Source organism: Triticum aestivum, chromosome 5A, assembly GCF_018294505.1.
Source record: "Triticum aestivum cultivar Chinese Spring chromosome 5A, IWGSC CS RefSeq v2.1, whole genome shotgun sequence".
In the NCBI taxonomy this organism is placed as follows: domain Eukaryota; kingdom Viridiplantae; phylum Streptophyta; class Magnoliopsida; order Poales; family Poaceae; genus Triticum; species Triticum aestivum.
In genome coordinates, this window is record NC_057806.1 from 404,436,884 (window position 1) to 404,508,972 (window position 72,089).

The window sequence follows — 72,089 nt, forward strand, 5'->3', positions numbered from 1 at the left end:
AAGGCATGGGGAAATTTTGCAAGTATGTTTTAGGTGATTCCATAAGAATGGATTATTTATCATAGCTCCCTAATATCGGGAGGATATGTTATAAAGAGAATCACCATGTGAATTCCCTCGGTTTAAATGGATCAAAGATCCATACGGTTTATTTAGTTGAGTTTTAAAACGGGTTGCATGATGACATGATGCAATGCACATGATGACATGACAAGATGCAACACGCAAGAAAATGACATGGCAACGACGGCGAATAACTGGAAGACACCTGGCGCATCGGTCTCGGGGCGTCACAGTGGAGCAGAGAGGATCACCCGCCCCGTGTTGATAATCCGGGTCACTTGGCTTTGGTAGTGGCACCTCAGGTTGGTGGGTACAAGTTTACTAAGGTACTCATGGATGGAGGCAGCAGCATCAACATCCTTTATTATGAGACGTTCTGCCGGATGGGATTGACGGATAAAAATCTTAAACAATCCAACACTGTTTTTCATGGTGTGGTACCCGGTAAGTCGGCATACCCAGTTGGTAAGATTGAGCTGGAGGTAGCCTTTGGGGATGAGTATGACTCCAGGGCAGAAAAATTAACCTTTGAAGTGGTTAAAATCAAAAGCCCATATCATGCTCCGTTTGGGCGGCCGGCTTATGCCAAGTTCATGGCTCGGCCATGTTACGTGTATTTGCAGCTCAAGATGCCGGGTTACAAGGGCACCATTACAGTCCATGGGAGCCGGAAGATAGCTTTAGAATGTGAAGAGGGGGATGTTGCCTATGCTGAATCTGTTTGTGCAACAGAGGAGTTGAAATTCTACAAGGATCATGTTGACCCGGCGGACATGACGTCATTAAAGAAACCAACAACAGAGCATGAGCCGGAGTTAAAGTTCAAATCAGCTGATGACACTAAGATGGTTGACTTTGTGCCTGGTGATTCATCCAAATAGTTCATCATCAGCGTAAACTTGGATCCGAAATAGGAAAGCAGTTCATCCGTGAGAACTGGGACATCTTTGCATGGAAACCTTTAGACATGCCGGGTGTCCCGAGGGAACTCGCTGAGCACACTCTTAATATCGATCCAAAGTTCAAACATGTCAGATAGTTTCTTCGACGGTTCAATGAAGAAAGGTGCAAGGCCATCGGAGAAGAGGTGGCCCGGCTCTTGGCGGCTGGGTTCATTGTGGAGGTCTTTCACCCAGAATGGTTAGCTAACCCGGTGCTTGTACTCAACAAGAATGGCACCTGGCGCATATGTGTGGATTACACGGATTTGAACAAGGCTTGCCCGGCTGATCCTTTTGCTCTTCCCCGTATTGATCATATCATTGATGCTACGGCGGGTTGCACACGATTGAGTTTCTTAGATGCTTACTCCGGTTATCATCAGATTAAGATGGCAGTCAAGGATCAAGAGAAGACAACATTTATAACTCCTTTTGGGGCTTTCTGCTATGTGTCTATGCCTTTTGGGCTTAAGAGTGCCCAGGCGACTTACCAGCGGTGTGTGCAGAATTTTCTTCACAATCAAATTGGGCGCAATGTTCATGCCTATATGGATGATATAGTGGTGAAATCCAGGGAAGAGGAAACCTTGGTCACAGACCTGAAAGAGACTTTTGATAATCTTCGGGTTTACAAGATGATGCTTAACCCGGCCAAGTGTGTTTTTGGAGTACCAGCCGGCAAGCTCTTGGGTTTTCTGGTGTCTAACCGAGGTATTGAAGCTAACCCGGAGAAATCAAGGCAATCACATCTCTAGCCAAACCAACCTGCGTCAATGATGTTCAACGACTGGAGGGTCGTGTGGATGCTTTGAGCCGGTTCATAAGCCGGTTAGGGGAAAAGGCTATGCCTCTGTATCAATTGATGAAGAAAACGGATGTTTTTTGTTTGGAGTGATGCTGCGAACGCCGCTTTTGAGGATCTGAAGGCACAACTGGCTGAGCCGCCGGTCCTAGCTGCTCCAATTGAGAAAGAGCCGCTATTGTTATATGTGGCTGTCAACTCACGGGCTGTTAGTGTGGCTATGGTGGTAGAACGCAAGGAGGCTGGCAGAGAGAATCCGGTTCAGCGGGCAGTTTATTATGTCAGTGAAGTGCTAATTGAGTCTAAGCAACGATATCCACATTGGCAGAAGCTTGTCTATGGGGGTGTTCATGGCAAGCCGAAAGCTTAAGGATTACTTTCAGGGACATCTAATCACTGTGGTTAGCTCTGCTCCTTTGGGAGACATTATTCAAAACAGAGAAGTTACAGGGCGAGTTGCCAAGTGGGCAATTGAGCTTGGGTCTCATGGGCTGAAATATGTTCCACACACTGCGATTAAGTCTCAAGCCCTGGTTGACTTCATCAATGACTGGACAGAGATGCAGATGCCAGAAGAAAAGCCGGACAACACATATTGGACTATTCATTTTGATGGGTCCAGGCAATTGGAAGGCTCGGGGGCTGGAGTTGTATTAACTTCCCCATGAGGTAATAAATTTTGTTATGTGTTACGATTGATGTTTCCATGCACTAACAACGCAGCAGAATATGAAGCATTGCTCCATGGTCTTCGAGTGGCAAAGGAGATGAGCTTGAGCCGGGTCAGATGTCTTGGTGATTCAGATCTAGTGGCTCAGCAGGTGTCTGGCAAGTGGGATTCCAAAGACCCTCTCATGGCGGCTTATCACCGAGAGGTCGATGCTGTTGCGGGATACTTTAAAGGTTATCAGGTGGAACACATTGACCGTCGAAAAGACGAAGCAGCCGATGCTTTGAGCCGGCTGGGGTCTCAACGTAAGCCGGTACCACCCAACACCTTTTTAGATGTTTTGCATAACCACTCTGTCAAGTTGCCCACAGAAGAAGATTTAGCTGTTCCTGACCCGGAGGCCCAGTTGGTGGCGGCTCTTCACGTCATCCCAGATTGGACGGTGCCGTTCTTGGCTTACATGACCCGGGGAGAATTGCCAGCGGATGAGACCCTGGCTCGACAGATAACCCGGCGGTCTAAGTCCATGACGATTTCGGATGGAGAGTTATTTCATCGCAGTGTTTCCAGAGCGTTTCAATGGTGTGTTTCCCCCAAAGAAGGTCAAGAAATCCTTCATAAAATCCATGAAGGCAATTGTGGTCATCACGCCGGGTTAAAATCTTTAGTGGCCAAGGTGTTTCATCACAGTTTTTACTGGTTGACGGCTCACGCTGATGCAGAAGATCTGGTCAGTAGATGTGATGGATGTCAGAAATTTGCAAGACGAACGCGTGTGCCAGCTCAAGAGCTCCGGATGATTCCAATCACTTGGCCTTTTGCAGTCTGGGGGCTTGACATGGTGGGACCTTTTAAAAGGTCTAAGGATAAAAAGACGCATCTCTTGGTGGCTGTTGATAAGTTCACCAAATGGGTTGAGGCGGAGCCTGTGAGTAAGTGTGACGCAGCCACGGTGATTCAGTTCATGAAAAAAGTAATCTTCCATTTCGGTTTTCCACACAGTATTATCATAGACAATGGAACAAATCTATCCCAAGGGGCTATGGAAGAATTTTGTCAGCGAGAGCACATCCGGCTTGATGTTTCTTCCGTAGCTCAACCTCAGTCCAATGGTCAAGCGGAGAGAGCCAATCAGGATATTCTGAAAGGGCTAAAACCCCGGCTTATGGTTCCTTTACAGCGAACGCCGGGTTGTTGGGTAGAGGAATTGCCTTCAGTGTTATGGAGTATCAATACTACACCCAACAGGTCTACGGGTTACACACCCTTCTTCATGGTTTACGGAGCAGAAGCAGTATTACCCAGTGACATCCGTCATGACTCGCCCCGGGTGGCGGCTTATCTTGAGGCTAACAATGAAAAAGCCAGACAGGATGCGCTTGACTTGTTGGATGAAGAAAGAGATTTAGCAGCAGCGCGGTCAGCAATTTATCAACAGGACCTGCATCGTTATCACAGCCACCGGGGTAAGTCCAGGACTTTTAAGGAAGGCGACTTGGTGCTCCGGCTTGTCCAAGATCTTTCAGATGCACACAAGTTATCCCCACCTTGGGAAGGACCCTTTGTGGTTAGTAAAAATTTAAACAATGGGTCCTACTACCTCATTGACATTCGAGAGCATGCAGACTCACGTAAGTCAGAAGAGGAGACCCACCGGCCATGGAACATTGCTCAACTTCGGTCATATTACACCTGAGCCACCGGATCTCAACATGTACATACGTTCATATTGTATATACGATGATAAGCAATAAAGTAATACCATCGGTCTCTTTTGTTTTCAAAGACTATGCATCTTTATTATTATTTTTATTCACAAATGACTATTAAGGAGCTGATCATATTTGAATCAAGTTTAACCTTTTTAGTCCAGCTCATGATCATATCCGGATCTAGCTGTAAATCTTATGGTCACTTGGGGGCTTCCTGTTCAAATATAGGTCGTATTCGAACCAAAGAGAACATAGCTGTCGTAACCCTCTTGATCGGCTCAAGGCCAAACTCACTTGGGGGCTTCTTGATCGTATCTGAATCATAGCTTAACCCCTTTTGAGTCCGACTTGGATCGTATTCGAATCAGGGTCGTTAAAAACCGTTCAAGGTCATTTGGGGGCTTCCTGTTCAAACATAGGTCGTATTCGAACCAAAGAGAACATAGCTGTCGGTACCCTCTTGATCGGCGCAACGCCAAAGCCACTGAGGACTATATGGTCATATTCGAACCTTAGCTTAACCCCTTTGGACCGGTTTACTAATCATATTTGAATCAGGAACCCCCAACCTTTTGAATACAGAGTTCAAATTATGTTTATTATCTGTTACTTGCCTTTGAGTTTTTGTTGTTTTCAATATTACAAATGAGATAGTCTGGTTTTCTTCGCCGGTTCAATTATTGGACAACACAGCCGCCCGGGTTATTCAAGTCGGTGGTGCAAGGATCCAAAGGTACGAGCTACTAAGGTATGATGATCATTGAGTGTTCAAGGAATAGTAACTTTTCATACACATTGAATTATCAATTCATCACCCGGGTTATTTAAACCGGCGATCTAAAGATCAACAAGGATAAGGTATGTTTTTTACTTATACGCGCTTACCTGTTGCGTCAACTCAAGAGTTAGTATTAAACCTTACCCTTTGTTCACATTTGTCTCTGTTTTTCTTATTGAGGTAAATTTATGGGTTGTACGTTAGGTGTTTAAGCCTAGTTGGTTCTCAACCGCCTTGCCAGTCTTTTCCTTATTTCACATGAACGGAGTTCAACCATTGCAGAGACAAACACTAAATAATGCATACATTGACATCTAAAACACAGATTCACATAAGAAGTATTTTATGCACGACGGCATAAGCAAACATGCAGTGTTTTAACTAAAGTTATTACAAGGCTTTATAAGCCTAGGAAGATGATCATTGTCCCTCCCTCGGCGGTTCACCACCTTCTGTTTGCTGGAAATTGGATTTTGACCAATCAAAGCCGTTCATGGCGACAAATTCGGCTTCGTCGTCAATCAGGCCGACCGGGTCAATTTCCGGAGCGAAGGTATCTTCTCTCACAGGTGGGATCAGGTCTGCTACTTTGTATGAAGGAGTGGCCATCTTCTTATTTTCATTGTCAAAACCCGACTGGTACTTGTCAACATTGGTGTCTTCTCCAAGGCTAGTCGCCTGAGGCCGGACTTCGTGTACACATGCTATGAAATCATCCTGATCAAATGGAGACCCATCCTCCTTCACAGTAGGATAACCTCTTGCCACGTCCACCGGGTCTAGGTCTGGCACCCAAGCCTTGGAACGGCTTAGGGCAGTCAAAGCTCTGGCTCGCACGCAGGAGCGTTTTACTTCTTGGAATCTCGACGGAAGGATGGACAGCTTCTTCAGGACATCGCTAAGCTGGTTGGGTCCTTGATTTGCAGGAGAGATAGCGGCCAGAGCCTGTTGTGCACAAATGTACAATTATTCAACTAAGGTGTATACAGCCTTCAGTTTAATCAACGGGTCTTGGCTCAGATTTTTACTTCGTGGACCTGCATATATTTAACAGAGTAAGTCGGCGGATCACATTCCGGTTTGGCATAAAATACATGAAAGGTCAAAACAAGGCAGCTTACCAAAGATAGCAGCGACCATCTGAGACACCCGGCCCTTCAAACCGTTCAGCTCGGTTGATATTTCCTTCAGAGTTGTTTCGGCTGTCTCAACTCGCCGGGTCAGAAGTGTTTTCTCATCCTCCCAAGTTTTCTCTTTGGCAGCAAAGCTGGCTTCCAAATTCTCCATTTCTGAAAGGCTTATTTGCAGTTTGGAGGTGGAAGACTTGATTTCTGACTCCTGGCTCGCTAGCCGGGTCTTTGCGTCAGTTAGTTGAGAGTTTAGTTCAGACAAGGCATTCTGTGAAACATTCAGATAAGTCAAGACTTGGTTTTAAATTCCAGTATGCAAATTCAAGATTCAAGTCCCAAGTACTTTACGAATAAACCACTTGGTACTTGGGGGCTAATGTATGTCAAATCAAATTTTTATGGCTCTACCAACATATTTGAAGTCCCAAGTCCTTTACAAAGTAATAGCACTTGGTACTTGGGGGCTAATGTACGCAGTTCAGCAAGTTTATCAAGGATAAACCGGAATGTTGAGTACTTTGCAGATGGTTTTAAATTCTGAAGTACCGATTCATTAATGATCAAAATAAACCGGTACTTGGGGACTATGGATGAAGTCTTGTTTCTATCAATATCAGGCAAAGATTCCGAGGTAAAGGTCTTGGCCTATATTTTAAGTCTACAAGTTATTTCGTGCCTCTCATAATCTACAGACTTGGGGGCTGAAGGAATATTGGTAAACCGGAAACAACGTACCTCATATTTCAACTGAAGCTGCTTGACCATCTCGATCTCAGACTCACGACTGGAGTGTACATGACTGAGATAACCGGATAAGATGTCACTGGCATTAAGACGGTCGTAGTTGGCAACATCAAAGCGAACCTTTTGCCTCTCCAAGGCTTCTTGCTTAGCTGTGCACCGAGCCAACACCGTTGGATTCCCCGGCTCAACAAAACGGCTCCCAGTAATTTGAACAACTTGAACACGTGGAGACGGCGGGTCAGTTGAGCTTGACGGTCCAACTGTGGAAGGATTCAAGTGGCTTGGTCAAGGGACGGCTCCGAAGGATTTGCTTCATGGATAATAGGCGGGTCTTCTGGGGCGGCAGTTAATGGAGAAGGCGGCCTAGCCGGCTCAAACGTTGGTACTGGCGGGTCTTCCGCCGGCTTTGTTACCTTCGCCTTCTTGGATCTAGCCTGGCCGCTAAAGAAAAAATATATATTACAGGACAGTCAGCATCAAGATACAATTGATCAACCCGGAAGAAAAGATGATTTCTGATTACCTAGGGGCAGTCTTGAAAGCCGGGAATTGTGTTTGTGATGAGTCGCCTGAAGAACGAGACACCTCCTGAAAAGGTAAGAGAGGAGTTAAAAGAAATACAAGGAGCAGGATTCACTAAAACAAGTTAAAGATAGTAATAAGTAAACCTCGTTCGGACGTTTCTGAGGGGTCTATTGAAGGACGACAACCGGCTCATCTTCAATCTCAACTTCACGACGGCTTTCATGCTGCTGCTTTTTCAAATGAAAGTTGGGATCCAAGTGAGCTAAGGGGTTAGAAAACCTTACTTTATGGATCACTCGTCGAACTTTGTGTCTTGGTAAGGGCTCTGAGTCGGAGGAAATGATAGTTACCTCTGCTTCCCCAGTTTGACTAGCCCCAGTGTCATCCTGGTAAGGATCAGTATCAATAAGATTGTTAAAAAGTTGGCCAAGGGAATCAAGGGCTACCTCCGAGTCAGACGAGTCATCAAGTTTCATCAAATCTTCAATGGTGGTTTTCTTTTTCTTCTTCGTTCTCCGGGTCGATTTCTTGGCGTTCATGGCGGCAAGTTTCACCTTCTTGGCAGCTTCATGGTCGTACTTCACTTTCCAAAAGTCAGAGTTGGCCTACAAAGACAAGAGGAAGGATCAGTGATAAACAATACGGCTGGACAAAATACAAAAGGAAAAAGATCAGAATGCCCTTACTTCTGGTACCGGGTTAAATTTACAGAAGGGATTTAACCCAACAACACTGCAATCTTTGTACTTCGCATTCACCAGAAGATTTGACATTGCGACAACATCTTCTTCGGTTAGTTGAGCCGGAGCATGACGGAGAGAGTCATCCAGGTCTCCACCATATTCATACATCAACTTTGAACGACGGCTTAATGGAATAATCCGCCATGAGATCCAGCAGCGGGTTAGATCGACTCCAGTTAAACCGTTCCCCAACAAACCATTGATTCTTTTGATAGTTGGAATCAGTTTCTTGCGTTCAGCAACGGTAAGTTTATCTGGTAGGGCGAACTTGGTGTCACGATGATTGGGGCGGTAACCCGGCAGTGGCTTCTCATTGGAAGGTGAGATGTCCTGACAGTAAAACCAAGTTTGGTTCCAGTCCTTTGGGTGACTTGGTAAAACTATGAGAGGGAAAACTGCACCCTGCCGGCGCTGAATCGAGATGCCTCCAAGTTCTAAGCTAAGGCCATTGGTGCACTCGTTTTGCCGGTTCAGATAGAAGTACTCTCTAAATAGTTCCACAGTCGGCTCTTGCTGAAGATATACCTCACAGAGCACCTGGAAGTTACAGATATTGGATATGGAATTGGGCCCAATATCCTGAGGATGGAGTTTGAAGAAGTGAAGAACTTCTCTGAAAATTTTTGAGCCGGACGGTGAGAAGCCCCGGTTCATGTGATCAGTAAAGACGATCACTTCACTGTCTTTCGGATTGGGTCGTTCTTCTTCCGGGTCAGGAGCACGATAAGACATGACGTTTCTTGAAGGCAGAAATCCAATGAGGAAGAACTCTTTCAGATGCTCCTCGGTTATGGTTGAGGGAACCCAATTGCAGATGGTTGGTGTCTTTGACGGCATGATGAACAAGGGACTGGAAAAGGAAAAATAAAGTGTCGGGTCAATTAACAGTTAAAGGTTGAAATTATAAAACAAGTAACGACGGCTTAACTAAGGGCTAATGACATATAGGGAAAAGAAAGCTGGAATGTAAGCCGCCATGACTACAGATTTTTTCGGAAAGCAGATTCAGCTAAGTGTTGGCATAAACAAGTTTCACCAAGCTATCATTATCATTTTGGATCAAAAGGCTGATTCAAAAAGGAAAATATTCTAGACCTAAAAACCTAGTACAGATGAGTTCTTCCACTATAAAGAAGCATCTATACAGGTAAAAGGGATCTACTGATATCAAAAATGAATGCCAAACAGCTACCACGCAAGTTATATCTCTTCTTTGGATCAAAAGAAGTTGCGGAGAAGATCTACAGGATGATCCATGGCGAACAGGTGAAGAACACTGAAGAACTCGCAAACCTAGAACAGATCTAGGTGCGTGAGAGAGAAGAAAACTTACAAGATGCAGACCTGCCGCGAAGAGTCGCCGCGTTCTCTGGACAGACTCAGGGTGATGCAGCGACCAAGCTTGACAACGACGATGAGAGTTGCGGCGGCGGCGAAGCTCGAGCAGCGACGAAGGTTGCGAGAGGAAGAAGATGAGGAAGAAAGGAGAATGAGAAGGACCGGCCGCGTGCCTATTTATAAGGGCAGATGCGAACAGACGGGCGCGAAAATCAAGGGAGAACCAAATAATGGTTATCCAGCTATATAGATGCCCCAATTCTCGGGAAGCATTAAAAATCAAAGATCCGTTGGAAGATGACGTCATGAAAATTTTTGTGTTTTCAAAAGATGACGTCACGGTGGGTTACAAAGTTTTTTCAGGCAGAAGAGGAATTTCGTCTAAGTATTGAAGATTGACAAAGAACAAGGTTCAAAGTCAACCTGGTGCCTAATGTTGGGATATTACTACCAGTATGACCCGCCCAGGAGAGGCCGGGTCAGCCCTAATGGCGGGTTACCTAAGAAGCCCAATATGCAGTCAAGATGATAGTTTATTAAACATATAGAAAGCCCAAGGGCCTCGGGCCGGCTTAAGGCCCATTATTGTAAACCGCTATATGGACGGCAAATACTTGTACAGAAAGGCATGTAAAGAAAGTCACCGAGCCGGACACAATTATGAGCCGGCCGGGACTCCGTAGGCCACCTGATGTCAACCCGTGTATATAAGGGGACGACCCGGTGGCAGTTTAGGGCAAGAAACAACATAGTCGATAACCAAGCCGGCGAGTTGAGCCTCTTGGAGATCGAAACCTCAACAATACCAATCACAACTAGACGTAGGCTTTTACCTTCATCGTAAGGGGCCGAACTAGTATAAAACTCTCTCGTGTCCTTCATCGTAAGGGGCTTTGTATGGTGCGGAGTGTTGGCCGACTAAAAGGCAACATGTTCAACAGTTAGTGTGACGGAGATGCGTATGTTGAGATGGATGTGTGGTCACACGAGGAAGGATCAAGTCCGAAATGATGATATACGAGATAGAATTGGGATAGCACCCAATTGAGAAGCTTGTCCAACATCGTCTGAGATGGTTTGGGCATATTCATCGCAGGTCTCCAGAAGCTTCAATGCATAACGGACGGCTAAAGCGTGCGAAGAATGTCAAGAGAGGGCGAGGTAGACCAAATTTGACATGAGAGGAGTTCGTTAAGAGAGACCTAAAGGATTGGAGTATCACCGAAGAGCTGGCTATGGACAGGGGTGAGTGGAAACTTGCTATCCATATGCCAAAGCCATGAGTTGGTTGAAAGATCTTATGGGTTTCATCTTTAGCCTACCCCAACTTGTTTGGGACTAAAGGCTTTGTTGTTGTTGTTGTATAGTTGCAATCCAGCTTAAAACTTGCAATGGCGCCCCACATTCAAAAACTACCTTTTTTTTTAAGGGCACATTCAAAAACTACTTGGAATTGCAGCCCAACTTGAAAAGTTGCAGTTGTGAACCCGCTTAAAAACTTGCAATTACGACTCCAGACTTGAAAAAAACTTTGGCCACATAATTTTTTTGACTGTGTAAGCTTAATATTCTGACTATGTAAGCTTAATTGCTGATAGGAACTTCACGTGCCAACCAAATAAAATAGAAAAATAAATAAATGTAATGAAATGAATGGATAGAAAAATAACTAAGAAATGATGCATGGAAAAAGGAAGAACAAAATCATTTGAAAATAAAATAAATAATAATAATAATAGAAATAACGAAGCAATAATGAAAAGAAAAATAGAAACGGTGTGGGAAAAGCCAAAATGAAAACGCAAGTTATTTTTTGTAAATGGCCCTCACGTAGAAACAACCAGGTCAAAAGAAGAAAAATCAGCTGACATAGCACATAACCCAACAAGCATCAAGGGAAACAGATAACGTCGTGGCGGTGAATGAGATATAAGAAAAACTCAGCTCGACACAAAAGAAAACTAGCAAGTCCGGAAAAAAAATGAACGGTAGCAAGTCCGAATAAATATGCTTTATCAATTTAATACTCCTATCTACGAAGAGACTCCCTGCATGGGGGACACGCTGAAAAGAGTCCCATTTCACTTCTTCTCCACTTACAACACAAACTGATCTCGCCAACAGCACGCTGTTAATGCCAACATGCGAAGTCTATCTACATTCATCAGCGAAAGATTCAGGATAGCCAGGAGAACACAGTGCCCAGAATGACTGCTTCATTCCAAGATATCAACAACTGCAGCTCATAGGTAGCCAGGAAGGGTTGTCATCCGCCAATCTCTTTTGAGATTACTCACCGACCTTGAGCAACGAGAAGGAACCAAGCCAATTTCTTTGTGATTACCCGTCGACCTTGAGCAACGAGAAGGCACTGAGAAAGGCAGCAGCACATTCAGAATGTCAATGATTCAACTACAAATCTAAACAATAGCTCAAATTCAAATTGCATCGACTTGGGAGTGCTTCAGTAATGTCACAAAGTGCCCTTAAAAGTGGGAAACGAGAGAAGGCAATCAAAATTGATAACAAAACGAAGTTCAAAAGAGAACAACAAACCTGACATAGTGACATTCCCCCTGTCTTCATGCTAATCCGGTTTCAGCTTTCTTAATTTCAAATATAAGTTCCGTCCACAACGAGAGAATAAACTTTTCTGCAGAATCATCCATAAGAGATACAAGGGCCTCCAACATTCTAGGTGCGTCTACATGCTCTTTGGTTGATGCAACAACATATTCCACAAACTCTGCTATTTCCTCGCCAAAAACTTCAATCGACTTCTCTGAAACCCAATGCCTCATTCTCTCATGCAATCCATGCTGCAAGAAAGAAAAGGTGTATTTGATGGTATAAGAATGAGATGGGGGTTCATATTTAAAACAGTCTGCAAGGCAACAAATTGACTGGTTCTCATTTCGAGTTTGCCTAATTCAAACATCTTTTTCAAGTATGGAAATTTAAAATGGAAAAAGGTAGATAATTCTGTTTCACCTTATCATAAATTGCCCAATTAACATCATAAGCAAATAGTTCTTCCTTCGTCTTAGGGATAGCAGCAAGCAACTGTTCTGCATCCAAAGTTTCCTTGTTCCCTGACTTGGATGTAGCTTGCAATTCAGAATTCACCTTTTCTCCTGGGGAACTGCTGTTCAGCTTATCTGAGACTAGCACTGGTACAGATACAATGCCCTTACCTTCACCATTGCTCTTATGAAACCCATCTACTGTCCAACAAAGCAAGACCAAAGTCAGCTTCAAGGTAGCTACACTATGGAGAAGGTATTGTAAATTAAGAAACGAAAAAATACACTCACTTTCCCTGCGCTGACGTTTCCTCTCGTGTTCAATTGTAGATTCAGGCTCCATGGGAACATACGTTGATGATATCGCATCAATTTGCAGAGAAGGCTTTCCAGCTGAAATCACTTCTTTATCTTTCCAACCTTGCAAACAAACAACTTTATTTTCCCCTAAATGTTCCTCTTTTTCACGTTGTCTCTTGCTTGTCCTTTCCTCCAGTGCACCACTCCTTGTATGACCATCGCCTTTCTCATCACTGATGCTTGTAGATGCCTGAACAGACTGAATTGGTGAACCCAGAAATTTACACCTCATTCTCTCTTCAACCATACTGTGTATCGTTTGCATAGCAGCCATATCAGTTTCATTGGCCTTCTCTTCTGTAGTATTCTCACAGTATTTCTGAAGGTGCTGGCTCATGGCTTCATTGACATTAACCTGTTTAAACCCAAAAATAAGCATGGATCAGAACAGAATAAGCATTTCACAAGATTGAACCCCGGGGTGTGCAGACAGAAGCTTTACTTTTCTAATGTTCAGGCAAAATTTGCAAACGAAACTGAAAAGGTTTCTTTTTTTCAAATGCAGGTTCTCCTACGCCATGAGCTTTATACAAAAATATTCCAAAGGTGGCCAATTCCTCATTAAGAAAGAAGAGCATAGAAATATTAATGCTTGTAATGAAAGCTGCAAAGTCACAGTTGATTTGTAAGCACAATAACATCAACGGAAGCAACTTTACAAGGATAACTTCCTTTTATAGACAACCCACTGTAATCAATAAAATACTAAGATGATTTCTCAAATATTATCAGAACTTTGAATATTATATGATCTACACTACAAATGTTTTAAACAACACTGCAGAAGAATAGAGATCATTATTAGTTCTGTCAAGCCAATAAACCATCATTCACTATTAATTAATTAATTTAGTCTAACAAAACTTTACACCGATGCCACTAGTTTCAAAGCAAATTCAGTTTTTAAGACCTTCTAAGAGCAATATCATTCCCGTTAGGTCCAATTACGCACATGCCACCCCGCCATCCATTTAACAACTAGTGCGACATGAAATAATCAAATTACCCTTAGGTCCCCACATGGCAAAGCCATCTCCCCACTCACTGGTGCATGGGCCCACCTGTCAGCCCATCTTCTCACTCTGGAGAGGTGCACCAAGCCGCTCCCCACTACTCCACCCGAATTCACAATGGCAGAGCCACCTCTAGGTGACCCAAGGCGGCTACCCAGGCTTGACCTGCAAGCCTCTATTGAAAAGACATGCGTATTAGAGCTTGGTGATGATGATTTTATAGGCAGATTTTCATTGACCTAGAAGCAGTTAGGCTTTGCCCAGGCTCCCACAACTGGCTGGCTCCGCCACTGATCACATGGATGTGGGACTATTCTCCCAGTTCAATTGTTGAATTTATACTGATGTTAGCACAATATTTTTCAAAATGATGCAAATCCACAAGAGATATGTGATGTACTACAAAAGTCATAAAATAAATTGCCAATCCGATAATGACATATCTAACTAGGGCCAACTCCTTTCCAAGAAATCATATATCTTAGTCTGTACATTTATCTATGGATGTTGCAAGCAAAAATGACATGCAGACCAGTACATACCAACAGCTCTTGACCATCAATTCTTAGTTTGTTGAGCAACCGCCACGCACGAAGACTGCCTTCGGCAGATTCAAAATCACAAAAGCCAAACCCAGTAGGAGTTCCACCAATTGGATTTGTGACTGGATCCCAACTTTTTACAATTCCACAGACCTGTAGCAAAAATAAGGCACATATACACATCACTATCTACTCCATTATTCCAAAGCATATGTCATCTAATGCTTCATAGCTTTTCCTTTTATAAACTCCAACTAACTAGCTTTTATCTATAATAAATATTATGTAACATGCTTTGCCAGAATCTAATAGGTCAATACAATCTTAAGAGATGATCTTATGAGCTAGGTTGTAAGTACTATAAGTTCACAAGAGGCAAATTTAACAATATACCTGAAGAAGAGAAAGAACAAAGTCATTGTCCACTGTTGATGCAATCTTGCCAACATATACTTTAAATTGTGGCTCATTAACTGGAGGAACAGGTGCGATATGAGGTCTAGTCACAGCTCCAGGACCAAAATCAGTAGCTGGAGGAACAGGTGTCATAGGTGGTCTAGTCACGGCTCCATGACCTAAGACGTTAGCTGGAGGAACAGGCGCAATAGGTGGTGTAGTCACAGCTCCATGACCAAAAACATTAGCTGGAGGAAGAGGCGCGATAGGTGGTCTAGTCACAGCTCCAGGACCAAAAACGTTAGCTGAAGGAAGAGGTGCGATAGGTGGTCTAGTCACAGCTCCAGGACCAAAAACGTTAGCTGAAGGAACAGGCGCAATAGGTGGTCTAACCACAGCTCCAGGACCAAAAACGTTAGCTGGAGGAACAGGTGCGATAGGTGGTCTAGCCACGGCTCCAGGACCAAAAACATTAGCTGGGGGAACAAGTGCGATAGGTGGTCTAGCCATGGCTCCAGGACCAAAAACATTAGCGGGAGGAACAAATGCGATAGGTGGTCTAGTCACGGCTCCAGGACCAAAAACATTAGCTGCAGGAACAGGTGTCATAAGTGGTCGTGGTCTTGTCATGGCTCCAGGACCAAAAACATTAGCTGGAGGAACAGGTGTGATAGGTGGTCTAGTCACGGCTCCAGGACCAAAAGCTCCATCAATTACCGCTGGCCGCTGATGTGATAACACACTAACAGGATGATATGTGTGGCTTGGATGGAAGCCTGGAAGACCTGCACAGATAGGATACTGTTATATATACCTAAGGATCTACAGCAGAAAAAAACATTAACAAAATCCGCCTGCCATATTACTAAGAATTCAGCAATCCAAACACATAATGCATGATTTATCCTTGCAGACAAATCAACTTGGCGACCAAACAGAAACAAAATAACTTACAACTAGTTAACTACAGGAAATGAACCTATGAATAGGTTAACATCATTCAGCATAGACATGCAAGTAAGTTCAGTGCAGAATAACCCAAGATAAAACATTATACTGCTCTGATAGGTTTTCTTCACAAAATTCAGAGAGATCGTACATGACTGCGAATTTGTAATACATTACCCAGTATAAAGAAACTGATGATAAATACTCCCTCTGTCCGGAATTACTTGTCACGGAAATGGATGTATCTAGACATATTTTAGTTTTAAATACATCCATTTTTATTTTATTTCTGCGACAAGTAATTTGGGACGGAGGGAGTACCTTGCTATCAGTACAAATAATCAGCATTGTGTTTATGAAGTTTTCATATTTCTGCAACCTGGAGGCAGATTTATGTAGATATCCAAATTTGAACCTAAACAAACACAATTGTTTGTAGCAACTATTTGCAGAACTCGGAAAGATCATGGTAACATAACCAATGTACTACAATGTACGAAATATTTACAAAATGCTTTGCTGTCAATGGACTCTCATTAAAATGGTTGGGATGACTTGAACATAAAAAATGAAAATAATAAAGCGCACATTTTGGAAATGTCACAATTGAAGTTTGCAAAAATCCACAGTACGATGAAGTACGTAAACAACATGCACACTAACTCAAGCAAAAAGGTAAGTTACAGCATGTAATCAGTTAGACAACCGAAATACTATGCACTGCATTTGATTTAATGTAACAAGACAGACAATAAGCATTACCAAACACATCAAGGTCGTGGAAGCAAACCAAAACACACCAAAGGTCGTGTAAGATCATTAGATCATCTGAAACAAACAAGGCTCGCCTTTCTCGTAAGGCAGTGCATCAGGGCACAGCCAATACTGTTACAGAGAAGCAGTCAGTCAACGATAAAATTGTTAATCATAATACAAATGCAGCCATTTCTATATTCTAAAACCAAATCTCCACCTGTAAAAAGAACAAATCACTAGAATCTGAATCAGTCATCCGTCCCTTCTAAATTGCCAGGTCAGTTGCAAAAATTGAGTTCGGCAAAAGCGATCAACAATGTTCGTCGCAATAATTAAACCTACCGAACGGGTTAAGGGGGGTGCCTGGGTGCGGACCGAATCCACCCGGCGGTGGTGGTGGAGGCTGGTATACGCGAGGCCCATGGAAAGTGCCGGGTGGCAAGACGGGCGGAAATACCAGCGGCCGCCGCGTTTGGTAGAAGGGCGCCGGGTACGGCGCCGGCCGCGGAACGCCGGGGGGCTGGAAGGGGCCAGCAAACGCGATCGGGGCGGGGTTTGGCCTGGGGGTGGGGGTCGCAGCGTTCATCGGTTGGTTGGGTTGGGCGGCGGCGGGTGGGCGCGACATGGCGGCCGCCAGTACCACGGCGGGGGCGGAAGCGGGGAGACAGCGGGCAACAAGAAAGCTAGGGCAGATCTGGAGGAGAACACTCGGCGTGCGTACGAGAACTAAGAGGGAACTCTGGAGGGAGGTTTAGGGTTAAATCCCCCACGCTTCCATGGTGGCACGGTATTCTCTTCTAGGTCTAGGCCTTTAGGGTTCTTCGCCCTCTCCCCGCCGCCGTGTCGCACCCCACGCCGCCGCCGCCCCCCTCCAAACCAATGCACCGATGAATGCTGCCACCCACACGGCCAGGTTCAACCCCACCGCGATTTCGTTCACTGGCCCCTTCCAAGCCATCGGCGTTCCGCCGCCGGTGTCGTACCCGGCGCCCTTCTACCTCATGTGTCCCGCCTCAGTATTTTCACGTCGTCACGCCGTCCGGCGCTTTCCCCCGAACCTCGCTTGTGTGGGGCTTCGTCGGGTGGATTCCATCTATGCCTAGGCACCCTCTTCCTTGTATGGCTTTTCTTGTGGGATTTTGATGCGGTGGAAGAAATCTCATCTACGTGAGTCGCTAAGCTTTTTTATAGACAGTGACTGTTTATTATCAATTAACGCACGACAAACGATGAGCATATCTCGCACGTCATCGTGACGTGTTGCAAGGATGTCATTGGTTAAAATTTTGATAGCGCACCACACATTTGGTGACTAATGGGGGGGGAAGAAAATCAAAAGAAAGATTTGGAATTATTGATGTTTTATTTCCTTCTCCCTGAACCCCACGTGAAGCCCGGAAAGGGCAATTACTTGTTTTAGGAAAACTTATAATTCTCACTAAAGATAGAAGCTACAAGGAGGCTAGTGCTAGGTGAGTACACGTGTGCGCTTTTGCTATGATCTAAGCATTCCATAAGAAGTCCAAACTCGGTATAAGCCTAGCATGCAAATAGTTTGATATGTTACATCTCTAGCCCCAACCTGCTCCATGGTCAAGTTGATTACAATATAAATGAGATATTTATAATGTTGTGTGCATGTTTGTACCATTGCAAGGATGTTGTCAGCGAGTGTAGTATTGTAGGAATGTATGTATGGGGGGCAAGGGTTTCATCAAAATTCAAGCCTTCAACTTGAGAGAAATATTGAGCCCCTAATCTTGCATTGTTTCTAATGATCACTTCATACTCGTCTTTGCTTGTTCTTGAAGACTCATTTGGTTCCGATCATGTTATAACCCTCTTTCCGATTGGCCTCTTCACAATGACCACATCTTTTATCATGGGTGAAGTTGTTTAACTCTTCTTGCATGGCAACAATCAATCTGGTTCCATCAAGGCTTGTTGTACCTTAAGTGACTCAAAACTAGGGGAAAAAGAGAAGCGAGCACAAGAATTAGTCAACCATTTACAAGTGACTACCCTTGTGACAATCCACTTAAGACATTGCCAACTTGAACCCGGTCGGACACTAAAGGCATGGAGGAAGGTGGATCTTGAGGATCTTCGTCATCCCTTGAACTTTCGTCTTCATCCTGTTCATCCACGGTTAGAGCTTGGGATTAATCACTTGCTGTACTTGCTCCATCTTAAGCTTGATCATTTGTTTGATCTTGTGCTTGATGATCATGGACTTTTTCTTGCTCTTGATCTTGCACAGCAACTTGGTCTTCTTGATGATCTTGCTCGTTCTATTGTGAGGGGTCTTATTCTTGTTATTGGAAGCTAGGTACATCTTGATCAATGTGATCTACATGTGGTGTAAGCCTTGATGGTAAAATGATGGTGCTTGAGGTTTCTTCGTCATTGATGTGAGCTTGCTCCTTGGGGAAAATGTCATCAATGCATATAGTCATGATGTCTTGTAAAAGATCCTCATCACCTACGTCACCATTTAGATAAACTTTATATCCATGGGATCCATTGAATTCATCAAACATCGCGTCACAAGTTTCCTCAACACATCTATTGGATTTGTTTAAGACCCTATAGGCGTGAGAGTTTGATCTTTATCCAACAAATATATCCTCGAAATTTAGCCAACTGGGGTTCCTTGCTGAGAAGCAAACACTTATAGTCGAATACCCAGAAATATTTGGCGTTTGGCTTGTTCCCGGTTAAGAGCTCACATGATGTCTTGTTCAAGTACTTGCAAAGGAAGATTCGGTTCAACAAGCGATGTTGATGGTCTCATCCCAAAATCTATATGGTGACTTGTACTCATCCGACCGGTTCTTCCTCTTGGCTACACCATTTATGTTGAGGGGTGTAAGGTGTGGAATATTCATTCTCAGTCCCCTCATCACCAAGAAATCCTTCAAGGGTGTAATTCTTGAACTCTGAGCCATCGTCGCTTCTAATTACCAACAATACTTTGTCAAACTTGCGTTGTGCTTGCTTGGCAAAATCCACGAATGTCACCTTCACCTCGTCCCTGGACTTGAGAAATAACATCGTACCCATGTATATATTGAGTAATCATCAACAATGAATATACCATACTTCTTCCCCCCAAGGCTATCCCATGATGGAGGCCCAAAGAGATCCACATAGAGGAGCTCAAAAGGCCTTGAGATTGAAATGACACCCTTGGAAATATGCTTTGCTTTATGTTGCTTTCTGATTATGCTTTCACTATACACATAGTTTTTCAGAAAAGAAACATCCTATTCTAAGGATGTGCTCATCCTTTAGGAGATTTTTGGGATTTCTCGTGCTGACATGGGCTAGCCGAGGATGCCATAGCCACCTCTTATCGGCCTTGGCCATTAGACACATTTCTTGGAAAGTGCTCTATTTTGAGAAACCAACCATGTTAAGGTTGTCATCCATGTGTCCAACAAAAACCACTTTGGAGGGTATCGCTTCTAGACACGTTGGTGAAGGAAATATGCCCTGTAGGCAATAATAAAGTTGTTATTTATATTTCCTTATATCATGATAAATGTTTATTATTCATGCTAGAATTGTATTAACTGGAAACTTAGTACATGTGTGAATACATAAACAAACAGAGTGTCCCTAGTATTCCTCTACTTGACTAGCTCGTTAATCAAAGATGGTTAAGTTTCCTGACCATAGACATGTGTCATCATTTAATGAATGGGATCACATCATTAGAGAATGATGTTATGGACAAGACCCATCCGTTAGCTTAGCATAATGATCGTTTAGTTTTATTGCTATTGCTTTCTTCATGACTTATACACATTCCTCTAACTATGAGATTATGCAACTCCCGAATACCGGAGGAACACCTTGTGTGCTATCAAACATCACAGCGTAACTGGGTGATTATAAAGATGCTCTACAGGTGTCTCCGAAGGTGTCTATTGAGTTGGCATAGATCAAGATTAGGATTTGTCACTCCGTGTATCGAAGAGGTATCTCTGGGCCCTCTCGGTAATGCACATCACTATAAGCCTTGCAAGCAATGTGACTAATAAGTTAGTTGTGGGATGATGCATTACGGAACGAGTAAAGAGACTTGACGATAACGAGATTGAACTAGGTATGATGATACCGACGATCGAATCTCAGGCAAGTAACATACCGATGACATAGGGAATGACGTATGTTGTTATGTTGTTTGACCGATAAAGATCTTCGTATAATATGTAGGAGCCAATATGAGCACCCAGGTTCCGCTATTGGTTATTGACCGTAGATGTGTCTTGGTCATGTCTACATAGTTCTCGAACCCGTAAGGTCCGCATGCTTAACGTTCGATGACGATCTGTATTATGAGTTATGTGTTTTGGTGACCGAAGTTTGTTCGGAGTCCCGGATGAGATCACGGACATGACGAGGAGTCTTGAAATGGTCGAGAGGTAAAGATTCATATATTGGAAGGTTATATTCGGACATTGGAATGGTTCCGAGTGATTCATGTATTTTTTTTCGGAGTATCGAGGGGTTACCGGAACCCCCCGGGGAAGTGTTGGGCCAACATTGACCTAAGGGAGAGAGAGGGAAGCCCACGGGGGGTGGCCACGTGCCCTCCTCCTAGGGAGTCCGAATAGGAAAAGGAGGAGGGGGCGGCGCCCCCTTCCCTTTCTCTCTCCCTCTCCTTCCTATTCCCTCCGGTGGAGAAAGGAAAAGAGGGGGGCCGAATCCTACTTGGACTAGGAGTCCAAGTAGGACTCCTCCCATGGCGCGCCCCTCCTGGTTGCCAGCCTCTCTCCCCCTCCTTTATATACGTGGGTGATACGTCTCCAATGTATCTACTTTTCCAAACACTTTTGCCCTTGTTTTAGACTCTAACTTGTATGATTTGAATGGAACTAACGTGGACTGACACTGTTTTCAGCAGAATTTCCATGGTGTTATTTTTGTGCAGAAATAAAAGTTCTCGAAATGACCTGAAAATCAACAGAGATTATTTTTGGAATATATAAAAAATACTGGTGAAAGAATCAAGGCCAGGGGGCCACACCCTGTCCACGAGGTGGGGGCGCGCCTACCCCCTGGGCGCGCCCCTTGCCTCGTGGGCCCCCTGGTGCTCCACCGACCTCAACTCCAACTCCATATATTCGTGTTCGGGGAGAAAAAAATTAGAGAGAAGGATTCATCACGTTTTACGATACGGAGCCGCCACCAAGCCCTAAAATCTCTCCGAAGGGCTGATCTGGAGTCCGTTCGGGGCTCCGAAGAGGGGAATCCATGGCCATCATCATCATTAACCTTCCTCCATCACCAATTTCATGATGCTCACCGCCGTGTGATACGTTTGCAATGTATCTATTATTTTTTATTGTTCCATGCTATATTATATTCTGTTTTGGATATTATTGGGCTTTATTATACACTTTTATATTATTTTTGGGACTAACCTATTAACCGGAGGCCCAGCCTAGAATTGCTGTTTTTTTTGCCTATTTTAGGGTTTTGCAGAAAAAGAATATCAAACGGAGTCCAAACGGAATGAAACCTTTGGGAACGTGATTTTCGGAACGAACATGATCTAGAGGACTTGGACCCTACGTCAAGACATCAACCAGGAGGCCACGAGGTAGGGGGCGCGCCCTCCACCCTCGTGGGCCCCCCTGTTGCTCCACCGACGTACTCCTTCCTCCTATATATACCTATGTACCCCAAACTACCAGATACGGAGCCAAAACCCTAATTCCACCGCCATAACTTTCTGTATCCACGAGATCCCATCTTGGGGCCTGTTCCGGAGCTCAGCCGGAGGGGGCATCGATCATGGAGGGCTTCTACATCAACACCATAGCCCTTCCGATGAAGTGTGAGTAGTTTACCTCAGACCTACGGGTCCATAGTTATTAGCTAGATGGCTTCTTCTCTCTTTTTGGATCTCAATACAAAGTTCTCCCCCTCTCTCGTGGAGATCTATTCGATGTAATCTTCTTTTGCGGTGTGTTTGTTGAGACCGATGAATTGTGGGTTTATGATCAAGTTTATCTATGAACAATATTCGAATCTTCTCCGAATTCTTTTATGTATGATTGGTTATCTTTGCAAGTCTCTTTGAATTATCAGTTTGATTTGGCCTACTAGATTGATCTTTCTTGCAATGGGAGAAGTGTTTAGCTTTGGGTTCAATCTTGCGGTGTCCTTTCCCAGTGACAGTAGGGGCAGCAAGGCACGTATTGTATTGTTGCCATCGAGGATAACAAGATGGGGTTTATTTCATATTGCATGAGTTTATCCCTCTACATCATGTCATCTTGCTTAAAGTGTTACTCTATTCTCTTGAACTTAATACTCTAGATGCATGCTAGATAGCGGTCGATGTGTGGAGTAACAGTAGTAGATGCAGGCAGGAGTCGGTCTACTTGTCTCGGACGTGATGCCTATATACATGATCATACCTAGATATTCTCATAACTATGCTCAATTCTGTCAATTTCTCAACAGTAATTTGTTTACCCGCCGTGAATACTATGCTCTCGAGAGAAGCCACTAGTGAAACCTATGGCCCCCGGGTCTATCTTCCATCATATTAATCTTCCAATACTTAGTTATTTCCTTTGCCATTTATTTTACTTTGCATCTTTATCATAAAAATACCAAAAATATTATCTTATCATATCTATCAGATCTCACTCTCGTAAGTGACCATGTAGGGATTGACAACCCCTTATCGCGTTGGTTGCGAGGATTTATTTGTTTGTGTAGGTACGAGGGACTCGTGCGTGGCCTCCTACTGGATTGATACCTTGGTTCTAAAAAACCGAGGGAAATACTTACGCTACTCTACTGCATCACCCTTTCCTCTTCAAGGGAAAACCAACGCAAGTGCTCAAGAGGTAGCACCATGCGTGAGTAATTTCATCGTAGGCTTGCTGGACGGTGATGGGTTGGATGAGATTTATCATGTAATCGAGTTAGTTTTGGTAGGGTTTGGTCCCTAGTATCCATTATGTTCAGAGATTGATGTTGCTATGACTTTGCTATGCTTAATGCTTGTCACTAGGGCCTGAGTGCCATGATTTCAGATCTGAACCTATTATGTTTTCCTGAATATATGTGAGTTCTTGATCCTATCTTGCAAGTCTATAGTCACCTACTATCTGTTATGATCCGGCAACCCCGAAGTGACAATAATCGGGACCACTTCCGGTGATGACCGTAGTTTGAGGAGTTCATGTATTCACTATGTGTTAATGCTTTGGTCCGGTACTCTATTAAAAGGTCGGAGGCCTTAATATCCCTTAGTTTCCGCTAGGACCTCGCTGCCACGGGAGGGTAGGACAAAAGATGTCATGCAAGTTCTTTTCCATAAGCATGTATGACTATATTCGGAATACATGCCTACATTACATTGATGAATTGGAGCTAGTTCTGTGTCACCCTAGGTTATGACTGTTACATGTTGAACCACATCCGGCATAATTCTCTATCACCGATCCATTGCCTACGAGCTTTCCATATATTGTTCTTCGCTTATTTACTTATCCGTTGCTATTGTTATCATCACTATAAAACCAAAACTGCTACCGTTACTTTTACCACTGTTACCACTATTATCATATTACTTTGCTACTAAATACCTTGCTGCAGATATTAAGTTATACAGGTGTGGTTGAATTGACAACTCAACTGCTAATACTTGAGAATATTCTTTGGCTCCCCTTGTGTCGAATCAATAAACTTGGGTTGAATACTCTACCCTCGAAAACTGTTGCGATCCCCTATACTTGTGGGTTATCAAGACTATTTTCTGGCGCCGTTGCCGAGGAGCATAGCTCTATTCTTTGAGTCACTTGGGATTTATATCTGTTGATCACTATGAAGAACTTGAAAGATCAAAGAACCAAGATTTTTCCCTCAACTACGAGGGGAGGTAAGGAACTGCCATCTAGCTCTGCACTTGATTCACCTTCTGTTTTGAGTAAACTTGCGACACCTACTACTGTTATTGATTCCGATAGGTCGCAAGTTATTGATGATGCCACTTCTGCTATGCATGATATTTATGATGAAACTACTTCTATGCTTGATACTACTATGCCACTAGGTGAATTTCTTGATGAACAACTTGCCAGGGTTAGAGAGAATGAAATTATTGAAACTGATAATATTGATGAAAGTGATGATGAAGATTCTCCTCCTAGATATGAATTGCCTGTTGTGCCTGAGGGTTATGTTATGGATGAAGAAACTGCTAGAGACTTCTTAGCTTGCAATGATAGATTTGATCTTAAGAAATTATTAGCTAAGCTTAAAGAAAAGTCTTTGAATGCTAGAATGAAATATGACCCTGCTTTTGCTACTTCACCTATCTTTATTACTGATAAGGATTATGATTTCTCTGTTGATCCTGAGTTAATTACTTTGGTTGAATCTGATCCTTTTTATGGCTATGAATCTGAAACTGTTGTGGCACATCTTACTAAATTAAATGATATAGCCACCCTGTTTACTCATAATGAGAAAACCCGCTATTATTATATCCTTAAGTTATTTCCATTCACATTAAAGGGTGACGCTAAAACATGGTTTAATTCTCTTGATCCTGGTTGTGTGCGTAGTCCCCAGGATATGATTTATTACTTCTCTGCTAAATATTGCCCCGCTTATAAGAAACAAGCTGCTTTAAGGGAAATATATAATTTTGTGCAAATTGAAGAAGAGAGTCTCCCACAAGCTTGGGAGAGGCTTCTTGTGACGCCCAGGTAATTAAGCTATAGTAACCCTCTGCTAAGGATGCCACGTCACCTCGGTTACTGTTGACAAACTAGAGTTAGTTCAAAATCGATTCAAATTCAAATTTAAAATATAGGCAAACAGTAAAAGTTTTCAAACATTAAAACTAAATTGTTCATCATGTGGCAAATAATGCCTAACTAATTGAGGTGAAGAAACCACATTCTTATAGAAAGTTTAGATGCATTTGAATAATTAAAATAGTAGGTAAAACAATTAAATAAATGCATTTTGGATTTTATAAAATACTAAACTATTCTGTTCAGGGATAAAACCTTTTGTGGCAGTAGATATAATTGTAACTATATTTTAGGTGTGGGTTTTATTTTTGTAAAACTATAAAGTATTAAAGAAATAAAAGCAAACAGAAAAGACAAAAGGGATGATAAAACAGAAATAAAAAGAAAACCCCCAGGCCAACTGGGCCTCGGCCCAACCAGTGGCCTGCCAGGCCGGCCCACTCCCTCCCCTGGCCTATAACCCCCTGGGGGCACCAAACCCTAACCGACACCCCCACGTAGCCACTTCACATCCCCACTCCCCTCGCTCACCCACTCCTCGATCCCCTCTGGATCGGGGCAACGACCGCGGCGTCCGGCGCCCGACCCCGCGCCCCGCCACTGGGCTCCGTCACCGGTCGCCGGCGCGCCTCTGTCCTCCCCCGCGATGCCACCATGCCGAAGCCCCCCTCGCCGCAATGCCCTCCCACCTCATGCCGTCAGGACAGGAGAGAGCGCTCCCGCTCGATCCCATGCTCGCTCGGTCCCCTGTCGCCGAGTTGTGCCGCCCCGAAGCCCTTCCTGCCGTCCTCGCGCCGGAGCCCTCCTCCTCGCGGCCATGGCGTCCACTGGACTGTGCGGCGCCTCCTCAACTGGATCTCCCTCGCCCAAGCCGACGACATCGTTCACTGTCGCGCCATCGTGCCGCTGCTATGACGCCGCCCCGGCCTTCCCGAGCTTCTCCTCGACACCCCCGCAGTGAGCTCCGGTCCTCCGTGACCTATCCCATGTCTCCTCTGCACCCCTTAACTTGGTTATAGACAAGGTCGTGCTCTTCGCGCCGCGTCTCGCTGCCGTCGTTGCCTCGCCTGTGTAGCGCCACGTCCGTCCGCGCCCTGCCGTGCCGCCCCGACCGCGCCTCCCCGGCAGCCCTTGCTCGCTCCGCTCGCCGGCCTTGTTGCTACTGGACTAGCAGCGGGCGCGGCCACAGCCGCCGGCGCCGGACCCCCAGCGCCCGCGCGCGCCCCCTCTGCCGCACTTAGCAATCGTCCATCTTGCCCCGTTTCGCTCACGCGCGCCGCCCACTGCTGTGTGTGCCACCGCCCTGCCTCCGCCCCGCGGCGGCCGTGCCGCTGCTCCACCCCGGCGCGCCGCCCTGGCCCTTGCTCCCTGTGGCCTCCCTGCCGTGGCCGCCGGCGCACCGCGACGCCCAAGTCGGGTGCACCCCGCGGCCCAGCGCCCGTTCAAGCTGTGCCCGATAGCCCAGCGCCCGATTGCCCCCCCAGGCCCAATGACAAGTGGGGCCTAGCCCCCTCAACGTTTTAAGAAAAAAGGGATAAAAAGTAGTAATAATAAAAATTTAATTAATTAATTAATTAATTAATTAAATCAATTAACTTAATTAATCCTGATTAGTTTAACCTAATGACTAATCTCTACTCCTAATGGAGCAGTTGGTAGTCTCGCTTCCAGGTTTTTTTTCGTCCCACCTCCCATGGTTTTTTTTGGTACCACGTCCCACCTCACACCGAGCCGTCACGAACCGAAAAAACGTGTACCGAAGCCCCCACCCGCCCCACACACTTCAGGGCCTAACCTCCGATCGCACCCAAGACAATCCAGCAAAGAAAAACCTACGAAAATTAACCAGCGAAAAAAACCTAATGGAGGAGTTGGTAGTCCGGTACGGTTTATTTTCAACACTTTCCTAATGTCAAAGGATCACAGATCTAACTTTCCTACCTTGGCCAAATCAACGAATCTCTCTCATTAATGCAATTTGCTTTAGGAAACAAGTAATAGATTCTTTCCTACCTTAGCCAAATCAACGGATCTCTCCCATTAATGCAATTTGCTTTAGGAAACAAATAATAGGTTCTTTCCTACCTTAGCCAAATCAACGGATCTCTCTCATTAATGCAATTTTCTTTAGGAAACAAATAATAGATTCTTTCCTACCTTAGCCAAATCAACGGATCTCTCCATTAATGCAATTTGCTTTAGCAAACAAATAATAGATTCTTTCCTACCTTAGCCAAATCAACGGATCTCTCTCATTAATGCAATTTGCTTTAGGAAACAAATAATAGATTTTCAGGAAACAAATAATCTCTAATCTCTATCTCTAATCTCTAATTCTCTAATAATCTCTACTTCTAATGGAGCAGTTGGTAGTCTCGCTTCCAGTTTTTTTTTCGTCCCACCACTTTCGTCCGGTTTTTTTCGTAGGTTAACCGTCGTAGATTTTTTTCGTTGCCTCCCCCACTTCATCGGTTTATTTTCACTTCACCCTCTCACACAACGAAAAAAACTGAACGGATCAGAACTTTTCATACTGACGCAAATTATTTAGTAATGTCTTTATGTAAAAGAATCAATCACAATCAATCTCTAAAGATCAAATCTAAATTAATTAATCTTCATAACGTTTGTTTCCTTCCGAATCACGTCCATAACTTTCCTTCCTTGTTTGGGCAGAAACTGTTTGATAGCAGAGATTAGGAAGCTTCCTATGAGTGTAGTAATAGAAAGTATTCTTTTTCTTGATGATTCGTTTCCATACTGACGCAAATTATTTAGTAATGTCTTTATGTAAAAGAATCAATCACAATCAATCTCTAAAGATCAAATCTAAATTAATTAATCTTCATAACGTTTGTTTCCTTCCGAATCACGTCCATAACTTTCCTTCCTTGTTTGGGCAGAAACTGTTTGGTAGTAGAGATTAGGAAGCTTCCTATGAGTGTAGTAATAGGAAGTATTCTTTTTCTTGATGATTCATTTCCATGCATGATGATAGTAAATTAGGCCAACATTCACCACTATTTATCAACGTCATCAATCGTATCCATTCCTACCAGTTTTAAGGGAATCTGCTCGCTATGTCTTTTTTAAGGGGATCCGCTCGCTAAGTCATCGTCGCACGTTATTTTCACAAGCAATTCCCCTAAAAAAGGCGTGGGTATTGGTAGTTGAACGCCCGCTAGGTTTTCCGCCTGTCCCATCCTTGCGCTGTGCCGCCGCCACCCGCCGAATTTCCAGCCGTCCGAGCCCGTTAACTTCGCCAGCCATCGGGTCGACTGCCCCTGCCCCAAACCCCCATCCCCGAGCACTAGCTATCGCCGCGTTGCCGCCCCAAGCTCCACGCCACCGGCAACGAATCAAGCGCCGTCCCGACACCGCCGTCGCCGGCCCAGCACCTCCAGCCTTGCATGGACAGCTTCAATGTGCAGTCTCCCTTGCTGCCTGACCTTCTGCCAGCGCATGCAGCGGCGGGGTTGGACGCGTGCGTGCTTGCTAGCTTGCTCTCCGTGCGTACGTACTTGCTCTGCGTGCGTCGCACCGGCCAATGCGCATGATGCGTGTGTGCCTGCTTTTCTGTATGTGTATGCCAGCGTGATGCGTGTGTGCGTTGCTGTGTGTGTATGATATAGATGGCCCGAGTGTGTGCATGCTGTGCTCTGCTCTCTGCTGATCTATGTGTTGGTGCTCCTGCTATATGTTCATGCCATACAAATGAAATTTCTGTTAATCTTCTGACATGTTGAGTTGGTTCTCTCTGTCTTCTGAGGGGGTGAATGCAAAGCAGTCTATTAAGCTAGGCACTATTGCTGAGCTAAATTGACAAAAAAATATTGGTAGCCATAGTTGTAGTTTAAGTAGTAGCGAGTTGTCTGATATGTATAAAGAGCCCGTTGCAACTGAGCCCGTTGCTAAATTGACAAAAAAGGTCGCCAGTGTCACTTGATATGTATGAGAATATTAAATGTATTATTAACATGATTAATATTGAACTCTTAAAGTTAATGTGGCCCCGTTGCAACGCACGGGCGTTCTTCTAGTTAAACTAATGGACATGTTTAGTTAATCTAGGTCAATGACAGTGGGACCCACTTGTCAGTTTGACCGGTCAACGGTCAGAGTTGACCGCTGACGCCAGGCTGACATCATGCTGATGTCATAAATGCCTTTTGATTTAAATTAATTCTGTTAATTAAAAGAAATGAATTAAAACTTTAGAAATTCATATAAAATAAACCGTAGCTCAGATGAAAATACTTTCTACATGAAAGTTGCTCAGAACGACGAGACGAATCCGGATACGCAGTCCGTTCGCCCGCCACACATCCCTAGCATAGCAAACCTGCAACATTTCACCTCCGGTTCATCTGTCCGAAAATGTGAAACACCGGGGATATTTTCCTGGATGTTTCCCCCCTTTACCGGTACCACCTCTTACCGCGTTAGGGCACCCCTAGCACCGCTACTTGTTATGTCATGCATCGCTATGCATCTGTTTGCTTAATATTTATTGTTTCTTCCCCCTCTTCTCTCGCTAGACACCGAGACCGACGCCGCTGCTACCCACTACGACTACGGTGTTGACGACCCCTCTCTCTTGCCAGAGCAACCAGGCAAGGCCCCCCTTGATCACCAGATATCGCCTACTCTTCTCTATACTGCTTGCATTAGAGTAGTGTAGCATGTTACTGCTTTCCGTTAATCCTATCCCGATGCATAGCATGTCATTGTTGCTACTACTGTTGATACCTTACCTGCAATCCTACATGCTTAGTATAGGTTGCTAGTACTTCACTAGTGGCCCTACATTCTAACCGTCTGCCATGCTATACTATCGGGCCGTGATCACTCGAGAGGTGATCACGAGTACATATACTGTTACATACTTATGTTACTGTTCAGAGATGGGGGCTGAAGGGGCAGGTGGTTCCACCCAGGTAGTGGTGGGCATGGGTTCTCGACGGCCCCCGACTGTTACTTTGTGGCGAAGCGACAGGGCAGGTTGCGGCCACCTAGGAGAGAGGTGGGCCTGGCCCGGGTCGGCGTTCGCGGTTATTTCAAGATAACACGTTTAACGAGATCTTGGTATTTGATCTCAGTCTGGCCACTGGCCTATATGCACTAACCATCTACGCGGGGATAGTTATGGGCACTCGACGTCGTGGTATCAGCCGAAGCCTTCGTGATGTCAGCGACTGAGCGGCGCGCGCCGGGTTGGACCGCGTAATGCAACTTCCTTTGTAATGGAGGTTGCTAGGTTTGCTCACCGGCCGCGTTCGCAACATGCAGGTGTGCAACGGGCGATGGGCCCAGACGCCTGCGCCATAGGATTTAGACCGGCGTGCTGACCTCTCTGTTGTGCCTAGGTAGGGCTGCGACGTGTTGATCTTCCGAGGCCGGGCATGACCCAGAAAAGTGTGTCCGGACAAAGGGGATCGAGCATGTTGGGAAATGTGGTGCACCCCTGCAGGGAAGTTAATCTATTCGAATAGCCGTGACCTTCGGTAACAGGACGACTTGGAGTTGTACCTTGACCTTATGACAACTAGAACCGGATACTTAATAAAACACACCCTTCCAAGTGCCAGATATAACCCGGTGATCGCTCTCTAACAGGGCAACGAGGAGGGGATTGCCGGGTAGGATTATGCTATGCAATGCTACTTGGAGGACTTCAGTCTACTCTCTTCTACATGCTGCAAGACGGAGGCTGCCAGAAGCGTAGTGTTCGACAGGATTAGCTATCCCCCTCTTATTCTAGCATTCTGCAGTTCAGTCCACCGATATGGCCCCTTTACACATATATCCATGCATATGTAGTGTAGTTCCTTGCTTGCGAGTACTTTGGATGAGTACTCACGGTTGCTTTCTCCTTCTTTTCCCCTATCCCTTCTACCTGGTTGTCGCAACCAGATGTTGGAGCCCAGGATCGAGACGCCACCGTTGACGATGACTCCTACTACACCGGAGGTGCCTACTACTACGTGCAACCCGTTGACGGCGACTAGGAGTAGTTTAGGAGGATCCCGGGCAGGAGGCCTGCGCCTCTTTCGATTTGTATCCCAGTTTGTGCTAGCCTTCTTAAGGCAAACTTGTTTAACTTATGTATGTACTCAGATATTGTTGCTTCCGCTGACTCGTCTATGATCGAGCACTTGTATTCGAGCCCTCGAGGCCCCTGGCTTGTAATATGATGCTTGCATGACTTATTTTATTTGTAGAGTTGTGATGTGATATCTTCCCGTGAGTCCCTGATCTTGATCGTACACGTTTGCATGTATGATTAGTGTACGGTCAAATCGGGGGCGTCACAAGTTGGTATCAGAGTCGACTGCCTGTAGGAATCCCCCTTTCCAACTCCCTGGCCGAAGTTGAGTCTAGACTTTACAAAACTTTTACTAACATGGCTGTGTGGCCCATGGGCCCACGCCACCATTGGGTGGTATTAGGATCTTTTATTCCTCATCTATACTCTGTGATTCTAATCTCTCTTCTATTCGGGTTAAATGGTTTTTAATATCTAACTCTAGGTTCTCGATAATACTTTCTCCCGGAGAGCCCCTTATTACAGATGATCGTCTGCTGCACCAGAAGAATCCAGAGATACTCTCCGATGTTCTCTTGAGACTTTGTAGCATTGCTTTTGCAAGTCCCTTTCATCGATAAACCCCTATGGATAACCATGTATACTCGCCATTCATACAATGCTTCCCAGTTGATCTTGTTGTTACAAGATACCCCGAAATTCTCTCTGTTGTTCCGAGAATCCTTTGAGCTTACTGCCTTGTTGTTCTTTGCCACATGAATACCACTATGGATAATTTCTAGCACTCACCGGATATTTGCTCATCCCCAGTTGATTCATGTATTTCACAAAAGTCTTCAAAATACTATTTGAACTTCTGAAAATCCTGAGTAGCCTATTGCTCTTGAAATTCTTACTTGCTTGCATTATGGTTAATCCCCAAAGTCTATAATCTTATTGGCATCCCTTGTCATTATCATTTTGAGTCCGTTGATTCAAAATGTTGCGAATGCTCGCCATCCTCAATCAGATCCTAGAATTCATCCTTCCGGCTCAGACGTCATTTTAAACATGAGCTGGTTATCGACCAATCAAATTGCCGTCGATTGTACCCCTAAGTCTATTCGACTGATCCATTCTTAATGAGAGCGTTGGCTTCTGATCCCCTGATTTGGAAATGATAATTCCCTTGCATTTGAGCTTTGGATTAGTCAGTAGTTTCAATAATCCGATGCCCTTTCATTCCTTCTTCTTTTGATAGAGTACCAATACTCGCATTAGCTCTGTTGTAGACCATAAGACCCCTTGTTGGATTATTATCTGACAACGTCCTTCATATTCAATAAGCTTGAGAGCCTTTCCTCAGATACATAATGCCTTTGGTAAATTGTATCCTCTGCTTTCTCAAGCATGCTATACTATTGAGCTTGTGTTAATTATTCTTGAGATTTGTGGTATATGCTCCTAAGATGCCCCGATGGGTTGAACCTATGCCTGCCCCAAACCGTATGGACCCGAAAGTTTTCGCCAGTCATACTTTACTGTTGCTTCACCAAATAAAATTTCAACACTACAACCTTTTCGAAAACGAGAAGTGAATGAAAGGTTATGCATTGCGGAAGTGGGAGTCGACCTTGAACTTTGTGTTCATGCCCATGGACATGATGTAGACCTTATCATGGAAGCTTCTCTTAAATTGATTATTCCCTTGATATAAGTTCTCATTATATCTGGGATCTGGTCTCTTGCAATCATGGTTCCGGCCGTATTGATATTCTTTGATTCCTTCTCTCGGGCAAGTTTAAGTACTTGTCTTCTATAGATCAATACATCTCCGCGACCTCTATTTTGATCTTCCTTCGAGTATTACCCTCAGTTATCTTGAGAATATTAAAGAAACTGTGTTGCTTCCTATGAGTCTTCACCTAATGTTGCTTCTCATCGATTTTAGATTTTCCCCGGGTTCTGAGATAATAGTCACTTGAGAACACTGATAAGTGAATCGATTCCGCACTCTGATTTAATAACTCTAAGTAATTTTCGTTTCTTACGAGTTTATTAATCCTTCAAGTCATTCCTAGCCTGATCGGCTATATCATTATCGTGCAACTTTTTAACCGTGCTACCTGGTCCTTCTTCTCGGAGCACAACTTTTCAACGATGAGCTAAGCTTACGTCGACTTTCCTCGTCTTATCATTTCGCCTTGTACAACAAGCCTGACTCCGAGTTTGTGACGTACCCATGGTTCCAATAACCTTTCGCTTCATCATTCCTTTGACTTGATGTCATCGCCGATCGATTACACCTTGATGAAATCTCTCGACAATTGTGTCGTGATCATCATCAACATTTTGAGCTCGTCCAGGATATCAATCGAATTCATGATGGGAAATACCATCCTTGCCCCTCGATGATTTGTGTAATCATAGACAACATCCTTGCCTTCCCCCAACACAAACTTGTTCATGTTTTGTGTTGTACCTTGATTTCCTTGCTATCTAGCTTAGGTTATGTTCTACCTTGTAGTATTATTGTCTTCTATATCAAGAATGTTGTGAGGATTGCTCCACCTCTTAAGAATTCTTGGTATAATGATGCTTCTCACCATCACCATTCTTTCTTGGTGCTCGTGTTGATTCCAACAGGGGTACCAACAAGTGAACGGTGCTGTTTGAATTCTGCCTTTCTAGCAACCCTATTGCTTTGAAGTAAATGGTCGATATTTCATTCTTAGACCATTGGTTATCGAACCACCATTCTAACATTGATCATGCTACTTAAGCCCATATTTCGGGTGCACCTTTCAACCAATGTTTAACCGAGTATGTTTTCCTCGAGCATACATCATTATATCATTTGATCTGACTAATGTTATCTCCTTGTTCACATAATTGTGGAAACCCGTCTTTTGGAAGTCTCGATGAATTGTCGTTGAGTTTATCAGCTACCTCCTCATCCTCTTCTTGGTTTAATGATGAACTCTTGTGTCAGAACTCGCTCCCATAGTTCATTTCTCGAAAATCTTACATTGTCGTCTCGACAAATTGTTTGGCACCTTTTCTTCTCAGGCATCCTGAGTCTGAGGTATCCTAACACCGATCATATCTGAATCTCGGTCAGATATGATGGTTGGAACATTTTTCCAAGAGTTATAACACTGGTCTTTTATGACCCGGTAAGGTGATGGCATGCCCAGCACACCTGACCGGAGGACCTACTGTTATAAGTTTCCTTTTTAACAAGGTTATCCATTCTTCCATGAGGAAATTGTAAGACCTATTCTATGAGATGTTCCTGATGGGTCCTTCGTGTATCCAGAGTTTGAACTTTGCTTGAAGACCATGTCAATGCTATCTCGAAGCGTGTCTCTGGTACTCCGATTTTACAATAAGAACATTTGTAGCACAACGCTAAATGTTTCTTGATCAATTATCCAAACACCTTGTATGGGTAATGTCATGAAATTTCTCTCCCCTTTCCTGAAGGGTTTTCTACTTCATATCCTGCCATGGATATCATGCTCTTCTTGTCCTTGGGAAGGGTATACCCCTGGTATATGTGTCAAACACATTTTCTTTTCCATTGTTCGATTTGATCTGATGATCACATTTTCCTTTCCATTGATTTGTTCAACCTTCATTGTGATCCATATGATCTTAGCAATAATATTCTACTGCTTATATAAACACCTTGGTGTACAACCGTGTCAGTAAGACCCTGTTACTATTATTGATGACATTCCGGTAACCACCGATGGACGAGAACCTTGCCTATTGGTCCGCCTCGTTCAACGAGCAGGAAAATGGTTCTCTTTGTCCCTCGCCCTTGGTACCGACGTTGTTGCCGACATAACTGATAGACTACCCTCTTACACGCCTTGCTATCATGATCATGCAAGATGTCGCCGCTCCTTCTACTTTAAACCACATGGTGGGCCCATAACCCACAGTTCCACAGGATCAAAACCTGACTCTCCTGTACACCTTGTTGCCAAAGTTATTCCTCGAGCTTGACTTCGTATGTAATTCACGGGCCACCTGCCTAGTGATATAATCTGGTATCAGACACAATACTTATTCCCATTGTTCTGAACCCCTTTCACACTTTGTTTCAGGCAACAAACGATTGCCTATGTGCTTGAAACTTCTATTTACCATCTCCTTACTTTGCTCTCGGTAATTTCTTTAGTTTTAATTCGGGAGTGACTTTCCGCCACCTTCCCGGATATTATCTACCAGATAAGCAACCTTGTAGAGGTCCGTCCTTCCGAAGCTACCCCTTTTCCCTTTTCGTAAGTACGATGAAGATCTCGAAGAAATGATGCCTACTTCATCATGATGACCTGAAGTAGACAAATGAAGACATCGACGTAGTGGATCGACCGCTTCGAGAAGAGTAACAAAGACCGAGAAGAATCATTAGAATTTCGTAACCTATTCTTCCCCCTTACTCCCCTCTTAAATCTCGGGACGAGATTTCTTGTAGTGGAGGAGAATTGTGACGCCCGGGTAATTAAGCTACGGTAACCCTCTCCTAAGGATGCCACGTCACCTCGGTTACTGTTGATAAACTAGAGTTAGTTCAAAAACAATTCAAATTCAAATTTAAAATATAGGCAAACAGTAAAAGTTTTCAAACATTGAAACTAAATTGTTCATCATGTGGCAAATAATCCCTAACTAATTGAGGTGAAGAAACCACATTCTTATAGAAAGTTTAGAGATGCATTTGAATAATTAAAACAGTAGGTAAAACAATTAAATAAATGCATTTTCGATTTTATAAAATACTAAACTATTCTGTTCAGGGATAAAACCTTTTGTGGCAGTAGATATAATTGTAACTCTATTTTAGGTGTGGGTTTTATTTTTGTAAAACTATAAAGTATTAAAGAAATAAAAGCAAACAGAAAAGACAAAAGGGATGATAAAACAGAAATAAAAAGAAACCCCCCAGGCCAACTGGGCCTCGGCCCAGCCAGTGGCCTGTCAGGCCGGCCCACTCCCTCCCCTGGCCTATAACCCCCTTGGGGCACCAAACCCTAACCGACACCCCCACATCGCCACTTCCCATCCCCACTCCCCTCGCTCACCCACTCCTCGATCCCCTCTGGATCGGGGCAACGACCGCGGCGTCCGGCGCCCGACCCCGCGCCCCGCCGCTGGGCTCCGTCACCGGTCGCCGCCCCGCCGCGCTTCTGTCCTCCCCCGCGATGCCACCACACCGGAGCCCCCCTCGCCGCGATGCCCTCCCACCTCGTGCCATCAGGACAGGAGAGAGCGCTCCCGCTCGATCCCATGCTTGCTCGGTCCCCTGTCGCCGAGTTGTGCCGCCCCGAAGCCCCTCCTGCCATCGTTGCGCCGGAGCCCTCCTCCTCGCGGCCATGGCGTCCACTGGACTGTGCGGCGCCCCCTCAACTAGATCTCCCTCGCCCAAACCAACGACATCGTTCACTGTCGCGCCATCGTGCCGCTGCTACGGCGCCGCCCTGGCTCCCCGAGCTTCTCCTCGACACCCCCGCAGTGAGCTCCGGTCCTCCATGACCTCTCCCATGTCTCCTCCGCACCCCGTAACTTGGTTATAGACAAGGCCGTGCTCTTCGCGCCGCATCTCGCTGCCGTCGTCGCCTCGCCCGTGTCGCGCCACGTCCGTCCGCGCCCTACCGTGCCATCCCGACCGCGCCTCCCCGGCAGCCCCTACTCACTCCGCTCGCCGGCCTTGCTGCTACTGGACCAGCAGCGGGCGCGGCCACAGTCGCCGGCGCCGGACCCCCAGCGCCCGCGCGCGCCCCTTCTGCCGCACTTGGCAACCGTCCATCTTGCCCCGTTTCGCTCACGCGCGCTGCCCACTGCTGTGTGTGCCATCGCCTTGCCTCCGCCTCGCGGCGGCCCTGCCGCTGCTCCACGCCAGCGCGCCGCTCTGGCCCTTGCTCCCTACGGCCTCCCTGCCGTGGCCGCCGGTGCACCACGGCGCCCAAGTCGGGTGCGCCCTGCGGGCCAGCGCTCGTTCGGGCTGTGCTCGATAGCCCAACGCCCGATTGGCCCCCCTGGCCCAATGACAAGTGGGGCCTAGCCCCCTGAACGTTTTAAGAAAAAAAGGGATAAAAAAGTAGTAATAATAAAAATTTAATTAATTAATTAATTAACTAAATTAATCCCGATTAGTTTAACCTAATGACTAATTGAACTAATGGACATGTTTAGTTAATCTAGGTCAATGACAGTGGGACCCACTTGTCAGTTTGACCGGTCAACGGTCAGAGTTGACCGCTGACGTCAGGCTGACATCATGTTGGCATCATAAATGCCTTTTGATTTAAATTAATTCTATTAATTAAAAGAAATGAATTAAAACTTTAGAAATTCATATAAAATAAACTGTAGCTGAGATGAAAATACTTTCTACATGAAAGTTGCTCAGAACGACGAGACGAATCCGGATACGCAGTCCGTTCGCCCGCCACACATCCCTAGCATAGAAAACCTGCAACATTTCACCTTCGGTTCATCTGTCCAAAAACGCGAAACACTAGGGATATTTTCCCGGATGTTTTCCCCCTTTACCGGTACCACCTCTTACCGCGTTAGGGCACCTGATGGGGTTGTGTACCTAGGGTAGGATCATGGACCTGATCCAAGTAACTTACCCTAGGACATCCTTAGAAGAGGTCGCCTTCCAGTCGACCAACGAGGAACTCACTCGACTGACTTGAAGGACTCGACCACGAAGACTCACTCGACCACCAGGAGGTCAAGAGGCACTCTGCACTGCAACGGCCTGTAATCAAGTAGACTTTATGATAGTAAAGGCACTTTATGTGGGGCGTTACCAGTAACGCCCCAGACTTAACTCACCTTAAACCCTCTCCTGCGTGGGCTGGCTAGGGTCCTGGCGCACTCTATATAAGCCACCCTCCTCCACAAGCAGAAGGGTTCGGCACCTTGTAATTCATACATTCATAATCCACTCGACCGCCTCCGGGCTCCGAGACGTAGGGCTGTTACTTCTTCCGAGAAGGGCCTGAACTCGTACATCCTTTGTGCTTACAACCTCTCCATAGCTAGGACCTTGCCTCTCCATACCTACCCCCCACTCTACTGTCAGGCTTAGAACCACGACAGTTGGCGCCCACCGTGGGGCCGGTGTTTTAGCGATTTTGTGGAGAAGTTGCGATTCTTCCGAGTACTCTCATCATGGTGTCTGCTGGAGTTTTGGTCAAGGGTCAAGAGATCCGTCTCGGCACCCTCACCTTCATCGCCGACGACTCCGCATGGCTCCAGGAGGCTCCACTCGACGTAGACGCGCTCCCCGTCCGCGGTGCGACGCATTTTCGCGCATGTGTCCGCGGCGTTCTGCTGCGGCAACCGTCGACCCAGTATCGGTCGGCTCCTCCATCGTCCACCCTCCCGGTCTCCCGCCAGCGCAAGCGCTCAGGCCGGTCGAGGCTTCAGCGATGGGTGAGTCACGCGGTGGCTCGCCAATCGGCCACTACACAAGTTGCGGCAATCGAGCCCAACGAATCTCTCTACGGCTTGTTCGATCAGTCGACTGGCTCCGGAGAGACTGCATCCGAGTGCGGAAGCAGTGATCCAGCGGCGGAAATCTTGATGGTCGACGGGCCCCACAGCCCTCCTGGCTTCGCCCGTGGTGGTGGAGCAGGTGACGGCGGCGACCCTGCACGAGACTACGAAGAGTACCAGCCCGAGCCACTCGACTCTCTGCAAAGAGAAGAGCTTCGCCGCAGGAACGAGGATCCCCTGCGTATTCCCATCGCAGGAGAAACCCCCGAGGCTCGTGCCTTGGAGGAGGCGCGTCTGGCCAATTTGGCCGAGCGCACTCGACTGGAGAACCTTCAGCGAGCACTCGACGAGCGCGCGCGGCAACGAGTTCCCGACACCAGTCGACGTCAACTCTTCCCGCCGACTCAGGTATATCGAACCCCAATTCAGAATTTAGCAGCTGCGACCCGTATAGCAGAGTCCATTCAGCCTTCGCAGTCGGAAGCTGGCAGAGGTTTGCTGCAGATCAGGGATCTGCTCCGGGCAGCAGGAGATCAGAATTCAGCCGTGTCTCAGTCGCGCAACAGAATTCACAGTCGATCTGTCACTGTGAATACGGTTCAGTCGGCTCACAGCCCCAGATCGCCTCCGCGGCGCGAAGGGCGTGAGAATCGGCGAGATCAATATGGCGACAGACTCGACCGAGATGATAGGCGTCGAGTGCCCTATTCCCCTCCGAGGGGTGGGTCTTACGCTCCTCGGCAGCCAGATGATAGGCGTCAGTACAGTACAGGGCGTAGGGTTCCAGTTGACCCCAGAGAGCCAGGCTTCGACGCGCGATCCATTATCGTGCAAGGGTTGGTCGACCGGAACAGAGCCCATCGAGGCGCACTCGACAGAGATGTACCCACGAGCAGTCGAGTACATGTTTCTGGTCCTGAATGTTTCAGCAGAGCTATCAGAGCCGCAGTTATCCCCCCCAATTTCAGGTTGGCAACAGGAGTCAGCAAGTTCACTGGTGAGTCTAAGCCTGAAACTTGGCTTGAAGACTACCGAGTGGCAGTTCAGATCGGTGGTGGGAACGACGAGGTGGCCATGAAGCATTTGCCCCTCATGTTGGAAGGTTCTGCCAGGGCATGGTTGACTCAATTACCTCCTAGCAGCATTTACACTTGGGAAGATCTGTCCCGAGTGTTCGTCAGAACGTTTGAAGGGACTTGCAAGCGACCAGCGGGATTGACAGAGTTGCAAGTCTGCGTGCAGAAAACTAATGAGACTCTCAGAGAGTATATTCAGAGGTGGATCACTTTGCACCACACTGTGGAAAATGTCTCTGATCATCAGGCAGTATGCGCCTTCAAAGACGGCGTCAAGAACAGAGAACTGAGTTTGAAATTTGGTCGAACCGGTGACATGACCTTGAGTCGGATGATGGAGATTGCTACCAAGTACGCCAACGGCGAAGAAGAAGACCGACTCCGAAGCGGCAAGCACAAGCCGAGTCAGTCGGAAAAAGGAAACACCAGTCGGAAACAGAAGCGGAAGGCTGAACCGGCAGCTCCTGGAGAGGCTCTGGCCGTGACTCAAGGAAAGTTTAAGGGGAAACCAAAAGGATCCTGGAACCCCAAGAAGGTAAAGGATAAAGAAGGGAACGACGTGATGGATATGCCGTGTCACATTCACACGAAGAAAGATGAAGAGGGGAATATCATTTACCCAAAGCACACCACTCGCCAATGTCGACTCCTGATCCAGCAGTTTCAGGGAAAACAGTCTAAGGACAAGGAGAAGGAGTCGGACAAGGCCGAAGACAAAGAGGACAGTGAGGGAGGATATCCGCATATCAACTCCACTCTGATGATCTTTGCAGATGTGGAAAGCAGAAGTCGACTGAAAGTGATTAACCGAGAGGTGAACATGGTTGCCCCAGCAAAGGCAAATTATCTGAAGTGGTCTCAAACACCCATCACATTCGACCAATCTGATCACCCGACTCATATTGCCACCCCCGGGAGGCAAGCTTTGGTGGTCGATCCAGTTGTCGAAGGCACTCGACTGACAAAGGTGCTGATGGATGGTGGAAGTGGGCTGAACTTATTGTATGCAGACACATTGAAAGGTATGGGCATTCCGATGTCCCGACTGAGCACTAGTAACATGAGCTTCCATGGAGTTATACCAGGGAAGAAGGCCGAGTCACTCGGCCAGATAGCTTTGGACGTAGTGTTTGGTGATTCGAAGCATTTTCGCAAAGAAAAGTTGACGTTTGAGGTCGTGGATTTTCAAAGTGCATATCATGCCATTTTGGGGAGACCAGCCTATGCACGGTTCATGGCTCGACCATGTTACGTGTACCTCAAATTGAAGATGCCCGGTCCCAAAGGTGTGATCACTGTCACCGGTGATAGGAAAAAGGCAGAGGAGTGCTTTCAGAAGGGCTCCAAGATTGCCGATTCCCAAGTGACAGCGGTCGAGTTCGAAGAATACAAGCAAAACGCAGATCCGAGTGACTTGCTGCGATCCAAGAAGCCCGCCACAGAGTCTGCATTCCAGTCGTCCGGTGAGACGAAGCCTGTTCACATTCACCCGACCGACCCCGAAGCAGCTCCGACCCGCATCTCCACAACACTCGACCCAAAATAGGAAGAAGCGCTCATCCAGTTCCTCCGTGAGAACTGGGACATTTTTGCATGGAAGCCCGCTGACATGCCAGGTGTTCCCAGGGGACTGGCTGAGCATCGCCTAAGAGTCGACTCGTCTGCAAAACCAGTCAAAGAGCATCTTCGGCGGTCCGCCGTCCAGAAGAGAAAGGCCATCGGTGAAGAAGTGGCTCGACTGTTGGCGGCAGGATTTATCCGAGAGATATACCACTCCGAGTGGCTCGCTAATGTCGTCATGGTTCCTAAGAAGGACAAGTCGCTCCGAATGTGCATTGATTTCAAGCACATCAACCGGGCCTGCCCGAAAGATCACTTTCCTCTCCCTCGCATAGATCAAATTGTTGACTCGACCGCGGGATGCGAGAGGTTGTCTTTTTTAGATGCTTACTCCGGGTACCACCAGATCCGTCTGTACGGGCCCGATGAGGTAAAAACAGCTTTCATCACTCCATTCGGGTGCTTCTGCTATATCACCATGCCATTCGGCCTCAAGAATGCCGGAGCCACATTTATGCGAATGATTCAGAAGTGTCTACTCACCCAAATCAGTCGGAATGTGGAAGCTTATATGGATGATATTGTTGTCAAGTCACGAAAAGGTTCCGACCTGCTCGCTGACCTCGCCGAAACATTTGCCAACCTCAGAAGGTATGATATCAAGCTCAATCCATCAAAGTGCACATTTGGAGTTCCTGGTGGCAAGTTACTCGGTTTTCTCGTTTCCGAACGGGGAATCGACGCTAACCCAGAGAAGATTGGCACTATTCTCCGAATGAAACGCCCTGTGCGAGTGCACGATGTCCAGAAGCTTACTGGATGCTTGGCCGCATTAAGTCGATTCATCTCACGACTCGGTGAAAAGGCACTGCCTCTTTACCGACTGATGAAGAAGGCTGACAAGTTCGAGTGGACTCCAGAAGCTGATGCAGCGTTTGCCGAGCTAAAAGCTCTGCTCTCCACCCAGCCGGTGCTTGCTGCTCCAATCAGCAAAGAGCCTCTGTTGCTCTACATCGCAGCCACAGGACAAGTCGTCAGTACTGTGCTAACGGTCGAGCGGGAAGAAGAAGGAAAAGCTCTCAAAGTTCAGCGCCCAGTGTATTATTTGTCTGAAGTCTTGACTCCATCCAAGCAGAGATATCCTCATTATCAGAAGCTTGTGTATGGAATATACATGACCACAAAGAAGGTTGCTCATTATTTCTCTGACCATTCCATCACAGTCGTCAGCGACGCTCCACTATCAGAGATTTTGCACAACAGAGATGCAACTGGTCGAGTGGCCAAATGGGCGATTGAACTTCTTCCCCTTGATATCAAGTTTGAGGCAAAGAAAGCCATTAAGTCCCAGGCGATAGCAGATTTCCTCGCCGAGTGGATTGAACAACAGCAGCCGACTGAAGTTCACTCGGAGCATTGGACCATGTTTTTCGATGGCTCTAAGATGTTGAATGGTTCCGGTGCTGGGGTTGTCCTGGTTTCCCCCAGAGGAGATAAGCTCAGATATGTGCTCCAGATTCACTTTGATTCCTCCAACAATGAGGCAGAATATGAGGCCCTCCTATATGGGTTGCGCATGGCCATTTCACTCGGCGTCCGTCGCCTAATGGTCTATGGCGACTCGGATTTAGTGGTCAATCAGGTGATGAAAGAGTGGGACGTGAGAAGCCCAGCCATGACTGGATACTGCAGTGCAGTGAGGAAGCTGGAGAAGAAGTTCGAGGGGTTGGAGCTCCATCATATACCCCGACTGAAAAATCAAGCAGCTGATGATCTAGCAAAGATAGGTTCCAAGAGAGAAGCCATTCCGAGTGGTGTGTTCTTGGAGCATATACACACTCCGTCAGTCAAAGAAGATCCTTTCACCGAAGAAACTCCGCAGCCCAAGAGCGCCACAGATCCGACTGAAGTTGAAGTCCCAGCGGTGGTCGACTTGATCATGGAGGTTTTGGTGGTCATTCCCGACTGGACGATTCCGTATGTCGCATATATCTTGAGGAAAGAGCTTCCGGAGGATGAGGAAGAGGCTCGACAGATCGTCCGTCGATCTAAGGCCTTTACCGTAATCAAAGGACAATTATACAGAGAAAGCGCGACTGGAGTCGGTCAGAAGTGCATAACACCAGAAGAAGGTCGACTCATCCTCAATGATATTCACTCGGGGACCTGTGGTCATCATGCGTCCTCTCGGACCATCGTGGCCAAAGCATACCGAGCCGGATTTTACTGGCCCAAGGCGAATGAGATGGCAAAAGAGATAGTAGATAAGTGCGAGGGATGTCAGTTCTACTCGAATATGTCGCACAAGCCTGCGTCAGCTTTGAAGACCATCCCACTCGTCTGGCCTTTTGCAGTTTGGGGGCTGGACATGATCGGTCCTTTGAGAACAGGACGAAGTGGCTTCACGCATGTACTGGTGGCAGTCGACAAGTTCACCAAGTGGATCGAGGCTAAACCAATCAAGAGCCTTGACACCGGTACTGCTGTTAGCTTCATCAGGGAACTAATATTCAGATATGGAGTCCCGCACAGCATCATTACGGATAATGGGTCGAACTTTGACTCAGAGGAATTCAGAGCTTTCTGCGACTCCCAGGGCACACGGGTCGACTACGCATCAGTCGCCCATCCGCAGTCGAATGGACAAGCAGAGCGAGCTAATGGACTGATTCTCAAGGGACTGAAGCCTCGACTGATGCGTGATCTCAAACACGCGGCTGGAGCTTGGGTCGACGAACTTCCATCTGTACTCTGGGGACTGCGGACCACGCCTAATCGGTCGACCGGAAGAACTCCATTCTTCTTGGTCTATGGAGCTGAAGCAGTCTTGCCGAGTGATCTTCTCCACAATGCTCCTCGAGTTGAAATCTACAACGAAGCAGAAGCTGAACAAGCGCGGCAGGACGCAGTCGACCTTTTAGAGGAAGAAAGGGAGATGGCTCTGATCCGATCGACCATCTACCAACAAGTTCTGCGCCGTTTCCACGCCCGAAATGTGAGAGGTCGAGCCTTCCAGGAAGGGGATTTGGTTCTCCGAGTGGATCAGCACAAACCACACAAGCTTGCTCCTTCTTGGGAAGGCCCCTTCATCGTCACCAAGGTTCTCCACAACGGGGCGTACCGTCTTTACAACGTCGAGCATAATATCGACGAGCCCCGAGCTTGGAACGCGGAGCTACTCCGCCCATTTTACACTTAAGTTTTATCACTCGGATGAGTTGCAATAAAGTACTTTTGTAGTTCATGGACCTCAAAATAATAGTGTCATAGTTCCTCCACAATATCTGTCACTTTTTATTTTATTTTCCAATAAAATTCCCCTCAGTGGGTGACTTAGTTGCGAATCCGTTTCGCCTAAGTTTGTAAAAATCCTACCGAGTGGTGAGCCAGACTCCCACTCAGAGGCTTAGCTGCGAATCCGTTTCGCCTAAGTTATCAAAATCCTACCGAGTGGTAAGCCAGCCTTCCACTCGGAGGCTTAGCTGCAGCCTTGTGCTCGCCTAAGTTATCAAAATCCTACCGAGTGGTAAGCCAGCCTTCCACTCGGAGGCTTAGCTGCAGCCTCGTGCTCGCCTAAGTTGTGAAAATCCTACCGAGTGAAGAGCAATCCTCTCACTCGGAGGCTTAGCTGCAGCCTCGTGCTCGCCTAAGTTATCAAAATCCTACCGAGTGGTAAGCCAGCCTTCCACTCGGAGGCTTAGCTGCAGCCTCGTGCTCGCCTAAGTTATAAAAATCCTACCGAGTGAAGAGCAACCCTCTCACTCGGGGGCTTAGCTGCAGTCCAAGCACTCGCCTAAGTTGTGAAAATCCTACCGAGTGAAGAGCAACCCTCTCACTCGGGGGCTTAGCTGCAGCCCTGTGCTCGCCTAAGTTACAAAAATCCTACCGAGTGAAGAGCAACCCTCTCACTCGGGGGCTTAGCTGCAGTCCAAGCACTCGCCTAAGTTGTGAAAATCCTACCGAGTGAAGAGCAACCCTCTCACTCGGGGGCTTAGCCGCAGCCCTGTGCTCGCCTAAGTTACAAAAATCCTACCGAGTGAAGAGCAACCCTCTCACTCGGGGGCTTAGCTGCAGTCCAAGCACTCGCCTAAGTTATAAAATCCTACCGAGTGGTGAGCCAGGCTCCCACTCGGAGGCTTAGCTGCGAATCCGTTTCGCCTAAGTTATAAAAATCCTACCGAGTGAAGAGCAACCCTCTCACTCGGGGGCTTAGCTGCAGTCCAAGCACTCACCTAAGTTGTGAAAATCCTACCGAGTGAAGAGCAACCCTCTCACTCGGGGGCTTAGCTGCAGTCCAAGCACTCGCCTAAGTTATAAAAATCCTACCGAGTGAAGAGCAACCCTCTCACTCGGGGGCTTAGCTGCAGTCCAAGCACTCGCCTAAGTTGTGAAAATCCTACCGAGTGAAGAGCAACCCTCTCACTCGGGGGCTTAGCTGCAGCCCTGTGCTCGCCTAAGTTACAAAAATCCTACCGAGTGAAGAGCAACCCTCTCACTCGGGGGCTTAGCTGCAGTCCAAGCGCTCGCCTAAGGTATAAAAACCCTGCCAAGTGGAGAGCAACCCTCTCATTCGGAGGGCTTAGCTGCAGCCCAGTGCTCGTCTAAGTGGACTAAAGAATAAGTCGATTGCAGCACAGGCACCTTGCTTTGAACCTGCAAAAGACATTCCGAGCCGAAGGCAATCGTATTCAAGCACCAAATCCAAGTTTGAATCGACATCTAAAGGAACCGAAAGTGCTCAGGCGTCAAGCCTGTTAAGGTTTGTCGGTTACAATTTCACTCGGCATACCGAGGCAAATTTAAAGCGTCGAGCCAGAAGAAGTTTTTTACCCCTCCTGTGGAGGGCTGGAAGGTGCAACAAATTCATCAAGGTCAATCCCGTCGGCGATCCGAGTGGCAGCTGCAAGGAAAGTTTCCATAAAGGATCTGAAGTCGTGCTTCTTGGTATTGGCCACCCGAAGGGCCGCCAGCTTCTCTTCTCGCGCATCTTTGCAGTGGACTCGGGCCAGACACAGAGCGACATCTGCACCACACCGAGCCGAGGACTTCTTCCACTCCTGCACTCGACCAGGGATCGTGTTCAAGCGGGCCATCAGCGACTCAAGGTCATTCTGAAGTGTCTCCTCAGGCCAGAGCGTCGAGTCGATGCGAGATGTGGCGGCCTTCAGCCTTGCGAGATAGTCCACGACAGCTGCAACACGAGACTCCAGTCGGAAAACATCCATGGCAACTTCGTCGTTCACCGGAGAATTGACGGGGTCAAGGTTTGGCTCCAGTCGGCTGGTTTCTTCTTCAAAGTTTTGACAAAATTCTGCAAGGGTGATCACTAAGTCAAGGAGATAGTCGAATGGAAAAAGCCACAATTGGAAATATTTGCCAAACATGGAGGTCTACCTTCAAGCATAAGGAACAACTTCTTGGCAAGGCCACTCAGGAAGGCCTCCAGTTCAGTTTTCTTCTCAGTCAATTTGCTGACTTGGTCGGTCAGGGCAGCTTTGTCAGTTTTCAGTCGACTGACCTCCTTGTTGGCAATCCCAAGAGCAGCTTTCAGATTGGTATTGTCTTGTTCGAGCTTGGTGACTGAAGCTAACTTCTCGTCAGCAAGCTTGATCTTCTCAGCTAGCTCAAGGTCTTTCTTCTGCTGGGCCTCCCTTACCTTACCTGCAAGTTACAGCAAGATCAGATGCTGAAACAAGCAAGGGGAAAAGCAGTCGTCAGGGTCTCACCAAACATACCTTCGGTCTCCTCCTTTGCCTTTGTCAGCTTCTCCTGAACCAGCTTCAAGCTCAGCTCGACTTGAGTATGTTTTTGTTCCAGCTCTGAGTAGCGAGCCACAAGATCACAGGAGTTCTGTGAAGAACCAATCGACTAAATGTCAAATATAATTCACTTCCGAGTGAAAAAGGGATAAACACACGTTTCTAAGACTACAGCCAAATACAAGCATTCGACCGTAGTCTCGGGGACTACACCCAGTGGGTGCACTCAGCGTGCCCCCACTAATCCTGTTGAAGACAAAGTCGACCAGTCGACCTCAAAAAAAAAAAGAGAGATGCATTCTCTAAGACTGTGATCAACTGCAAGCAGTCGACCACAGTCTCGGGGACTACACCCAGTGGGTGCACTCAGCGTGCCCCCACCGGTTTGTGAAATCCAGTCGACATAGTCGACTGAAAGAAAAATTGACGTCATAAAGCCTAAAGCCGACTGCCAGCAGTCGACCTTAGCCTTGGGGACTACACCCAGTGGGTGCACTCAGCGTGCCCCCACCGGTTTGTGAAGTCCAGTCGACCAGTCGACTGACAGAAAGATTGACATCATAAAGCCTAAGGCCGACTGCCAGCAGTCGACCTTAGCCTTGGGGACTACACCCAGCGGGTGCACTCAGCGTGCCCCCGCTAACACGGAGTTTATTCGACACACCCAGTGGGTGACTAATATAAATTCCGGAAAAGAAAAGTTTTTGGTAGCATATCCAACAGAACAAACAGCGGTCGACTGACCTGGACATTGCTTTGGAGGGCAGAACTGGCGTCATAAGCTGCCTGGCTCGCGTCCCGGATGGTCTTCAGCTGCTCCATCATGAGTCCCGCCTGGCGTATTGCCTCCTTCGCTGCGCCAGCTTGGTCCTCTGGGACGTGGTGCGTCGTAAAGAGGGAGGGCTGCTGAGCACTCGTCAGTGGATTTGCGAAGGACACCGTGTGTCGAGTGGTGTTCCCTTCCTCCACAGTCAGAATCTCAGGCGCCGTCACATCCTGAGGTACCTTACTGGCGGACGCTTTCCGACTCCTCCTGCGTGTCAGTGGTTCTTCATCCTCGTCGTCGTCAGGGAGATTGATAACAGTGTTGGGTGGAGCTGCGGAGAAGGATCAGGATCAGAGATCGCGAGTCAGTCGACTAAGAACGGTGTTAAGAACACAGTACCTGGATTCGAAGTTGCTGCATCCTCCATCTCGTGGTCATCAGCCCGGGCCGAGGTCTCAGAAGTAGCAGCACTGCAACTCCAAAGGATCAGTCGACTAACTTCAGCGTCGACCAGAGATAAAGTTCGCACAGAATAAGAAAATATGAGCAGCACAATTACCCTGATATGGTGGGGATGGACACCTTCATCTTCGGCAGGAGCTTGGTCGGCTTTGGCGGAGCCCCCCTAGGCTGCTTCGGCGCCTTTTCAGTCGGCGCTGGAGAAGTGGTCCTAGGGCGCTTGGTCGACTGCGTCGCAACCCCCTTGCCACGTTCAGTCGAAGGGTCGTGGACGAGCTTCGACCGCCTTTCCGAGCGCGGTGGCACGACCTCCTCCTCTTCCTCCTCGTCTTCGGCGTCATCATCATCGCCGTCGTCATCATCATCGTCGTCGTCGTCCCCTGCAACGTCCGAGTCCCATTCCTCCTCGTCCTGGCTCTCGCCCCCACTCGCCTCACCCTCCTCAGTCGGAGTTTGTGCCCCATTGGGCATCGAGTACAGCTCGGTGAGGGCCTAGCAGATATCAAGACAATGATCAGTCGACCAGTCGGCAGAGTAAACAGAGATGAATGCGACAAGAATGCAGTGGAGAGCAGGGCAAGTGTACCTTATTTGGATCACTGTTGTGGTCGAGTGGAGGAATCCTTCTGGCTCCGCGTGGGTTGTCCTTGTTTCCGGTGACGGCTACCATCCATCTTTCCAGAGTGACATCGTCGACTGCTTCTGGATGGACTCTAGTCTCGTCTTCGGTCCCACAGTACAACCACATGCAGTGGCTCCGGAACTGGAGAGGCTGGATGCGACGCCTGAGGAAAACCTCCAGGAGGTCCATGCCCGTCACTCCCTCCCGAACCAACTGCACCACGCGCTCCATCAACATCTTCACGTCAGCTTTCTCCTCCGGAATCAGCTTCAGAGGGGAAGGCTTGCTCACTCGGTCCATGGTGAACGGAGGGAGTCCACTCGACTGCCCTGGCGTCGACTGGACCTGGCAGTAGAACCAAGTCGACTGCCAGCCTCTGACGGACTCGGGAAAGGTCATGGGCGGGAAGGTGCTCTTATTCCTCACCTGAATCCCCAGGCCTCCGCACATTTGGACGACTCGGGTTCTCTCATCACCTGGGCTCGCCTTCTTCACGGTCTGAGATCGACACGTGAATATATGTTTGAACAAACCCCAGTGCGGTCGACAGCCCAAGAAACCCTCACACATGGACACGAACGCGGCAAGATAGGCAATGGAGTTTGGGGTAAAGTGGTGGAGCTGCGCTCCGAAGAAGTTCAAAAAGCCACGAAAGAAAACACTCGGTGGCAAGGAAAACCCGCGATCAACATGGGTGGCCAAAAGCACACACTCACCCTCTTCTGGCTGGGGCTGCCACTCCTTCCCCGGAAGCCTCGCAGCTCCGTGGGGGATCAAGCCCTCGTTGGCCATGTCGAGGAGGTCATTCTCCGTGATGGTCGACTGGATCCAGTCTCCTTGGACCCAGCCCTTCGGCAGGCGGGATCTGGACGAGGACCCTCCGCGGCTGGTGGATCTTCCTTTCGCCTTCTCCGATGCCGACGCCTTCTTTGCGCGCTCCAGCGCCGCCGTCTTCTCCTTGGCCATGGTCGCCGGCGAGATGCGCAAAGGGAAGTGGTGCGGGGGCGAGAGCGAGCACGCTGAGCAGGGAGGAAGGAAGCAGAGAGAGGGGAAGAATGCTAAGGCGCAGCACAGAAATCCTCGCCGGGCACATTTATAAGGTCCCTTCCGAGTGGATGACAGGTGGGCCCGGGCGATCTAATCATATCTGGAACAGTTATGCAGGCGGGATACGTGGCGAAAAAGGCGGCGCGGAGATCGAGGCGTCCATGCCCCGTCCCATCCGAACGCCGCGGTCCGCCCCGCTTCGCGCGCGCCCCAAAATTTCGCATCCCGCGGAATCCGCGAGCAACAAATCAGTCTGTCAGGCGCGGTGTTTCCGGCGATCCGTCGCTCGGAGATCGTCGAAGCCTGAAAGATCACTCGACGCAAAAACAGAATGGATCAAGTTGACTGAAGGCAATTTGTTTCCTGTCGACAAAGGGATTCTTTGGTCCAGAACAGCGCACAACCGGAGCGCAAAGGTTAATCGGAAACGACATCAACTCCTTCTTCACTCGAAGCCTCGATCCATTCGGGGGCTAATGATGGGGTTGTGTACCTAGGGTAGGATCATGGACCTGATCCAAGTAACTTACCCTAGGACATCCTTAGAAGAGGTCGCCTTCCAGTCGACCAACGAGGATTCACTCGACTGGCCTGAAGGACTCGACCACGAAGACTCACTCGACCACCAGGAGGTCAAGAGGCACTCTGCACTGCAACGGCCTGTAATCAAGTAGACTTTATGATAGTAAAGGCACTTTATGTGGGGCGTTACCAGTAACGCCCCAGACTTAACTCACCTTAAACCCTCTCCTGCGTGGGCTGGCTAGGGTCCTGGCGCACTCTATATAAGCCACCCTCCTCCACAGGCAGAAGGGTTCGGCACCTTGTAATTCATACATTCATAATCCACTCGACCGCCTCCGGGCTCCGAGACGTAGGGCTGTTACTTCTTCCGAGAAGGGCCTGAACTCGTACATCCTTTGTGCTTACAACCTCTCCATAGCTAGGACCTTGCCTCTCCATACCTACCCCCCACTCTACTGTCAGGCTTAGAACCACGACAGCACCCCTAGCACCGCTACTTGTCATGTCATGCATCGCTATGCATCTGTTTGCTTAATATTTATTGTTTCTTCCCCCTCTTCTCTTGCTAGACACCGAGACCGACACCGCTGCTACCTAGTACGACTACGGTGTTGACGACCCCTCTCTCTTGCCAGAGCAACCAGGCAAGCCCCCCCTTGATCACCAGATATCGCCTACTCTTCTCTATACTGCTTGCATTAGAGTAGTGTAGCATGTTACTGCTTTCCGTTAATCCTATCCTGATGCATAGCCTGTCATTGTTGTTACTACTGTTGATACCTTACCTGCAATCCTACATGCTTAGTATAGGTTGCTAGTACTTCATCAGTGGCCCTACATTCTAGTACGTCTGCCATGCTATACTATCGGGCCGTGATCACTCGGGAGGTGATCACGGGTACATATACTATACTCTGTTACATACTTATGTTAGTTCAGAGATGGGGGCTGAAGGGGCAGGTGGTTCCACCCAGGTAGTGGTGGGCCTGGGTTCCCGACGGCCACCGACTGTTACTTTGTGGCGAAGCTACAGGGCAGGTTGCGGCCACCTAGGAGAGAGGTGGGCCTGGCCCGGGTCAGCGTTCGCGGTTATTTCAAGATAACACATTTAACGAGATCTTGGTATTTGATCTGAGTCTGGCCACTGGCCTATACGCACTAACCATCTACGCGGGGACAATTATGGGCACTCGACGTCGTGGTATCAGCCGAAGCCTTCGTGACGTCAGCGACTGAGCGGCGCGCGCCGGGTTGGACCGCGTAACGCAACTTCCTTTCTAATGGTGGTTGCTAGGTCTACTCACTGGCCGCGTTCGCAACATGCAGGTGTGCAACGGGCGATGGGCCCAGACCCCTGCGCCATAGGATTTAGATCGGCGTGCTGACCTCTCTGTTGTGCCTAGGTAGGGCTGCGATGTGTTGATCTTCCGAGGCCGGGCATGACCCAGAAAAGTGTGTCCGGACAAAGGGGATCAAGCGTGTTGGGAAATGTGGTGTACCCCTGCAGGGAAGTTAATCTATTCGAATAGCCGTGATCTTAGGTAACAGGACGACTTGGAGTTGTACCTTGACCTCATGACAACTAGAACCGATACTTAATAAAACACACCCTTCCAAGTGCCAGATATAACCCGATGATCGCTCTCTAACAGGGCAACGAGGAGGGGATTGCCGGGTAGGATTATGCTATGCGATGCTACTTGGAGGACTTCAGTCTACTCTCTTCTACATGCTGCAAGACGGAGGCTGCCAGAAGCGTAGTCTCCGACAGGATTAGCTATCCCCCTCTTATTCTGGCATTCTGCAGTTCAGTCCACCGACATGGCCCCTTTACACATATATCCATGCATATGTAGTGTAGTTCCTTGCTTGCGAGTACTTTGGATGAGTACTCACGGTTGCTTTCTCCTTATTTTCCCCTATCCCTTCTACCTGGTTGTCACAACCAGATGTTGGAGCCCAGGATCCAGACGCCACTTTTGACGACGACTCCTACTACATCGGAGGTGCCTACTACTATGTGTAGCCCGCTGACGGCGACCAGGAGTAGTTTAGGAGGATCCCAGGCAGGAGGCCTGCGCCTCTTTCAATTTGTATCCCAGTTTGTGCTAGCCTTCTTAAGGCAAACTTGTTTAACTTATGTCTGTACTCAGATATTGTTGCTTCCGCTGACTCGTCTATGATCGAGCACTTGTATTCGAGCCCTCGAGGCCCTGGCTTGTAATATGATGCTTGTATGACTTATTTTATTTGTAGAGTTGTGTTGTGATATCTTCCCGTGAGTCCCTGATCTTGATCGTACACGTTTGCGTGTATGATTAGTGTACGGTCAAATCGGGGGTGTCACACTTCTCCAATTGCTTAATGCTTTGCCTGATCATCCTCTTAAGAAAAATGAAATACTTGATATCTTTTATAATGGACTAACCGATGCTTCCAGAGATGACCTGGATAGTTGTGTTGGTTGTGTTTTCAGGGAAAGAACTGTTGATCAAGCTGAATTGCTATTGAATAATATGTTGACAAATGAAAATAATTGGACACTTGCTGAACCAACTCCTAAGCCAACTCCGAAGAAAAGGGGTATTTTATTTCTCAGTCCTGAAGATATGCAAGAGGCAAAGAAATCGATGAAAGAAAAAGGTATTAAAGCTGAAGATGTTAAGAATTTACCACCTATTGAAGAGATACATGGTCTTGATAACCCGACACAGGTAGTAAAGGTAAATTCTCTCTATAGATTTGATAAACACGAAATACCATTTACTAAGTTCGCTAGCCAATGCTTGGATGAGTTTGATGACTTTATGGTTAAACAAGAAGACTTCAATGCTTATTTTGGCAGACAATTGAAATGCAATGTTGATATGCTTGAACACTTGAGTGATTATATGGCTAGTGTTAAAGGTGAACTTAAACTTATTAGTAAACATGCTTCTATGGTTACCACTCAAGTAGAACAAGTACTTAAGTCTCAGAATGATTTGCTCAATGAATTAAATAATAAGAAAAATGATAATGTTGTTAGAGTTATGACTAGAGGGGGTAAAATGACTAAGGAACCTTTGTATCCCGAGGGCCATCCTAAGAGATTTGAGAAAGATTCTCAGAGAATTAATGTTGATGCAGCTAGTCCATCTAAGAGGAAGAAGAAAATTGATAGGACTTTGCATGCTTCTAGTGAACCTGTTGTTGACACACCTGAGAATCCCAATGATATTTCTATTTCTGATGCTGAAACACAATCTGGTAATGAAGATGAACCTAGTGATAATGTTAATGATGCTGTTCATGTTGATGCTCAATCTAGCAATGATAATGATGTAGAGATTGAACCTGTTGTTGATCTTGATAACCCACAATCAAAGAATCAACGTTATGATAAGAGACACTTTGTTGCTAGGAAGCACGGTAAGGAAAGAGAACCATGGGTTCAGAAACCCATGCCTTTTCCTCCTAAACCATCCAAGAAAAAGGATGATGAGGATTTTGAGCGCTTTGCTGAAATGATTAGACCTATCTTTTTGCGTATGCGTTTGACTGATATGCTCAAAATGAATCCTTATGCTAAGTATATGAAAGATATTGTTACAAATAAAAGAAAAATATCAGAGGCTTAAATTTCCACCATGCTTGCTAATTACACTTTTAAGGGTGGAATACCAAAGAAACTAGGAGATCCCGAAGTACCAACTATACCATGCTCTATTAAAAGAAACTATGTTAATACTACTTTATGTGATCTTGGAGCCGGTGTTAGTGTTATGCCTCTCTCTTTGTATCGTAGACTTGATCTGAATAAGTTGACACCTACTGAAATATCTTTGCAAATGGCCGATAAATCAACTGCTATACCTGTCGGTATTTGTGAGGATGTGTGTCGTGGTGGGTGCACGACAGATGCCAAAGGATGGCTAAAGATAGGAGGAGGCTCGAGGGCACTGGTGAGCTCCAGAGGCAAGGTCGGCATGAGCGAGCGTGGGACGCAAGACATACCCAGGTTCGGGGCTCTCCGGAGAGATAACACCCCTAGTCCTGCCGAGTGTGGTTTATATGTAACAGTACAGAGCTGCTCCTAGAGCTGTAGGGAGGAAGAAGGAGGTCCGGCCAAGGCTTAGGTTGCTCCCTCTCCTCGGGTGTCGCTTGCTAGGCGTGCGTGGTCGACTGTGTGAATGAAGTGGGTTGCCCGTATGCATGGGGGCTCCTGGGGGGTTTTCTAGGTCAACCCCCAGGGGTACAAGGGTAATGTTACAAGGCCGTAGGGCTAGGTTGTCAGTGTCCGGGAACCCGGTGCTGGGACCCGTCGGGTATCAAGGCTCGCCGGGTTCTTCGGGCGCGGGCCCAACGCGCCTAGGGTGCACTGTGTGTCGTCTTGTCGATCTTCAGGGCGTCGCCGGGTTGAATCGGCTACAGTGGCGCTCCGTCAGGTCGCCGCTTGTTGGCGTCATAGGTCACGCCGGGGCATGATACGTCTCCAACATATCTATAATTTTTGATTGCTCCATGCTATATTATCTACTGTTTTGGGCAATATTGGGCTTTATTATCCACTTTTATATTATTTTTGGGACTAACCTATTAACCGGAGGCCCAACCCAGATTTGCTGTTTTATGCCTATTTCAGTGTTTCGAAGAAAAGGAATATCAAACGGAGTTGAAACGGAACGAAATCAACTGGAGAAGTTATTTTTGGAAGGAAAGCCACCAAATAGACTTGGACTCTACATCAGAAGATACGGGAGCTGGCCACGAGGGTGGGGGGCGCGCCCACCCCCCTAGGGCGCGCCCCCCTACCTCGTGGGGCCCCCGAAGCTCCACCGACGTACCCCTTGCACCCATATATACCCACATATCGTAAAACTTCCAGAACAGAGATTAGATCGGGAGTTCCGCCGCCGCAAGCCTCTGTAGCCACCAAAAGTCAATCGGGACCCTGTTCCGGCACCCTGCCGGAGGGGGGATCCCTCACCGGTGGCCATCTTCATCATCCTGACGCTCTCCATGACGAGGAGGGAGTAGTTCACCCTCGGGGCTGAGGGTATGTACCAGTAGCTATGTTTTTGATCTCTCTCTCTTGTGTTCTTGATTTGGCACGATCTTGATGTATCGCGAGCTTTGCTATTATAGTTGGATCCTATGTTTCTCCTCCCCCTCTTCTCTCTTGTAATGAATTGAGTTTCCCCTTTGAAGTAATCTTATCGGATTGAGTCTTTAAAGATTTGAGAACACTTGATGTATGTTTTGGTGATCAACTTGCGGGTTCCGCCCATGAACCTATGCATAGGGGTTGGCACACGTTTTCGTCGTGATTCTCCGGTAGGAACTTTGGGGCACTCTTTGAGGTCCTTTGTGTTGGTTGAATAGATGAATCTGAGATTGTGTGATGCATATCGTATAATCATACCCACAGATACTTGAGGTGACATTGGAGTATCTAGGTGACATTAGGGTTTTGGTTGATTTGTGTCTTAAGGTGTTATTCTAGTACGAACTCTAGGGCTGTTTGTGACACCTATAGGAATAGCCCAACAGATTGATTGGAAAGAATATCTTTGAGGTGGTTTCGTACCCTACCATAATCTCTTCGTTCGTTCTCCGCTATTAGTGACTTTGGAGTGACTCTTTGTTGCATGTTGAGGGATAGTTATGTGATCCAATTATGTTAGTATTGTTGAGGGAACTTACACTGGCGAAAGTATGAACCCTAGGCCTTGTTTCCTAGCATTGCAATACCATTTACACTCACTTTTATCATTCGTTACCTTGTTGTTTTATATTTTCAGATTACAAATACCTTTATCTACCATCCATATACCACTTGTATCACCATCTCTTCGCCGCACTAGTGCACCTATACAATTTACCATTGTATTGGGTGTGTTGGGGACACAAGAGACTCTTTGTTATTTGGTTGTAGGGTTGCTTGAGAGAGACCATCTTCATCCTATGCTTCCCACAGATTGATAAACCTTAGGTCATCCACTTGAGGGAAATTTGCTACTGTCCTACAAACCTCTGCACTTGGAGGCCCAAGAACGTCTACAAGAAGAAGGTTGTGTAGTAGACATCAGGGCACTGTTGCCATGCCAGACCTAGTCAGCGGGTAGGTGTAGGGCACTGTGGCCACGTCGACCCTAGTCAGCGGGTAGGTGGAGGGCACTGTTGCCTCGTCCGGCTGACCAGAGGCATGGGCGGGGTACTGTGGCTTTGATCATTAGCTAGCGGGGACTTGTCCCATCGTACGGCTGGGATGGGACGGCCGCTGACCCTTGGCCGGGTTTGGAGAACACGCCAAGGGCGGTGCTGGCTTGCTGGAGAAGTCTCGAGCTTGGTCGTTGGGGCCGAGTTGAGGAGTCTGGCCGGGTCGAGCGACCTGGCTGAGTCGAGCAACTCGGCCAAGGTCGGGCCGAGTTGAGGGGTGATGTAGGCCCCGTTGTTTTCAAAAAGGATCCGGGTTCCGTTGCCTGCCTGGGGTTCATCCCCCCGATAGTAGTCCCCAAAGCTATGAAGGTCCGCCGTCTTCAGATGGGTGGGCCTTCGCAGTTTCCCCCCTTTGCAGAGGCAAACTTGGTGACCGCTGGGTCCGGCAACACCCACTGTGTGCCGGCTTCCGGAAGCCGGATCGCGGTATCTCATTCATGGCAGGAAACCGAGGAGCTCGACGAATCTTGGGCAATCTTTCGGGCTTCGCGCGGCTGCCACGTGGCACCTGGGAGCCGGAAGGGCCTGACAGGCCACGCGCGCGATAGGACGGGGCGATGCCCTGGGGCCCGCCACTGCACACCCTCGACCTATGCGCGCGGATTTATTGCGGCGTCCGCAGGTCGGTTGCCATTCTCCTGGCAGTTATTGCGTGCGTACGTGCGCACTTATTGCAGGAAAGTGGGCGGGGCGAGCGCAAACGATCCCACTTCCCCACGTCTCGAATCATGGCCTATAAATTGGGGGTAAGGGAGCGGCGGAGATCATTCACGCGTGCGCTCCCCTGCCTCTTCATCCTTCCTCTGCTTCTGACGGTCGCCGCTAGCTACGACGCATGCCGTCCCGAGCAGGGCTTTCTTGCCATCTTCCTTTCCCTCTCCTTCTTCTTCACGCATGGGTTGATGGCGCTGCCGTCAGGGTCGTGCACTACAAAAAAAAGACACATCCGTGACATTTTGGGCCGAACGAAATTTTTTTCTGTCATACATATGACACTTCTATGACGATAATTGTGACAAAACCCGGTATCATCATAGATGTGGTGGGCTCCTACTTCTATGACAAAAAATCATGACAGAAAATGGGCTTTTCGTCCTAGGCGGGCCGGAGACGTAGCTGCATGACATTCTTTGGGCCGTCCATGACAGAAAAAACCGTGGTAGAAGCGAGGGGGAGGAAAATTTCGGGGAGTTCCCGGTTACGGTGGGAGGTCGGGGGCCGAGCGATGCGCGTTTCTCTCGTACACGCGTGTGTGCGAGGCATTGGCTCTAACTGAACCCGAGCGAGGCGTTGGGATCTAACTGAACCCGAGCGATTGCACTGGAGGCTACGCGTTACTGAACCCGAGCGATCGATCGATGGCTGTTAACTGAACCCGATCGAGCGATTCCTTGGCTACTGCTGCTAACTGAAGCCGATCAATGGGATGAACAATGAGCGTTGCGGGGGGGGGGGTGGATGAATAGTGAGCGGTGGCGTTGCCTCTGGATGAACAGGACCCCGTGGTGTGGTGGAGGGCTGGATGAACAGTAGACGATGGAGGGGTGCCCGTGGAGGGGTGGATGAACAGGACCCCGTGGTGTGGAGGGCAGGATGAACAGTAGACGGTGGAGGGGTGCCCGTGGAGGGGTGGTTGAACAGGACCCCGTGGTGTGGAGGGCTGGATGAACAGTAGACGGTGGAGGGGTGGTTGAACAGTAGCCGGTGGAGTAGCGCGCGATGGAGGCTGGATGAACAGGAGCCCGTGGAGGCTGGAGGAGGTCGACGGTGGATGAACAGTAGCTCGTGGAGGCAGGAGGGGGTCGACGGTGGAGATGAACAATATCCCGTGGAGTCCCGTTTTGCAGTACGCCACACCCCTCGCGATGAACAGGACCCCGTTTCGACCGTAGCGCTCCAACACAAGTCTGTTTCCTCCGTTTTGCGGTACGCCACACCCCTCCCGATCAACAGGACCCCCGTTTCGACCGTAGGAGGTCCGTTTCCTCCGTTTTGCGGTACGCCACGCCCCTCTCGATCAACAGGACCCCTGTTTCGACCGTAGGAGGTCCGTTTCCTCCGTTTTGCGGTACGCCACACCCCTCCCGATCAACAGGACCCCCATTTCGACCGTAGGAGGTCCATTTCCTCCATTGTGCGGTACACCAGGCCTCGTTTCCATCGCCTCTTCCGTCCAATCCCTCCCGATGAACACGACCACGCATTCCGTTCCGACCCATGAACACGACGACTATACTGTTTCTCCGTTCCGACCCAGCCATGTACACGAGCCCTTGCCGTACGTATGCGCGAGTAGGCGTTCAAGACCCCGCCCGTATGTACACATACGTGGCCGTATTTTCTTTCTTGCACCCTGGCCGTTGTACGTACGTGTACATGCTACGTGCGCGCCTCTACTACGACACGTGCGCGCCTCTACTACGACACGTGCGCGCCTCTACATCGACCAGTATGTACATACACGTTCGCGACCAGAATGTCAACACTACGTACGCTTCGACCAGGTGGGTCCCGACTGTTAGGCACTTCCTTGCCTGCGAAGATGTAGCTGGTGGGTCCTAGCAGTCAGGGGGCAAATCGTTTTTTCTGCCCGGACGCACTTCCTTGCGTGCGAAGATGTAGCTGGTGGGTCCCAGCAGTCAGGGGGGTGAATCGTTTTGGTTTTTTTACCCGGATGCACTTCCTTGCGTGCGAAGATGTAGCTGTTGGGTCCTAGCAGTCAGGGGGCGAATCATTTTTTTTGCCTGGATGTACTTCCTAGCGTGCGAAGGTGTAGCTGGTGGGTCCCAGCAGTCAGGGGGGAAACGTTTTTTTTTCATGAAATACGGTGGCCCGTCTGATGGGTCCCTGCTGTCAGGTGGAGGAATCATTATTTTCTGCGTAATAAGGAGGCACTTCCTTGCTGCCGCCATGGACCCAGCTGTCCGCCTCTCCACGTATAGTCCACGTCCGATGGAAGTCGTTCCTTGACCACGTTGACCACGCCGCGCGAAGAGCACCAGGGCAGTGCATGACAGCGAGGCCTAGGAAGGGGACGACACGAAGGCAGGGAAGACTCGGCAGTTGTTTCCCACGCGGAGGGGAGTACGACTGTACGAGGGTTTACTGGTTCGTCTGCCGTCACCGGAGAATAACAACGGGTGTGGGTGAGTAGAGGGATGGCCAGGCCAGCGATGGGAGTGCGGTCGGGCGGTGAGGCCTGCGCGGCAGCACAGCCGGCCGCGCGAAGGAGGGAGCAGGCAGTCCCGCCAGCGCTTGTTTGAGCGGCTTGAGCATGAAGAGCAGAGATTGAAGAAGCATGACAGCCGTTGGATGGACATCCAACAGTCACTGCTCTCGTGTGTTGACTAAGTTGACAGGGCGTTGCGTGTGCGTCAACCTTTTTTTATGAAAGCATACGCGTCAACCTGTAGTAGGTGCACAAGTCAGCCTCAAATATGTGGAAAACAGCATACAACCCATCTGCCATTATTTCTAATAATGTACAACCCATTTGCTAATTCTTAAGAATTTTTTTGGAGCCCATCTTCTTTTTGTTAGCATCACACCCCATATTGTGGCCACGGTTAAAAAGTATACGAAATTTTGCATATTTCGGTGCAATCAACTATTTTTAATCCAGAAATATCATTCACATTCAAACTATTTTGAAAAATAATTTATATAAATATAAAATCCAAATAATTGTCCATGCATAAAAATCAATGGAATTTAAGATCTTGTAATGAAAAAAAATTGAAACTAATTCCCGGTTTGATGTGTTTTAAAAATGTACAGCCCATTTCTGGGCAAACCGAATGAAACTCTCCTCGTCTTGAAAGATTTGCAGCCCAACAGGGCCGATAAAGCAAGTAGGCCTTGTTTGGGTATTTCTTTAAAAAATTAGAACTGGGCTAGCCATTTTCAGCAAGAAAAAAACACAACTGGGCTCATGATGTGGTAAACATAAATAAAACCCTGGCTAGACGAGCCATAGCCCCCGCACAGCCCCGTTGTTACCCTGATCCATCGCTAAAACTAGTATAAATAACAACTGCTTGTTGCTAAAAAAACTGCGCGACTTGTTGGGTCCCTGGTGTCAGCCGCACGTAGTGTAATTCTCTCGTTTATTGACTACATTGAAAATGGCGTGAGCCCCAGATGTCCAGCCTTTCCTATGAAAATTTAGAGCCCATTTGATGTGCTAGTTCGAAATAAGTTTGTGGGTGCTGGCGGGGGCTAATCACTTGGCTTCTGTAATGCATAGTGGGCTCAAGCAGCCGGTGAGAGTAATGTTATTTCCCTTGGTTTGGATTTGTTACAATATTTCACTCTAAATTAAACGAATGGCAAGCCATTTGCCTTGTTTCAAAGAAAATATGACAGTCACAGCCGAGTTGAAAAGGGAAGGAACATCTAACTCCAGCTTACAAACTGTACAAAAGCATGAGGGTTAATTGTTCATCAGGTTTACAAAAAAAACCCAGATTGAAATGGGCAACAACATCTAACTCCAGCACTGTTTTCGGCAGTCACAGTCAAATGGATCGGTCAGGTCCATAGAATGAACATCCTGGGTTGTAAAATTTACTGGATTATGACCACAATATGTTGTAAATAGAAGCCCGGCACGTTCAGAAGCTCTTTTGCCCACCTGAAACTCCTTTTTTTGCTCTTCGACATACCCATCCGTCAAAACCATGCTGTTGATATACTTAAGCCTGATGGACAATAGTAACCTCGCATTCAGCAGGAAGAATGTGACAAATCTTGTGTTTGCACGGTTGGCTACATATCGTTCTAGCGTTATTGTCTTAAATCGAATCTCATGAGAAGTGAGAAAATCCCGATGCTTACGAATCCACCGATTGGTTATAACTTTCTTACCCCGTCCAGTTGCCTAAATAGACATGAAGATTGAAAACAGTTAAGGTCTAAAAGAAGAGTGTCGAAAGAGCAACAACTGAACGGTTAATTCTAGTACACTATATGCGGGCTTCCAATGTGCGTGAAATTATCACCTTTATATACAACTTCTCCAGACATGGAAAGCATTGCAGCCAGCCAATAATCTTGTTCAGATCAAAACTATTCATTTGGATATATAAGATCTTGACAGAATCCAGCACCATTGATAGGCCATCCATGGAGAAACTCTTCATTGAGCATAGAACATAATATTAGTACAAAATGTGTACTCCAAGATGATATATAAATTATGCGCAGAAATTTAAAATGCAGCTTATGGTTACAAGTGTAGATGATAATATAAAGTACCTGAAGAACTGTGGAGCCAAACACCATATTGAAATGAGCATAGAGATCATGTATTACACCCAAGGTCTCCAGTTTAGGCGCAGAGAGGACGGTTATTTGCAACGGTGAATAACTAGAATCAAGGATCAACCTTTGAAGTGAAGGGGCATCTTGGATGATGAGCTTCCTTCCGTCAAAAGAAATTCCAATTCTTACAAGGTTAGGCGACTTTATTTGGTGACAACCGATTCTAACTATGAAAACAAGCACCAAGCACTCCAGTGCAGGGCAACTGGAGTGGATGATGCTGTGCAATGAGGCCTCTGATATACGAACCCACACAAGTGAAAGTTTCTTGAGAAATGGGAGTCGAAGGTTTATTACCAGATTGTCTGGTAGGTAGCACTGTGCAAAGGTGGCGGTGTGGAGAGAGGACGAAAACCCCGAGATGGACATCGGTGCTGAGGGCACAAGTTCATGGCGTTTGGTATGTGGTATGTGATTTCCAGGGGAATAGTAGAACTCAAGCAGCTATAGTTCTGTGAATTCAGGGGATTCCAGCCAGGCGTCCACCGTGCAGGGCATGGTATGCTTGCTCAGGTAGCATGACGGGATGCAGAGGCTTTGAACGGAGCCCTGGTGGGAGGAGATGATGGCTCTGGGGATTTCAAAATCATTGAAGAGAGATAGCTGACGACAGTCGAGATTAAGGGGAATGGCGCGCCATAGAGGGTGCCACCGAATTGAGAGGATTTGGGTGCGGCAGCAATCCTTGGTGGGGAGAAGCGAGATGATCTCCCCAAGGATGGCGTCCGGGAGATCGCTGATGCGGTCCACCCGAGATTCTACGGGTTCCTCGGATCCGGTGGGGGCGGGGTCGCCGCTTCTCCCCGCGCTGCCGGGTGCGGGATCTACAACAGGCGTCGCCGCTGGCGGGAGCCTCATCTTCTTGGCGCTAGGGTCAGCTGACTCCATTTTCCTCGAGGGCGTCGCGTCGTTCTCACGGATTTGATCAGAGTAACGAATGACAAGCCTAGTTGTAGTGCGAGCGAAGAAGAAGGGGAGCTGGGGGTTTTCTGTAGGAGTGAGGAAGAAGGGGAGCTGGGGTTTTCTGTAGGAGCGAGGAGGAAGAAGAGCACCCAGGGTTTTTTTGGGGGGGGGGGGGTGTGCTGGGTGTGGGTAGCGCATCTCATTCAGTAAATATATGGGCTTTTGAATTGATTTTACTATTTACTAGTGTGGATGGGCTGTTTTGTCTTGGGACCCGAGAAACAATTACTACTAGTACAGTGGAGACACTCTACAACTAGCCAGAAAAACAATTACTACTAGTACAGTGGAGACACTCTACCGCTTCTGGCTCCTCCTACGTCATTGAAACGTCTTCCTCTACTGAATGCCGTTATACTTTTGTTCACCGACATGCGGGCCATGCAGTGCGCGGGCCCAAATGCCATCCACCAAATTAGAAGGCAGTATGCAGGCGGAGAGTCACCCCGGTCGTAGCGCGGCAGTAACGAGCCGTCGTATCACAAAACCCCACCTCCCCTCAGTCTAAGTTTGACGGACGAAGCAACCATCATTTCACTCTTCGCTGAATCCCCTTCTCCTCACCGTCTTCAAGAAAGGCAACACTTGCATCTGCCACTGTTCTTCTCTCCGAACGAAGGGAAGGTAAGCGGATCCGTGATGTTGGTATATTTTCGTTCAGAGGAAAAAAAGAACTTTTGCAAAGCAGTAACCGATCATCACTCTCTTTTTTGTTTCATTGTCATTGCGATTGTGTTTTCCTTTCAGTGGTCTCCTAGTATTCGTCAGTTTCATGATGGACCAAGGAGAACCAGGCAAAGATCTGCCGATATTGGAGCAGATGCGGGAGGCTGATCCCCACGAGACAGAGAGCTCCAAGAAGATGGAGGCAACCACCAAGGCGACCCCAGATACTGAGATGGTCAACGCCCCGTTTGAGGTTACAGCCCCCGTGGCACTGCAGGAGCAGTTTTCCCCCTTCGAGGATGTGTCCCCCCCCCCCCCCGCTGAGCTGCCCAAGGTGATTTCCTTCTTTGCCGATCTTGATTGTGGTTTTTCATCTAAGTATGTGGTGATTTTTTTAGAAAAGGAAGTATGTGGTGATTAATAATGCAAAATTTTATTAGCTTCGATGCCATGGTATACGTAGTGGTTTAAATAACTTGTGTTTCTTATACTGAAAAGTAATTCAGAATTTGTTTCTGTTTCAATTAGAGCCCTGATGCAGACAAGGATTGTGTGGTTGTACATGTCACTCGCTATGAGGCGGACGACTTGAATATACGCACTGGGAAAACAGAGTTCTTAGGCTATTGGATCCTGGAAGCCATTTGCGGTTATACCAATGAAGAGTTGTATTCCAGCCTCACTGTTGTCAGGCGTGTTGTCCAGGGTGTACTGAAGCACAAGAAGTTCAAAGCTACTCCTTCGTTTGTGAGGAATACTGTTCTTGTCAAGCTTACGCAGGAAGATGACGTGGCATGCCTCCACAAACAAGTTTATCAGTGGCAAGGCCACAAGGTTGTCTTCATGAAGGTTCACAGGATTGAGCTGCTGCGGGACGTCCTCGATGATGTTCATGGCAAGGTCCGTCTTGTGTCCAGCCGAAATTGGATCGATGCATGAAATAGTTGCCCCAGCTAGTGTTTAATAGTAGTTTGGATTGTGTCTAATTATCCGAACCTTGCCTATTATCGACCCCTCTGGGGCTAGTACTCTGTTTGAATCCGTCTATGGGAACTGCTGCTACTTTTGTGTGCCCGTGAATCATGTGAGAACCATCGTAATTGTTGCCGAAACAGATGCGTCCTCACTAGTTTTTTCATGAATATGGCATGGTAAGACATAAGTTGTCACGGTTTATCATACGAGCAGTGTGTGTTTTGATGAAATAGAGCACTCGTTCGAGAACCGTGCGCCGACGTATACATAAGTACTTGTAAACACTGTTGGTGCTACCCCACTTGTAAATAGTTGTGCAAAACACGGGACATTGGCTCAGCTCGCTTCAACACTAGGCTATCGACCAGCTAACAATCAACAATCTGCTGTCTGACATATAAGCAACTATGTATCTTGTTACAGTGGTTCATGCAGTTAATTGAGGCCACAATGTAATAAATTCCAAACATTCACACGCTAGTCCAGCGCTCATGTGGAACACTCACATTAAACTCATCTTCATAAAAAACTTGAAAAGCATAAGTTCAGCAATTTTATACATCTCAATGATTCATAGAACATATCAAACATATACTAGTTCACAACAAAAGACAAAGTTGTGAGAAGGTTTACAAATCATGAAAAAACAAGCAAGGCTTCTCTCTGAGCAAAGGGCCTCCCGGCAGGCTTAAATTTCCTGGAGTTCACTCTGGTTTTTTCTTGTTGCCACCATTCAGGGTTAGGTTCTCTCATTCCAGAATAACCAATTATAATTGTGGTCTCAGCTGGAATGCTGAACTGAACCATGCAGTGTACTGACCAGGTGAAATTCTTGTGCATTCCACTAAATTTAAGCACCACTATTTGCAAAAATAAGCAGACCACAATGCCTCTTGTCCGTGCACCTGTCCAAAAAACCACCGTGCAGCCGTGCCAGCTAGTACTTGGTCCATGGATGAACTGGTAGAAAGTGCATTCCGGACTAGGATGCAGTTGTTTTCGCTCGTCCCTGCACTGCAATCAGGAAGTAAAACGTACGAATCAGCTTCTTTTAGATTGCGTTGGTCATTCTACCTTAGTTACTACCAATGTAGGGATACCTTGAAGACGGGAGGTTAGACGACGACAACGAGGGATAGCCATCTCATTTTGCGCATTTGTACTAAAACTGAGGTGTGTGCTTTTGGTTGCGCGGATAGAAACGATACGGAGACAGACATCTCGAAACGATATGGAGACAGACATCCCTGTTTGCGCAAATAAGAACTACGGTTATTTAAACAGTGACAGATATTACAACTTTCCCCTGTTTCCTCTTAGAACCAAGTCCTAGATTCATGCTACAGCTTTCCCACTTTCTTCCCTGTTCGAACCAACACTTTGAGTCAACTGTATGAAATAGCTTTACTTCTAATAATAGTAGAAGTCTAGGTGACTTCGGAACAGCGGGCGGAAGTAGAAAAGGATCCACACGAAGGGAGCTGGGGCAGTAGAGCAAGGCAGGTTTCAAAGGAATATATACCCGAGGGTCGTCGGCATGTCGCAAAGACGGCGTCGGGAGGCCGCATCTTGGACACAATACCACAGGGAGGAAGAAGGGGTCGAAGGCCCTCCCGAGCCGGCGCTCTCTCGAAGAGAACGGCACGGCCGCCGATCGGGACGCGCGGGCAGCCGTTGGTCTCCTCCCTCGCCGCCGATGACAGCGTGAACGATGCACCTACACCCCTACCCCGGTCGAGGTTGTCTGGCCGGATTTGTGACCAGCCGTGAGCTGAGAGAGAGTGTGGCCACCTATGTGTTGCTTAGATCTGGAGAGCATGAGAGAGTGAACGAGAGGAACCCTAGTAAAGCAAGCGCTAAGGCTCCTGCTTTTATATATAGTGGAGTGATTTTGTTGTACCAGCTTAAAAAAATGCGCTCCTACGTGTACCCGCGAGTGGGTGTGAGAGAACTAGTGCGTGTGTGCTCCGCTTCTCTTCGTGAGAGTACAATATACGATGCCCAAAGAACGTTCTCCGCAAGAGTAATAGTATAAGTGTGTGACGTGTGAGCTAAAATAAAATGTGCGTGCCGTATTTTGTTTTTTAGAAGTTCTGAGGGTAGGGTGTGAAGAACACATATGTGCGTGACGTCTACCTGCAAATAGACGGTGGGTGTGACGTGCGAGTCTGCGAGAGGACTCGGGAGAGTCGTGACTCGTGAGGGTGCGTGTGCGTGAGAGAGAGGGGGGCACGTATCAATGCAATGCATGTGTCCATAAATCATTATCTGACAAACGTTCGCCACAAGCCTTTTCCTAACGAACGCCGTAAGAACCGTTAGATCGGCATCCGACAGTGTTAGTTTTACCATGTCATTTAACAGAACAGCCACTCCTCCTACACACAAATCTTCCACGTGCGTGTTAGCAACTGCCGTATGCTCCATCCGTTCCGAAATGTAGTGCATATAGCTTTATTGAAAATTCGAACCTCGCAAACTTTTACCGAGTTTTCGTGTACCAAATTGCACATGTAGAATACCATGTATATGTCATTTCATTCATCTTCGAGAGGTAACTATAAAGTTGGGTGAGGAGTCTACAAAGAAAGACCATCGTATCACCCGCAACAATTTCAAGCATCCTTTAGTGTTGAGGAATATCATAGGAACTCTATATGATATGATTTTTATAGAATTTTTTTCCTTTAGAGCCAATTGGTTCATAGGAATATATTCATATACTCCACATTTCAAAGGAAATAAACATGATATCATTTCTATAGCTTTAGAGCCACTTGGTTCATATGAATGGATTCCTATACTCCCTTAATTTCAAAGGAAAATAAACATTAGCGTATATTCAATAGAAAAGTTCCTATGATATGAACCAAATTACATCTCTTTTCTAATCCCTCCTCATAGGAATAGAGATACATGTCATCTCTGTATTCAATAGAAAAGTTCCTATGATGTGAACCAAATGACATCTCTTTTCCAATCCCTACTCATAGGAATTGAGATGCTCCATGACATCTCTTTCCCTACAACTTCCATGTATACATCTTCTATTCCTAAATAGATAGTACAACCCACTAGTAGCTTTTTTCCAAAACATGCAACTATGGCACAAGAACTATATAGTGTGCCAAATAACTTTGAAAGATGGTCGCTGGATGAAGCTAACCCGACAGTGCAGAGATAGGCAAATCCGAGCACTACTGGCCGTTGGATATCATCAACATTCCACTAGATCTGCCACATGTACAATTTAGAAGACTCCATGGTTGAACTTAAGCATAATGCACAAACCTCAAAACACAAGCACTTCTCCTTTGTTCTAGAATCTTCTGTATCATAATTGATTATTATTTTCTAAATGAATTGCCATTATTTGTTTTTTTTACTTTATGATTTACTCCCTCTGTTCCAAAATAGATGACCCAACTTTGCACTAACTCAAAGTTAGTGCAAAGTTTGGTCATCTATTTTGGAACGGAGGGAGTACAATGCACAACCCCATGAATCTTAACATTTTTATAAAACTTATTGATTTTGAATGAGATGAACTATAAGAACTAAACGGACATCTACATCATGCATATATGACTCAAAGCTTTACATGTTATAATGTGTATTTATTCATAATTTGGTTTCGAAATCTCATGCGTTCAATACATGTGTACTCCCTCCGTTCGCGAATAAGTGTACTTCTAGCCTTTGTTCTATGTCAAAGTTTTAAAATTTTGACCAAATATATACAAAAGAGTAGTAACATATATGACATAAAATTGATATATTATGAAATTACAACTCAAAACGAATCTAGTGATACTAATTTAGTGTCATAAATGCTGCTACTTTTCCCTATAAAGTTGGTCAAAGTTTTAAAACTTCGACTTAAGACAAAAGCTAGAAGTACACTTATTCATGGACGGAGGGAGTACCTTACTAGTAGTTTTGAGTAGAGTAGCAAATTTCACGCGGCCCCGGGTATATCAAAATGCAGGGCCCATGCATCATTGCCTTTCGGTCGAACCTACGTCCACAATTTTTTGTACGTACTATATCTCCACTCATCCCCGAACCCAAAATGCTGCCTCGTTCCCGTAAAACCAAGCGGCCCACACATATTTAAGGTGTTGGCTCGAACCCGTTTACTATGATGTGGCCCTGCACGCTGTAGTACTCCTACAAACCCTACCGCCGCACTCATCATCGGTTTTCTTCAAGAGGACGAGGGAGAAGCCGATTTGTAGTGGAGGTGCTTTCAAAAAAAGGATCTGTAGTGGAGACCCCTACCCTAGGGTGCCCTCGGTAGCTGCCGCACGCATCATTGTTTTCTCTTTTCTTTATGCTCTTGCGCCCTAGAGTGAAATGATGGTTGCTTCGTCCGTCCAGCTTAATGCGGGAAAGGTGGGGCTTTGTGATTTGACCCCTCGTCGCTCATTTTCTACTACTGCGGCACTACGACCGGGGTGCCTCCAATTCCAACCGCTGCTCCGAACTGTAATTTGGTGCATCGCACGTGGAACAAGACGGTGGATGAGCCACATGTCGGCCAAAGGGGTCCTGTTAAGTGTGTCGCCATTTCGTGTGTGGACTGACCTTGCTTGAGTTGCTACGCCAACACGACAGGAGCAGCCTACCACTTGGTTTTGCTCCTTGGTGAATCCTGACTATATTGATCTAAAAAGATACGTGCTGAACTACCCTCTCCGTCTCGTTTTTTTTTATTTTTAGGCGTCTCGGTTTATAGGGCCTGCACATAGTTCTAGGTCATCCATTGGATTCTTAAGCGGATGTAGTTGTATTTAAAAGTCGAGGGTGGGGCTTTTCCTGCGCGGTAGGCGACGGGGCAGTTCTGCCTAGTCGGTTCGACAGAGACGCGAGAAGACGAGGGAGTAGCTGCTGCAAATGTAGGGCTGTGTGATTTGACAGCGAGTTACTGCTGGAAGGTGGGGCCCCGTGATTTGATTTGCCATTATCATTTTAACTGCGGTGCTATGACCGGCGTGAGTTTCCCAGATTCCTGACCACCTCCATACAGGTGCCTCTCCCAATGCTCCACCATGTAGTAGAGGCTGGCTCTTGCATGAGAGCCCACTTCTCCACTTTTTCCTTGCCTCTCTTTCCTCCACATATGCAAAAATGCCATGTAAAGCGCATTATTGTACTTACTTTTACTTGCTCCTACAGGTGCTTAAGCTTGCCACATAGGCATAAAGTCTGATGTGGCAAGTTAATCAAGAAGAGAGAGACTAGTTTGGTGACCCAAGGAAGAAATGGTGCTAAGCGCGTGTACCTAGGTGAAAAGACAATTTTGAGTCTATAGCTAATTAAATGAAGCAAACTTAGCAACACCTTTTCATTGGAAGAGGTCACTCCTTGGCAAATGCAATAAATACACGCGCTTACTAGCACCGTTTCTTCCTTGAGTACGAAGAAAGAGATAGAGAGGAGTAACAAAAAATACACTTATAGCCAACCTTGTTGTAGTATGAGTGACTAAGTGATGACTATGTATGACATGCCAACATCAGATAGCCTAACGCACCGTGTTAAATCTCCAAGGGCGCGACCGCGCGAGCGACGCAACCGTCATGGTAGGCGCGACCATGATACGGGCTGCTGGCAGCCCTTGGATCTGAGATCAAACGGTCGCATGCTAAGTTGCTGAAAATTTGCAGAATAACCCTCCAGGATAGGATATTCACCCATAGGTCTAGAATCACGCCATGCAACCGTTCGATCTTAGGTCCAAGGGCTCTCGGAAGCCCGTATCATGGGAAAATGGAAAGCCACTACCCTGCCGTTCGCACGCTGGCAGTTCGCTCCTACTCGTCCCCGCACGTCCTTCAATACTACGGCGGTTCGCTCCTAGTCGTCCCGTCCATTCACATTACGGCAGTTCCACTAATCCTAACCCTCCTCCCAAATCCATGGCGTCCCAAATCTCCATGATCGGTGATGAGTACAAGGTTAGAACCATCACCGGCGATGAGTTCGACGTCATCTACACCCGTTCTTCCGCGACAGTGAAAGGATGCCTTTCTCACTTCAGACGCATGTTCGAAAACTCAGATGATGAGTGGGTCGCTGGGCTAGATGTTGAGTACACCACAGTCCTGGGACGAGAGAAGGATCTAAAGGACGAAGCCCGCCATGATCCAGGTTTGCGTGCATGACTTATGCTTGGTCTACCACATATGCCATGCTGACTTTGAGTGCCAGGATTTTAAGGACTTCCTCGGGAGCAACCTAGTCAAATTCATTACTGTAGACTTTGGTAACAACAAAGAAATCCTGGGTCGGATAGGCCTCGTTGTAGGCAATCCCTTCGACCTCCAGAAGAATCGGCTGGTGCCCTCTCGTCAGCCTTCAATGCTGACCCTGGCAGGAGCCATGGTTCATCCTTCGTATGGTAAACTGGTGAAACCTCCATACACGTTTCATCGTCATGCATGGCAGCGGAATGTACTAGATATAGACCACATCCACTACGCTGCAATGGATGGCTACCTTTAGTTCAATATCTACAAGGGTTGGATGAAGAGCAACAGCCAAGTGTGCGGTTCAGGCAAAGAAGTATCGGCCAAGAGGAATAGGGACAAGGACGAAGTCGAGGACGTGGACGAGGACTTCGAGTAAGGTGGCAGTGTCGTTGCTCATGGTGGTTCTAAACTACTAATGAAGTGTCTACCGGATTAGTTGCATAGTTTAATTTTAGGTGTGCTTAGTTTAATTTGAGGGGTGTGTTGTGTTGATCCCCCAGCAGAACTATGTTATGTTTCTTCTCGTTACTTTAACTCTTCAGTATGTACATACTACTAGTATTTCTTTAATTGAATTTAGCACCCCAATTAAGCACGTACTAGCTTTTTTAATAGTACTATATGCATAATTTGGCGACGAGCGCTCTCTATATGTACCACCTTTTTTTTAATTTCAAGTTTTGCTCCATGGCGCAATCCATCGATAGTACTACTGTACAAAAGTATACATTTTTTAAAAGGCCAGAGTACTGTTCATCACATATATAGCCAGTTAAATTCTCAACCTAGAACGACGTGCATGCCATGTAGTAAACCAATATGGAGGAAGTATAGTAAAAATGAGGTGATTTTACAGAGCGATCGGCGGGGGAGCATGGCCTGTCATGCGGTCCCACGTGTCATGATGTACCAAGGCGATGCGCGTGTCCCTCTTGAGGCAGAAGCGATACTAGTACGTGGTTTGAGATGATGGCGAACCGAAGTGTGAAATAAGGGTTGCTTTGTCCGTCTAGGAAAGTGCGGCATTGTGATTTGACGTCTCATTGCCCATTACCACTACTTGGCCGGTACG

General features: G+C 47.1%; 1 protein-coding gene across 4 annotated transcripts; it reads right to left on the reverse strand.

Annotated features, from left to right (window-relative positions):
* Positions 1-11,419: 11,419 nt before the first annotated feature.
* On the reverse strand, positions 11,420-17,279 carry LOC123103643 (uncharacterized). Of its 4 annotated transcripts, none has more exons than XM_044525290.1 (8): positions 16,827-17,085; positions 16,491-16,613; positions 14,778-15,565; positions 14,385-14,537; positions 12,761-13,184; positions 12,438-12,670; positions 12,003-12,265; positions 11,420-11,817 (listed from the first exon to the last, which is right to left on the reverse strand). In XM_044525290.1, exons 2-7 carry the CDS (start codon positions 16,546-16,548, stop codon positions 12,029-12,031), a joined length of 1,893 nt encoding a protein of 630 aa, XP_044381225.1. In that variant the 5' UTR covers positions 16,549-16,613; positions 16,827-17,085; the 3' UTR covers positions 11,420-11,817; positions 12,003-12,028. The 4 variants fall into 4 exon arrangements, with proteins under 4 accessions (XP_044381225.1, XP_044381224.1, XP_044381221.1 ...); XM_044525289.1 differs by having other exon boundaries at positions 16,702-17,067; XM_044525286.1 differs by lacking the exon at positions 16,491-16,613 and having other exon boundaries at positions 16,827-17,279.
* Between the last annotated feature and the right edge of the window lie 54,810 nt (positions 17,280-72,089).

Bases quoted from the DNA above. Each gene is read 5' to 3' on its own strand.
- LOC123103643 (XM_044525286.1), bottom strand. From the start codon at position 17,109: ATGTCGCGCCCACCCGCCGCCGCCCAACCCAACCAACCGATGAACGCT. The intron at 15,566-16,826 runs GTAGGTTTAATT...CTATCTGTGCAG, and splicing joins CACCCCCCTTAACCCGTTCG to GTCTTCCAGGCTTCCATCCA. The intron at 13,185-14,384 runs GTATGTACTGGT...GGGTTTAAACAG, and splicing joins TTGATGGTCAAGAGCTGTTG to GTTAATGTCAATGAAGCCAT.